This window comes from Carassius auratus, chromosome 16 (assembly GCF_003368295.1).
Source record: "Carassius auratus strain Wakin chromosome 16, ASM336829v1, whole genome shotgun sequence".
NCBI lineage: Eukaryota > Metazoa > Chordata > Actinopteri > Cypriniformes > Cyprinidae > Carassius > Carassius auratus.
The window spans coordinates 20,204,527-20,276,615 of record NC_039258.1 but is presented as its reverse complement, the minus strand read 5'-3'; the positions used below and the strand labels follow the sequence as shown (position 1 = coordinate 20,276,615).

At 37.3% G+C, this 72,089-nt stretch overlaps 3 protein-coding genes across 7 annotated transcripts; 2 read left to right on the top strand and 1 right to left on the bottom strand.

The window, feature by feature from the left end:
* Positions 1-19,451: 19,451 nt before the first annotated feature.
* On the top strand, positions 19,452-28,516 carry prdm1a (PR domain containing 1a, with ZNF domain). The gene is made up of 7 exons (XM_026284699.1): positions 19,452-19,618; positions 21,023-21,274; positions 22,566-22,685; positions 23,788-24,040; positions 25,918-26,882; positions 26,988-27,116; positions 27,230-28,516. Exons 1-7 carry the CDS (start codon positions 19,592-19,594, stop codon positions 27,815-27,817), a joined length of 2,334 nt encoding a protein of 777 aa, XP_026140484.1. The 5' UTR covers positions 19,452-19,591; the 3' UTR covers positions 27,818-28,516.
* A 6,325-nt stretch (positions 28,517-34,841) lies between these two features.
* Positions 34,842-63,628, bottom strand: atg5 (ATG5 autophagy related 5 homolog (S. cerevisiae)). Of its 3 annotated transcripts, none has more exons than XM_026284696.1 (8): positions 63,544-63,628; positions 62,485-62,639; positions 62,260-62,387; positions 61,246-61,324; positions 61,010-61,172; positions 55,267-55,361; positions 45,889-46,006; positions 34,842-36,277 (listed from the first exon to the last, which is right to left on the bottom strand). In XM_026284696.1, the coding sequence occupies exons 2-8, from the start codon at positions 62,590-62,592 to the stop codon at positions 36,141-36,143; spliced, it is 828 nt and encodes a 275-aa protein (XP_026140481.1). In that variant the 5' UTR covers positions 62,593-62,639; positions 63,544-63,628; the 3' UTR covers positions 34,842-36,140. The 3 variants fall into 3 exon arrangements, with proteins under 3 accessions (XP_026140481.1, XP_026140482.1, XP_026140483.1); XM_026284697.1 differs by having other exon boundaries at positions 62,485-62,605; positions 63,544-63,616; XM_026284698.1 differs by lacking the exon at positions 34,842-36,277 and adding an exon at positions 44,743-45,814.
* A 916-nt stretch (positions 63,629-64,544) lies between these two features.
* med18 (mediator of RNA polymerase II transcription, subunit 18 homolog (yeast)) lies at positions 64,545-66,462 on the top strand. Of its 3 annotated transcripts, none has more exons than XM_026284694.1 (3): positions 64,545-64,640; positions 64,766-64,896; positions 65,746-66,462. In XM_026284694.1, the coding sequence occupies exons 2-3, from the start codon at positions 64,824-64,826 to the stop codon at positions 66,297-66,299; spliced, it is 627 nt and encodes a 208-aa protein (XP_026140479.1). In that variant the 5' UTR covers positions 64,545-64,640; positions 64,766-64,823; the 3' UTR covers positions 66,300-66,462. The 3 variants fall into 3 exon arrangements, with proteins under 3 accessions (XP_026140479.1, XP_026140480.1, XP_026140478.1); XM_026284695.1 differs by having other exon boundaries at positions 64,552-64,619; XM_026284693.1 differs by having other exon boundaries at positions 64,557-64,896.
* Positions 66,463-72,089: the final 5,627 nt, after the last annotated feature.

Below are 72,089 nucleotides of genomic sequence, written 5' to 3'. Positions count from 1 at the left end.
ATTTTATTTTCATCTCAGTTATCTCGTTGAATGGTGTTTTCTGATTCACCTGACAGAAGAACAAGAACTATACAAGCACCACAGTTAGAGTTTCAAATCCTTGGGGATTTACAGATGGATGAAAATACAAATAAAGAGCATAAAATGATCAAATTAATAGATAGCAGAGATGAAATCTACAGAGCTCTTTAAGAAAGAAAGAAAAGATGTGAGATCCCTTTACACACTTCTCATTTTCTCACAAAACATTTGCAAACAGATTGCTTGCTCCTGGTAAACCTTGAGTTCAGTTGCTGAAGCGATGAAATATCATTTTTCTCCCACCTCATTTCATTTTCCATCACAAAATTGTTATGAGTAGAGCAAAGTTTTGCCAGGGAAAGCAAAAGTCTTGTGAGAGAATGCAAAAAAAAAAAAAATATATATAATTTGAAATAATTTCTGTCGTTTCAACCCAAAAAAAAATAAATTATATATATATATATATATATATATATATATATATATATATATATATATATATATATATATATTTATATATATGTATATATATATATATATATATTACATTTATTTCATACTAAGTATAGTTCAAATCTATTAACATTTTTACAGTCAGATAACTCGAGACTTACTGATATAAAAATTATCATTTTACTTTTTTAGTGTACTTGTGCACAATGCACATTTCTTAATATCAAGCCTAAAATGTGTTTTAATGTCACTTTTGTTGAGAATTGTATGATCAAAGATCATGAAGCAAAGATCGATAATTGCATTTTATTAAGTACATAAATATGAGAATGTTTTTGTAGTATACTTAGCATGAAATAAAAGTATTTCAATACATTGAAGTGTTCATTTTTCACTAAGGTAATATTCTGACTAGGGGCTCCATACAAATCAGTTGGTCTTGGAGGAAGTTAATGAAAATGTTTGAGCCATATTAAGATCTGGAGACACAACTGGGATGTTTTTCTCCAAAGCCCCCCATTCTTGTCCATTTATTCTGTTGACTGGGATGTTAGGAGATCTCATTCGTAACTGTGTGTTTTAGTCTTTGTACGGACAGAATTCCAACACTTTGCCCCTAGATGTCTATAACATCTTTTATTCTGGTCACCTGTGCATGGAGTCATTAGGGAAGCCAGCAGGGTCAGTTTGGGCTCAGCAGCGGTGGAATATTAACTCATTCTTCTGGGGTGTAATTGCACCAGACTTCTGCTGTTGAATGGGTGGAGTTCATTGTCTTTGTTTGTCTCGCTCTGGGCAGCTGCCTTCGCCGCAGTGTTTTACTCTTTTACAACTTCTGTGGTATTTACAGTGGAGCCACTCAATGCAATCACACCGTTCGCTTCGCCACTCTCGCCCCTCTTATCTTCCCTCTCTTTGTTTGAGCGTTGATTTCAACATTTCTGTCTCTCGCTCTCTTTTTTTCTCACTGTTTCTCTCTTCAGGGCAGGCATTTGGATTTATGGGAGCTTCTCTGCGCCCCGCTGAGCCAACAGCTTGCCCCAGTCTGTGTCCACCTTGTCCCGCAGGCCTGTGATTGTCTGTCACTAATTAGGAAGAGACTTTACTGCTCCGATCAACCGTGGAAGACGTAACCCGTCCATCGTTCATCCATCAATCGATACACCCATCAATGAGTAATCCAGCAATCAATCACTGCAGCTCCTCACACTCACTCGCTGGAGAGACAGACTGTAATTTTCTGTCTGGCATTTCATAAGTGGGATGTTTTGCATAGTGGTCTACTCACATAGAAAATCTTGCTTGTCCAGTGCTACAAATAGATAATTAGAGTTTTCTCTTTCAAAGCACAGACATCCTGTCTGTCCGAGCTCCGGCGGCCATCAGGACTTTAGAAGATAAACTCTTAAAAAAAGAACCTGTAAAATTAGGACACACTGTACTGTACATTCATTTGAAGGAGTTTTCTGTATTTACATTTTACATGCATTTTGAATTTTACGCTGTATTGTATTCTGTTTTATAGTTAATAGACATTTTACATAAAAAAGTATTTATTCCTTACATTGTATTTATTATATAAACTGTAAATTATCCAAACTCACATGTAGCTAATCCTAAACCAAATTTTAACCCTTTACTTGCAGTTAATTTTATATAATACTAATTTGTATAATTTAAATGTCACTATGTCAAAGTGTAACCAAAATCAGTCATTGTTTACTCAGATGTATATATATATATATATATATATATATATATATATATATATATATATATATATATATATATATATATATATTATATATATATACATTTATTATTTATTTATTTAATTATTTTTTTCACTGTTTTCCATACAGTTGAGTAGGGACTATCTTTGGGACCATTAAGTTTGTTTTATTTTTATTTATTTTTTATTTTTATTTTTTTTGTTAAGTAAATTCTAAACCCTTCCATAAAATGTTTTTTTTTTTTAAATGCAATAATATACACTACCAACAATATAATATAATATAATATAATATAATATAATATAATATAATATAATATAATATAATATAATATAATATAATATTCTGAAAATTATATTATATTCTGAAAAGACATTTACTTTCATAGTATAAGAAAGAAAGAAAAAAGTCAATGAGTACATTCAACTGTTTGGTTACCCACTTTCTTCTAAATATCTTCTTTTGTGCTCAACAGAAGAAAGAGGTTCATACAGATTTGGAACAACATGAGGATCAGTAAATGATGATAGAATTCATAATAACCTTAAATTCATCATGACCTTATTATTCCTGTAAGGTTTTGTTCACAGGAAGTCTTGACTTCCGCTCTATCTCACCCTGAGCTCACTAGGAGCAGAAGTGTTGAACTTTTCATTTGAGTTTTTCAGTGAATTGGTTTATCAGGTCCTTAAACAGCTTGCCATTCTTTCACAAACTGGATTGCTCTGGTTCTCGATAACAGCTGGAGGGAAAGAGTATCAATAATTAAGAACGTTATGTTTTGTGGAAGAACGTAAGCCATGGAATTGCATAAATAATGAAATAAAACATTATTTAATAATAATTAGGCAGATATAAGGAGGAAATCACAACACTTCACCTCTGACCTCTCAGTCCGATGCAATGTGGACAGGAAATGCCAGAACAAGTAACAAGTGCTAGATATGATCACAAAAGGACACAAACAACAAGCGTGGGAACCTCAAAGAAAGTTATGGTAATGGTGGGGACTTATTCCTGGCACACCCTTTCCCAACAAGCTTCACTTTTCACTGCGTCTTCAATGAAGCTGCCCCTGTTGACCCCCAACCTCCTCCTCTACCTCCCACCCCACCCCCTCTACCTCTCCGGCTCTGGGCCCTCAGGTGCGCCTCCAGGCCCCGCTGGATCAACCGCCTTATCTGATGTATCCGAGTTGTCACGCCACCCCCGTTTCTCCTCTCCTCTACTTCCTCCAGTTGCTCCATTTATTTGGGATTTGTTTGTAGAACAGGCTCTGTTCATTTCCTTCCCCATGCAAACAAAATGACATCTCATTTATTGAAATTAGAGATGAAAGGAGTGCACTTTAATAAATTATCCTTCTCTCTTTCGAAGATAAACCACATTTTTACATAAATAACACTAAGCAAATCTGTCCAGGCAAGTCCTATAAAGAAGAATAAAATTTGTAAAAAGAAAGGCAGATGAAGGCTATTTCAGGATTATTTTTTATCTTATTATATTTTACATTCCAAACCATACATTTTAAATACCATATAATAATTTATGGTAAATATATAAGGCTGCTTTAGTATTACAGTAAAGAAAATCGTTTTTTCTTCTTTCTTTTAATTAGGATACACTGCAAATAACATGTTAATCACTTTTCTTCTTTACAGTAAAATAAAAAATCTAAACATCCAGAAAGATTTTCGTTTATGTTTGTTACAAAAGGAGGGGAGGGTACTTTACAGTACCCTTTTAATTGTATTAATAAAATTAACATATTAAAATAAATACAAATAAATAAACATAAAAATAGTTATATATCCAACTTATTTTACTACTACACAGTTTTTACTGGTAAAGTGAAACTTGGATATTCACAAAAACATGTATTATTAATAAAACAAAAATGTCCTAACAACCCAAAAAAAGTATTCTAAACACATCGTGTACAATTTCTATATGCACAAAAATATGCACAATTTGTCTTTTTTTTCTTTCTGCCCAGATATCTCATTTTCATGGACAGTTTTTGTGAGATTTATTCATATAATAAAACATTCTCCACTCAGAAATTGCTAGTAGATTTAATAATTATTTACAAAGAAGCAGCAAGTAACTATTAAACATGAAATTTTTCAAAGTAGAAAGACCCAAATTGTAAAAACCTGCTCCATTAATCTTTGTTTTATTTACAACTTTAATTATTTTTTAGTGCATTTTATCCACAGTCATACACAAATGCAGAAACACACACACACACACACTGACAGACACACTTCGTGCTGTAATCTGGGGGTGTTTAGGTCAATAGGTTCTAATGTATGTTTTTGCGGGGTAACTGGCTTTAACACGGCTCATAGTCACCATTCTCCCCGTAAGCTTTAGTCCCTTAGCAGTTTAGCGGAGATCTCTTTTTTCAATCCAGCCGTCCCTCATGACAATGAGGGCCACATGGGGCCAGCCGGAGCATATGGGCCTTCTTACGTAATAACTCATCCATTCTTTTGTCTCTTGTGATTAAGATTAATTCTGCAACACAGGTTCTTCATATTTGTACTAATATTTAGTATGACTTGACAAAATGTATTTTGTCATTGTAAAGGTCTAATAGCATCTTCAGGCTAGTTTGAATGTTAATTATATCAGAATCCCAACGGACAGTTATCATCAAGTTGAACTGATTAATCTCCATTTCTGATTGGTGCAGCAAATGACCTTAAATATCTGGTCCTGTGACCTCTATGTGACCTTCAGACCTCTCTCGAACCTTATCACTGTTAATCCACCCACAAGGTCCATGTCCCTAAAAGTGTGGTTCAAATGTAGTGCCCTTCTCGTGCATCTCTTTCTCTTTCATAACACGCAGACACACTCACTCTAACTCACATATGTGTTGTGTGGAGACGGATCGGCGCTTGGGAAGGTTGGGGTGTTTCAGAGGTGATGTTACTCAGATGAGTTTTAATCAGGGAAGGCCTTGTCCTGGACAAATTTGTGGCCCCTCGTCCTAATTCATCTCTCAGACTCCATCCTTGAGTTGTCTCTCGCACTAATGAAAAGGTTCACTCCAACTGAAGGTCAACAAGACTCGCCCCATCACTCTCTCCTCTCCTCTCCTTTCCTCTCCTCAATCCTCCTCTCTCCTCTTTCTATCATTTCTTCTTTCTTTTGCTGAAATGCAACTTATTAAGACTTATTTCCCAGTCTTAAATGCACAATCCCATGTTTGAGGCTTATCGTGCAATTAAAGGGTTACTTTACACCCCCCCAAAATTAAAATAAGAGAAGAGAAATTTCCCCAGAGTGCAATGTTTGCCTTGATAAAGGGGAGCAATACAGCATCACACACACACACACACACACACACAGTAGTCAATACGGCCGTGATAACTGCAGCCCATCTGTTGCAGGCTAATCAGACTTCAGACCCCCTGACAGTGAGGAGACTTTATCAATTAGGAGTAATTAACAGCTGTCAGATTGCAAGGACTGGTATCCAAGTTGTGTGTATTTGTGTATGTGTACAGTGTTGTGTGTACATATGTGTGATCTCTGGATTATTTTCTGAAGAATCTGACAGGATAACACATTGCTACTGTGAGAAGATTATATTAGAGATTATATTAGTTGTGTCAAAACCTCCCCTCCTCAAATTCTTTACTGCCAGTGTGTGTGTGTGTGTGTGTGTGTGTGTGTCTGACCTCCTCTTGACAGTTGGGATACAGATGAAACATTCATCATGTCCTGCATCCATCATGATGGCTTCTGAGTTTCTGTAAGGGGAGCAGGGAGAGGGCCAATGAACACACACATCACTTCAGTATGATGAATCCCTGTATGAAACGCAAACATGCCGTTGTTTGGCTTGCTTTAGAGTTTGCAGCTTCTTTCAGGACTGAAATACCAACCAGAAGAACAATGTGGTGAGTCACACACTCACACACACACGTGCACAGTGTCATCCACACATACCATCAAAACTTGTAGCTATTGATTCCTCAAGCAGTTGTTGCTGGCACAGGTGTCAGTGATTCACAACTAAAAAGACAACAGACGTTTAAGCCGAAGAGTTTTGAACTGTCAACATTCATCTCTGTCTTCTTCTTAGGTCTTTTTCGGTTTCACCTTGAGTCATGGATTTGGTTTCAGTTTTATTGACTCTAAAATTGGTGTGAAGGGCTGCTGACCTTTGACCTATGAGGTAGGAATAGAGTGTCTGTCAGGGGTCAGGTATTGCAGCTCTATTGTCCCTGTGAGCTTCTCTCTGTATGGTAGGCCAACACACTAGCATGTACATGCTTTGTGCTAAAGTGTTATATATATATACACTCACCTAAAGGATTTTTAGGAACACCTCTTCAATTTCTCATTAATGCAATTATCTAATCAACCAATCACATGGCAGTTGCTTCAATGCATTCTGAATGTCAGGATGGGAAAGAAAGTTGATTTAAGCATTTTTGAGCGTGGCATGGTTGTTGGTGCCAGACGGGCCGGTGTGAGTATTTCACAATCTACTGAGTTACTGGGATTTTTACACACAACCATTTTTAGGGTTTACACAGAATGGTGTGAAAAGGGAAAAACATCCAGTATGTGGCAGTCCTGTGGGTGAAAATGCCTTGTTGATGCTAGAGGTCAGAGGAGAATGCGCTGACTGATTCAAGCTGATAGAAGAGCAACTTTGAAATAACCAGTCGTTACAAACGAGGTATACAGCAAAGCATTTGTGAAGCCACAACACGCACAACCTTGAGGCGGATGGGCTACAACAGCAGAAGACCCCACCAGGTACCACTCATCTCCACTACAAATAGGAAAAGGAGGCTACAATTTGCACGAGCTCACCAAAATTGGACAGCTGAAGACTGGAAAAATGTTGCCTGGTCTGATGAGTCTCGATTTCTGTTGGGACATTCAGATGGTAGAGACAGAATTTGGTGTAAACCGAATGAGAACATGGATCCATCATGCTTGTTACCATTGTGCAGGCTGCTGCTGGTGGTGTAATGGTGTGGGGATGTTTTCTTGGCACACTTTAGGCCCCTTAGTGCCAATTGGGCAACGTTTAAATGACACGGCCTACCTGAGCATTGTTTCTGACCATGTCCATCCCTTTATGACTACCATGTACCCATCTTCTGATGGCTACTTCCAGCAGGATAATGCACATGTCACAAAGCTCTAATCATTTCAAATTGGTTTCTTGAACATGACAATGAGTTCACTGTACTAAAATGGCCCCCACAGTCACCAGATCTCAACCCAATAGAGCATCTTTGGTATGTGGTGGAACGGGAGCTTCGTGCCCTGGATGTGCATCCCACAAATCTCCATCAACTGCAAGATGCTATCCTCTCAATATAGGCCAACATTTCTAAAGAATGCTTTCAGCATCTGTTTGAATCAATGCCACGTAGATTTAAGTCAGTTCTGAAGGCGAAAGGGGGTCAAACACAGTATTAGTATGGTGTTCCTAATAATCCTTTAGGTGTGTATATATATATATATATATATATATATATATATATATATATATATAATAGAAACATAGAAACATGCATACACAATTTTTCACACACATATCATGGAAATAAACTTGGCGTAAATATATACGCACCGTACGGACATTCTAGGCCATGCGAACAAACTCTTTCCTGGAGTGTGAAAAGTAACAACAACGTTAAACTCTGTTTTCATGTCGTTATACACAATTAACATTAAATACTCCACTCACATTAATGGAGATGAACACTAAAATAACACAATTTGACAAAAAACATAATTACATCATTTTATTAACAATAGGCTACATAATTTTCCTGTGGTATGCTGTGTTCTAATAACAGCAAGGAGTGCTATGCAAAGTAATTAATCTTTAAACTAAAGTACAGATCACATGTTATGAAAAATATTTTAGCGAGAACAATGATCAATGATGCGCACTTACTTCGATACTATGGTGGACTGCTGGATTCAGAGGTCGAACGGTCCACTGTCCAGTAAAGAACCAATGATAATATCTTACTGTACAACCACAGCTGCACAGAGGTGTTGATGACATGTGAAGGCATCTCCACAGCATAATAAACAACACCACTATGTTTGAAGGATATAACTAGAAGAAAACAGTAAGATTTGCACATTTCCTTTTTAAAATACTTTGTCAGTGACGAGCCGGATCAGACAATTGTATTTACACTGCAATAAATATGGGCCTGTCTGTTTCCACTAAAAATAACTTACATTTAATTTCATTTGAATTGTTTAACTTTTTTCTAATATATATCTGAAAATAACTTTAAACCATTTGGATTTTATTGATATTTCCAAATATTTATTATAAAACATAACAAGGATACTGGATAATTTTTAGCAATAAAATCAATGTGTGTGGCACAAATGGCATTATTGTCCCCATCTCATATTTCCTTTATGTCTCGGTGTTAAACTTGGTGTCACGTGGATGGGACCAGGCATGTAAATGATATGCAGATGAGGTTATGCATAGTAAAACTAGGCTTTGAAAGCTACATATATGGTCATTTTGGGGAGGAGACGAGGTGGAAATGCATATATGCACAATCTTCCCCTGACTGGGATTTATAATGGATTTTTTTTACGCAGATTCTGGTGTACACAAAATCTAGCTTTTGTGCTTACTTACAGTTTCAGGATGAAATCTACGGAGAGTTTTATAAATGAGACCCCAGGTACATCAGTGAGCAAGCCAACTCAAAATGACATTTTGTTCAAAAAGAACATAAGAGAGCACATTAAAATTGCTGTAATAAGGTCAATGAATTGCAAAACTTTACTTTAAGTATATGCCAGTCTGCTAATCACGCTTCCAGTCAGATTACATATTTTACTGTAAGAATGGTCATTGTTATGATACATAATATTGTATATTAACCACATTAATGTATATTTGTGCATTTACATGTGTGTTTATAATCCGAGCTCTCTAGTGATAACTAGAGGACGTGCTAAATTGAAAGTCGATCCTTACTGTGGCAGATAATGGTTAAAGAGAGAAAGACAGGAAGGAAGAGAAAGAGAAAGAGATGTGTGTGTGTGTGTGCAGCTTTCACTGCCAGTAAAGTGTGTGTGAGGGATAGCAGCGGAGAGAAAGAGGGTTGAAATGAAAAGATGAGAGCTGTGAAGGAGTTGAGTTACAGCACACAAGGAAAGAAAAAAAGAAAAAGAAAAAGAAAAACAATGGCGGTCGTTAAAAGGGAATGTGGCAAGTGTGTGGCAGACGCCCGCTGAACCGGTGACCCTCAGCTGCTGCGGTGCTGGCTGTCTGAGGGCCGCGGGGCGACAGGTGACGCTGCTTACACTCGCCAGTTTGGGATAGCTGGAGTGACTCAGATTTCACACAGATTCACGCACAAGGACAGAGCCACCGCTCACACACACACATGCGGTAAAACACTTTCTAAAAGCAAGGCAACACATGCTAAATATATAAACGTTCACATAAGAAGATGTTTACTGTGTTAATGCGTCACTGGCCTAGGGAGAGGAACGCAAAATCACACTCACTTTCAGCACAGACACAGCACTGTTTGGCAGTCGTCCAGTGATAACTACAGCGTTTAGTGATAACATTATCACAAGTCTAGCGCTTCTCTCAGCAGGGAAAACCAGCGGATGAATGAGGTTTTATTACGCCAAAACATGCAGGGGCCTCCAATCCACTATATCTGTGTGTGTGTGTGTGTGTTCATGTTGAGACACACCTACACGCTATTCTCAGAGAGTTTCACTCTTGGAAATTATGACAGATAAGTGTGTAACGTGGTTAGGCTATAAACAGTTGTTTCACTTTTTTATGTTTTATATGGCAATTCAAAAATAAGTCTGAGAGAAGCTTGTATGTTGTCATTCATATCTCAAGGATATTTATGAAGCTGTTCCTCATTCATCTGATGTTCCTTTCCAAATTTCTCCACTTCCCCAACTCCACACCTACACTAAAGTTTCTAAAAGAAGGTTTCCTTCACAATGCCACAAATGAAAATGGAAACCCCTTTTCCGCTATAAATAGCCTTTTGTAGAATGGAAAGTTTCTATGGGTGTTAAAGGTTCCTCACAGAACCACAGATGCCAATTAGGAACCTTTTAAGGGTGTATATCATATTATGTCTTTCTTTAATCAGCTAGTCCATTGAAGGATCTCGTCTAGTGGCCTGCGAGTCATGTTCTCAAGCCCCTTACGGACAGCACACCCATATCACGGATCCGAAAACTGATGAGATATCTGTATTTGTGATCTTTAGTCTGTGAATCATCTCTGTGTGTGTTCTCTGTAACCATTTGCACTGACTTGTGTGTTCCTCTTTGTGTTTGTCAGTTAGAATCAATTTGTAAATTCAGCTGTCAGAGGCATTCTGCCACCCATCATACACACTCCCTCACGCTGACTGTCTGCCGGAGTGTGTCGGCCTGCTGTTATTCTAGGACGTAATGACTTTGTTCAGTGTGTGAGGCAGTTGTGGTCTGTATGTGTGGGGTTTTGGGCTGCTTTCTGACACTTTTCTCTCTGCTTTCACAGGTTCAGTTAGCTTCACCTGCCTGGTTAAATGCTTTACATTGCTAAATACATATGCAGTACCATTCAAAAGTATTGGGTCACTAAGTATTTTTTAAAGAAAGTACTACTTTTTTTTTTTTACTTTTTGTTGTCACAAAATTATGATGCAGAACAACTGCACTTTAAGAAAGGTCTGTAAATAATAGTGCAGTGTACCATGTAAAAAAAAAAAAGTTTTTTACCTTTATTTTGAGTTACGCATTTCAAGGAAATGTCCGTAAACTTAAGGTCTCTGCACACTGAGTCCGATATTCGAATGCGTTTTTTCGCATTCGAAATCGTAAAAATTTGTCAAGCACAGAAACCTTGCACACTGAGTCCGATGCGTATTAATTAATCAGTTGCAAAACCAATCGAACCAGGTCTGATTTTTTTTTATGACGGACAAATATTTCAAAGGCAGTGTGTAAACGTAATTGACATAACTTGAGGTCGTTTTTATTTTTTTTACGTTCAAATATTTCGGACATAATTTTCGGACTCAGTGAGTAGGTATTGTAATAAGGATTCAGTTGTGATAATATTTCACAGTATTAACATTTTTAAAACTTAAAGTGTTCCTGTATACTGTATACATAGGTGATATTTAACCCCAAACTTATATCCATTATCAGTATGCTGTAATGAGGTCTAATAAAGTAAATCTCTCTTGTGTTATGAGGGAAAATGAGAACTTCGTCTGAATACGAACTGCACTGTGCATCAATATGGACTCAGTTTAGCTGTCAGGTCAAAGGTGACTCTATTTCAGAGCGTATTAGTTTGTTTATTCCTTGTATTTTTTGTTTCAGTGAAGAGATCTTTGTAAGCGTGTGTTTGTGTGTATGCGACCACAAACCTGCCTTTCTTTGCTCATTTTATCCGGCTTTCGTGAGTCATGTGGATGTAGGTCTGAGCCACTGACTCACGGGAGATAAAGTAGGTGTGCATGTGTTTTTGTTTTCGCCTGGTCGCAAGTTCAGAATCTGTGTGTGTGTGTGTTATTGTCTCAGAGGTCAGACTGTTCTTTGTTGTAAGGAGTTGCATTAATGATTACAGGTTTTGCTCCATTGACTTCCTGTGTAATTAGGTTGCGGCTAAATCGGCACCAGCCATCGACATGTTTGTGTGTGTGTGTGTGTAAGTCGTCATTTTGTCTCAGATGAGTGGCGTCACTGAGCTGTTCAGGTGAGGTGTGACTCATTGAGAGTCAGGTAGAAGGATGTGTTAAACACAGAGGAGCTCCAGTGGCCCGTCAAACAGTCTCCATGTGTTTGTCAAAGGCTGTCCTCCAACAATGCAATCAACACTCAAACACACTTACACTCATTTTCCTCTTTAACTACAGGCCTCTAGCTGTGATTGTGAGTTCATGCACTGTTGTCCTCAGGTTTGGGTGTGCGTGTGTTTGCCGTGTGCTTGACTCGTCCTCTTGTACTGTTACTGAGATTGTCAGGTTAACTGAGTTTTAAAGGGACAGTGATAGAAGCATCTGCGTGTCCTCCTTCAGGGCATACACTGTGATCCCGAGTGCTTCTGTAATTACAGATCTCATGTCAATTGTCAACAAATTATGGAGATAGCAGTTGCTCTCTCTGACACATACACACATATAGTCACGCATGCGTTACAACACAGGCTTATGCACACACACAAACAGATATTTTTAGCTCCTTGAATACGTAGACTCTTACTAGACTCTTTATGGCTTTGGGACTTGAGGTGTTCATATTATGAAATTTCCTTTAAAAGCAACCCTTGAAGGATAGATATAGTTTAGCATATTCATAAAAAAAGAGTAGCTATTATAGAAATATTGTGAACTAAATGTAAAGTTAAACGTTTACATTTATATTAAATGCAATTATTTCAACTTTAAAGTGACTTTGACACTTAAAAAAACACTTCTGCTGTATTTGATATACTGTATGGTTAAAGTGTCATTTAAAGTATAAGCATTTATGGTAAACTTAAATATACTTTAGTGTAATTTCTATTGAAACGTGTTTGTTATGTCATTTAAATATGTTTGTTGCATATATATATATGTTTATTTATGAAAGCAATGATTTTAAATGTTAATTTGAAACCTTCTTCAAAGTGCACTGTGTTAAAAACATAGTCATGAAAGTATATTTCTAGGGGGTCTTCCAATTCCAATGCAAAAACGATTCATTGCCCTTTAATTTGTGGCACATTTGTTACAGTGTTCACCGCAGAGGTTTGCAGGAAACAGTTTTTGTGAGGAGACTAACGTGTCCTTTGATTTTACACAAAAGAGTGTTCAAATATCCTCTGAATGAGGGTCGCTTCAACGGCAGTCTTTCACAAATCCCATTTTATATTTCTGCAAAACATGGGTTCAGATCAAGGACAAAGAAAGAAGTGGGCAACAAACGGTTGTCGCCATTGCGTCGTGTGTGTGTGTGTGTATCAATGAACTCTTTTCCTGCCATTGCCCGCTAGATGCTCGTGATTGCGGGTGACCTGTCGGGTCATAAAGAGGGCATCCAGAGGTGGATGGAGAGGTAAATCAACACCCCACTGCTCCATGCAGCACTTAGAGAGACCCCCGCTGACCACCCACACCAGACAGCATCAGCAGCTGATGGATAGCAGCTATCTGTCTCTATGGTGACACGAGAGTTCCTTTGCATGCCCTCTAAATATTTACTACATCAGCGCCAATCAAAGGACAATGTCACAAGAGCTTCATTGTACCCATAGAAAGAAAGAGAGAGAGGATATGGAGTCTGTTCGGGGATCCACAGGTCAGTGATATCATATTAATGGACACTTGGTTCCTCCGGAATCTCTTTTACAACCCCTGAAACCCTTCTTAATGATGTTGGCAAACTTATACATATATTTGGGAAAAAGTTCAGTGCTTGGTATAGTTATAAAATGCTTTCACGCAAAGGGCATTATATTTATTCAAACTCTGCCTGCAATTTTTGTAAAAAAAAAAAAAAAAAAAAAAAAAAAAAAACTAATCAAGATTTATTTATAGTCCCTACAAACTTTCTTTCCTTACACTTTATTCTGCAAAGTACTGAACAATGACACCTTTGGCAGGTTTTATACCAGCCAACTACATAGAAATCTTTTATTTATATATATATATATATATATATATATATATATATATATATATAGTAAAAACTACGACTTTCTTCATTACATATATATATATATATATAGAGAGAGAGAGAGAGAGAGAGAGAGAGAAAATGGTTATTTAGACTATAAAAAAAACTGCATTTTATGCAGTTGACTGGTTCATTGTGGAACCCAAAATGGTTCTTATACAAAAAAATAAATAAATAAATAAATAAAACATTAAGATTAGGATTAAGATTGTGTCATGAGTATAAAACCTTTATTTAATCTTTAATACATTAAACCAGGTACTGATGAGATTTTGAGAACTGTTTTCTCTGGAGCTGAATGGGAAGTTAAATACCTTCAACTTTTGCTTTACCTTAGATTCGGTTCTCCTGCTGAACTGTTTGCTTTCTTAATGTCTTCTGTTAATCCTAATGAGGCTGGTTTGGGTGGAGGTGTGTGTGTGTGTGTGTGTGTGTGTGTGTGTGTGTGTGAACAGAGATCTCTGAACTCTGTGTATATCTGTAGGATTAAACCATCACTATCATTCACAGACGTTTCTGGAAACCAGCAGGTAAAATAAACACGTTTACATTTATTATAAATGTACTTAAAATGTATATTAAGATTAGGATTAAGATTGTGTCATGAGTATATTTGAACAAATTCAGTCATATTGGCCAATTAAGTTGTTTTATGTTATTGAATAAATCCTTAATCATTGAGTTGGTGATTTGACATGTAGTTGATGAGTGTGTGTGACTGTCAGTGTGTGTGTGTGTGTGTGTGTGTGTGTGTGTTTGAGTGATTTCTCATTAGGGGCCAGCAGTGGCTTAAATAGACTCATTGTTCTGAGCATGCTGATTAAGTGCACAGACACACACACACACACACACACACACACACACACACACCTGTCATATCCATCACTCGATCCATCTTACAAACAATTCTGATCCCAAAAATTCACCATATGGCATTTTAAGGTGATTAATGCAATCTACACTACTATCTACACTAGGAGAGTAACAGTTATACCAAACATGTGACATATATCATTAAACAGTCAGGATGCTGAACAGAACACACTGCCAGGAGTCTCATTCAGAACATATAGACCTATTTTGCACTAGCCAACATATCTGTGGCTGTTTCTACTGTCTGGTATGCAGGAATACTCAAATAATCATACATATGAACACTGCAGCACTTTAAATCCTCTCAAGGCGCCTGATCCAATAAAACTGATATGTGTTTTCTCACACATTCCACCTACACTAAACACTAAACAGGCAGTGTCCCTGAATCTTTTAAAAGTCAAAACAGCTTCATTATAGTTCTACTGTACCTCGCCCTGATGGCTTATCTGATGCTCTCGTTTCCATATATCCAACATTTCATAATACTTCCAAAGCTATAATACATGTTATTATATTTATTTTAGATTAATTCTGTCGTTCTTAATTGCTATTTGCAATAGATTACAAATGTTCAATTTACATATAAATATATGACTTTGTTCATCCTACACACTTTTCTCTGCTGCTTTGATGGTAAGATGTTTGAGTTTTTGAGTGTGTGTGTGTGTGTATATATATTATTTGTTTGCTCATTTATTTCACATACTGTAAAACACACACACACTCTCTCTCTTACTGCTTGTTGCAGGTGGAGGTGCACAGACTTCTTGCAGCTTTTTGTGGTACTTTTGTGGCAGAGATCCAAACTAAACACATCCTAACATTCACACACACGTTGACAGCACTTCACAGCGTGACGACGGGCCGAAGGGCTTCCCTACTCTCTGTATGTGTGTGGGGAGATTAATGATCGAAGATAACGCCAGTTCTTTTTCTGATCATCTTTTGCTAATCAGATCTTATTAAAAGGTTAAATGGGTTTCTTAAAGCGTTTTCCCCTGAACGCTGATGAAGTCACTGAAGAGTAAAGAGAAGAGCATGTGTTCTTACAGTGTGTCTGACTTTGTTCATCCTACACACTTTTCTCTGCTGCTTTGATGGTAAGATGTTTGAGTTTTTGAGTGTGTGTGTGTGTAAGGGGGTGGTCAGGAACACTATGTCTGTTTCGTGTAAAGATCTGAGACACAGAAAGGAGGGGAAGTGTGCCGGTGGGGCAAACTCATTCAACATGGACACTATTATCAGCTCAGCATAACGCTGCAGTTAATGCCTGTGCCAATGTTTGTGTGTCCACAACAAACACATTTCAGTTAACTACAGTCAAACCCAAATATCTGGTCAGATTTAAATAGGCCATCATCATAACAACGATTAAACTGAAACTGTATGCAAAACTTGAGGCAAAAATGTAGCATCACATTTAATCTTTAATACATTAAACCAGGTACTGATGAGATTTTGAGAACTGTTTTCTCTGGAGCTGAATGGGAAGTTAAATACCTTCAACTTTTGCTTTACCTTAGATTCGGTTCTCCTGCTGAACTGTTTGCTTTCTTAATGTCTTCTGTTAATCCTAATGAGGCTGGTTTGGGTGGAGGTGTGTGTGTGTGTGTGTGTGTGTGTGTGTGTGTGTGTGTGTGTGTGTGTGTGTGTGTGTGAACAGAGATCTCTGAACTCTGTGTATATCTGTAGGATTAAACCATCACTATCATTCACAGACGTTTCTGGAAACCAGCAGGTAAAATAAACAGATTTACATTTATTATAAATGTACTTAAAATGTATATATATATAATTAATTGAATTATTGTCTCTAGTCAAGAAACTAATCATTTTCAATTTAATCGTCAGTTAGTCTTGGACACATTTTATTTTCTTGATTTGTTTCCACCTAAAAATTATTATATGCTTTAATTCATATTTTAATCACTTAAGATGTGTCTATAACAAGTTTCTCAGAAGTGTAGACAAAATTCTAATACTTTATTATTATTTAATACATTATTATATTTCTTGTGGAAAATGTAGATTTAAATGTAACTAAAAAAGTGAATGTGCAGTCGTAATTTTATAATGATTGTTAATGTGTTACATATATTTTAACGACTGTTAAAACTGTTAAATCCTCCTTTTACTTTATAAAGATGTCTAGAAAACAGAATTCATTCTTAAAAATGTAATGTTTCGGTTCCTGGTTTCGCTTTAGGGATTTCTTTCACATTTCAGTTCAGTTAAAAATGTTCAGTAAAAGAAGAAAATAAAAATATCACTTTAAATTTGTTGTATTCTGTCAAATAAATGACTCAACTGCAAAAAAAACAAAATATTACAATTTCCATGTATATACTGGATTTCTATGAAGTGTAATAATCCTTATAGAATGAACAAGCTGATCTTTATAAATGTCATGTAAGCAAACCCTCAAGCCACTGTCACTATAAAGGGTTTATGTAATATAGATGGATCCTGATAATTTAATCAGTAATATAAATAGTTTAATAACACATGCACCAAATTTAACATGGTCCTCTTTTGGTATAGCTAGTCTGTGTTTGGTCACAGTATTAATCAGCACGCCGCCCCCTCTGTGGTGAATGTTGTAAGGAGACAGACATATCTCCAGATGGCTGTTTTGAGGAAGTGGAGTTGAAGGAGGGATTAGAGCTCTGTTGCCCCGTTACCCCACATGAAAAGGGCTGGGAGGGGTGTCATCTGCAGAACGTGCGGCACACGTGCAGATCAGCTTCTCTAAGCACATGTGTGTACACGCACACACACACTCGAACCTTCAGACTCGGTTCAATCCAGGTGCCGTGGCTCAATATGCTTTGCTTAATATTTCAGTTGTGGTGGGATTTGCCTGGAATAACAGCCACACACACAAGCAAAGGAAATGCACATAAGCTTTCTTTTAGTAATCATTCTGTTTAGAGAGAGAGCCCTGATTAACCGATTTTAAAGAAGATAACACTGTTTACACTGTTTTAGAAGGGATGTGTCGTAGGCTGAGAGAAGGAAATTCGATTTTTTTTTAAAAACACATTGGTTTCACATATCAGTCTCTGGCTGCTGAGGCCTTGTGGCAGATTGGATGTGGTCGGCAGCAACTTCTATGTTTGCAGCTTCAAGGATGTAAGCAATTACGCTGCACAAATTTGTCATTCCTTAATTCAAATCGGAACATTTCTATTTACGGTGCAATAAGTTTTTGCACTTCGTATCTTCCTCTGTTGTGTTGTGAGCTGTCTGTAAAACTAACAGCACTGTTGATGTTCCTCTGCCCGGTATTGTTTAGCTGCTTTTCTTCAGGTCACAGAGAGAGAGAGTCCTCCCTGCCTCCTGGCCTCAGCTTGTCCAGAGAAAGAGAAGGTGTCTGATCAGGCCCTGGAGAGTTAAGCCCTTTCTTGGGTTTGACGTCTCTCAAACTGGATCTTATTTGGAATGGCCTTGGCTGAGACAAACTCTCTTCTCTCGGATCCAGCGTTTTCGTTTGAAGGTGAATTTCATTGTTTTTGGTGCTGGTCCTTCCTGGACTTCTTATTGAGTGGGTTTCAGTGTAAACAGCTGTGGACCAGATTGGGGCGGGTTGTGGGCTGAGCGGGTTCTGGGCAGCCCTTGGGGCTACAACAATCTTCTGGGTAGTCTGCTGCCAGGAAATAGTAGGCTGCGACTGATGTGGTCAGCTCTTTGTCACCAGCCGAATTTCGGGTGGGTGAGAGTGTTTTTGTGTGTAATGAGTGTTTTTGAGTATGTCTGTTGATGGGCAGGCAAGAATCCTTAATTACTACATCATATTCTTCTAATGAAAGTTACATGTTTACTAGAGAAGTTTCTCTGATTTTAAGAATGATCAAGACGTAAGAACCCAAAATGTGAGTTTGTAGGCGTGCTCTTAAGCATGAATAATGCATCGGAGAAGGTAAGTATTGTGGGAAAGAGTGTGAAATGTGGGATGAAAGAGGAACAGGGACGTCAGTCAGCTCCCAGTAAACGGCATTAGTCATCGAGTCACCGTCACAGGACGTCCTTCCTTCACAGGATGAGAGCGAGGGGAAGACGCATCAACATGTTCACTTTCCTCTCAATACAAGACCTTACCCTGGGGGTTTGGGGTTGTGTGTCTCAATAACTCAAAGACTATTTTGATCACTTGTTTCTTTTGTAAGAGTCTGTGTTTATATATATATATATATATATATATATATATATATATATATATATATATATATATATATATGTGTGTGTGTGTGTGTGTGTGTGTAAACAGTATAAATTGAAATGGAATTAAAAAATAGTATTATGATTTTTGGTTTTCAAAAATTTAATCTATAATAGAATGAAAGAAAATCAGATGCACACATATTAAAATTAATTTTTATATAATGAGTATTTAGAAAGTATATTTTAATACAGTATAAACTTTTTAATAGAGGAATATTTTAAGACAAAAAGGTCAAAAGAAAGAAAACAATTTCAGGTGGTTGTTTTTTTTATTATCATTTATTAATTATTTTGTCTTCAATAATATGTTTGTAGCAGTAGAGTAATTGTTAGATAATGTACTCTGGAGGCGGAGTCAGTGACACTAAGGTGGGAGGAGATAGTGGGCAGGGCCAAAGTGCCTTCAACAAGTCAGACAAACATGCTCAGGCAGTCAGTCAATCTCAGGCACTTGCAGGAGAAGTCACTTACCATCTGGACTAGCAGTGGGACAAGACAGGAGAACTGTGAGCTTCACCTGTGCCATACATATACACACACACTCAGGGGAGAGATCACACACAGCCTCTATGTGTGGCTGGGACCAGAGCGTCCTGGTAAGTCACATTTCTCTAAATTTGTGAGTTCTGAATTTCTTTCTGTTTAAAGCAGAGAATGCGTTTTACAATGGAAATAATAGTTTCTCTTATTTCACAAACAAAATACGTAGTGGTTATTCGGTTATTTAGTTGTTGTTAATTCTATGTGGTGTGATTGTTTTATTGGGGCTTTCTAGTTCTTTTTTTTACGTTAAAATTATTGATTAATTATTGAAAAATTACTCATTTTTATTCATTTTAGTATTTAAAACAATTCTTAGAAAATAATTTATGTATTTAATAATAGTTGATAGTTTTATAAAATTTAAACTTAACATTCTTTTGTAAAGTTTTCACTTAAAAGTATATTTTTTAACATAATATATCATTTTATATTATGCGTGCATATTTAGTCTGCATACATCTGATTTCCATGTTTGTTAATGTGAAGTTTTTCAGTTTCATTATGAGTTTTGGTTCTACAGCTGTCCTAGGCACACAATTCTTTCTAACAAAAAACATAACTATTTTCATATATTTACATATATATAATGTTAGTATAATAGACAATGCTCAACTACAATTTGTATTCATCACAAATCAACTTTTTCACAAATCAGCTTTGTAAATTTCACATTACTGTCTGTTTTTAAAAACATAAATGTTATTAATTTTGTAAACTTTAAATAAAAATGAACTACAAACACTTGTAATTATAAGAACAAATAACTTTAAAAGTTTTTAGTTTAATGTAAATTTTCTTTAAAAAGTACTTTTAATCGTTTTAAGAGATTTAATAAAACATTCTCAGAAAAGTTTAGTTTTAGTCCTGAACAGGTATAACTACATATTTTGCCTTTTGAATTTTGGTTGAAGAATCGTTGTATCAATTTGCGTCAAAGTTTTTCCTCTCTTGTTTCTAGTTCTCACACACATTCTCTGGGATGGATTGATGGTTCCGTTGCTCTGCCACTCTGATTCCAATTTTAGCTACATTCAGATGTAGACAGGACTTCCTTCCTCTGTTTTCCTCCATTTGTGACTATTTTGTCACTCAGGGAAGAAAACAGGGAGAGGGTAAGATGCATGTTGATAGACAGAAATGAAGAGTAGGACTGAGATCAGTTCTGAGCTTACGGAGAGGGTCGGTACGGCTGTTGTCTTTTATTTACTTTAAGAGCACTTCAGCTTCTATGTGTAGAGAGAAACTTCTTCGTTTTTAATGTCGTGTAAACGATTAAGCTCTAATTTAGGCAAATATATTTAAATTGTAAAAGTACAATTGTAAAAGCACAGCACAAAAGTTTTAAAGAAACTAGATAAATGAAGTAGTTTAACCTTTAATCTTTCCTAAAATAATGTTTAGTTCTCTAGATCTCTGATCTGATAAGTCATTTCATTCTAATGCTTTTTCTTTTTCAGGCTGCTTCTCATCACAGCTCGGCCATGTTGACTACTGAGGGAGCACCCTACGCCGTGGACAATGAGGAGCTCAAGATGGATGTAGAGGATGTCGACATGACAAAATGGACGGAGGAAGAGTTTGAGGAGAAATGCACGTACGTCGTAAAAGACCACACCTGGGAGGGTCCTCTGGAGAACCCAGAACTCACCCGGGCCGAGGTGTCCTTACCTAGAAACCTGGCCTTCAAACACCCAGCAGACTCTAAAGAGGTATGACACAGCGCTCACACACCATCACACATGCAACGGCATTACGCATAATGTACTCATGGCCTCGAGGCTTCCTTTTTGAAATGTGCCACAAGATTCATCGGATTACAACTGCAGTCCTGAGTGCCATCTGCTAATAATTGTTGTCTGCTTGTATGAGTGTACTGACAGTAAATCTGCAAAAAACCCGCTTCAAGAGTGTCACATTATCAAACTGCAAGAAGCGGGTTTAAACAGAACTTCAGATGGTTGTGATTCTTGTTTAAACATCATCTCCATAAAGCCGCACCTACTGATCACAAAACTGGCATTAATCTTCTTTATCAGCACGGTCAGGCCAGTTTTTAAACTTGTTTTGTTGAACAAAAAAAAAGTCCCTGTCTATGTCTGTGCGCTCAATAATTTCTAGCTCACATTGTTACTCAGCTAACACAAACATCCATACATCAGAGCAGCACATGACAAGCTCCTCAAGCGGCCGAGTGCAAAAGTTCCAGAGTGCCATCTATCAAACCTGTTTAATCTGCAGCAGACTGCCATGTCTGTGTCCATGACAATCCACAAACACACTACTTTCCACCTTTCTAGCGCTAATGACGGCAAAAGGGCTTCGAACGGGATTAAGGCTCTCTTATTTTGAAAGTGTTTATAGATCAGCAGGAACAGGGTTATAGATTTTTTCATCAGTCGCTCTGTCTCTCTTATCTCTTCCTGTGAGGAAAAGAGTGAGCCTCTTTTATGAGCATGTACTTATGAGGTGATAAAGAGTTAACCCTCTTTTTTCAAGAAACACCTGAGGTTCAAACAGAAAGAGAGTGAGTGAAGTCATGTGTTTCACAGAGGAAGATTATGATGAGGAGAGCATTTAATAAGTTGAAAGTAGGAGTTTGGGTCAGGAAATCTTTGGTGATCACCTCCTCAGAAGTGTCTGTGCGGATAATAAGAGGTGAAACGGGACAAACAAATAGTCTCTCTCAGCCTTAGGACACAACCTTGATGACCTTTAGCTTCCTGTGACTCTCAGGAGAGGTGACGGCTGAAGAGAGGCATTGCTTCATGTCTTTCAAGTGCGCACATCTGGCTGACTGTCAATTAATTACCCCTCTCTCTCTCTCTTTCTCTCACACACACACACACACACACACACACACTCTGTCTTGCTAATACTGTCAAGCTAATTTAATGAATTATTTTTTTAGAAAATGGTCAAATTGAGAACCTAAGGTGCTGTACTTTAAACGTCATCTACCGTTTTCTTAACCACCTTTTTTCCTCCTTTTTTAAAAACCAGGTTATTGGTGTAGTAAGCAGAGAATTCATCCCCAAAGGCACACGGTTTGGCCCCCTTGTGGGAGAAAGTTACACTGCAGAAAATGTCCCCAAAGATGCGAACAGGAAGTACTTCTGGCGGGTAAGTTGTTTTGTTTCAGAATCTTTGAATAAAGTAGGAGCGGACGAGTAAAAAAAATAGTGGGTCACTTCCTGTTCCACTGACTGACTGCCTATGTGACATCATGGGCTAGATGATTATGTAGAAGAAGTGCTTTTATATTCTCAGAGCACTCAGAAACTGCTGAGTAAAGATCTGCTGTTTTGGGAACTGCATTGCTGTTGAGAGACTGAGAGAGCACTGATACGTTCCATGTAGTGTAATCTTTATTTGACTGTGCAGCGCTCCGAGCGTGTGGGACAGGAAGTGCTGAATGACTCTGCAGTTCTGCCGCTGTGAACATATATTTCTTAAGAATATGTCCGCTTTACAGATCATATGTGTCATTGCAGTTATTCAAAGTGTTTTACCAGTGAAAAAAGAAATCCCATTGTAACATCATAGTTGCCACTACCACTAAATGGCTCTACCAATTCAAACGAAGCATGTCTCTCGCCCCTCTCTGACTTGCAGCTGTCGTCTACAGCTGTCGTCACGGAGAAAGTGCAAAGTCAACCCGCTCTGGTTTTGTGTTGACTTATTTTCTGTCACTTCCATATTGTTGCCAGATCGAAGATCCCCAAGTGGAACAACTCTGGTCTTTACCTACTAGACACAGCACTGACATCATTGTTTCCTGCGTTACTGTCTGTCCTCTACAATATGGTGCAGGGCAGGTGATTGCATAGTCATTGCTTAGCTTTTCAAGCATTGAGAAAAAGTGCTACAGGAAGTGTGGTGTTGATGTTTCTCAGGGAAACCTTGTTCTGTGACATCTTGAAAATGTTCCTGGAACTTGCAAGCTTAGTTTATACAACATACTGAGACAGGCGTCCCCCTACCATACTTCAGACGAGACGTAAGAATGGATGGAGATACTCTGAGACTGTGAATATTAGTGTGGGGGCGTTTGCTGACTCACTGTGAGACTTTATAAGAGCAAACCCCACTCTGGGGTCTGTCTCAAAGACATGAGAACTACACTGGAGGACTAGAGAATAGAACATTGTAATAAAGACAAAGAAAGTTATTCTAATTAAAAAAAAATATATCTGATCTTAATTTTCTTCATTGTATTTTGTAGATATACTCAAATGGAGAGTTCCATCATTTTGTGGACGGACTGGACGAGGAGAAGAGTAACTGGATGCGTTATGTGAATCCAGCACATTCCCAGCAGGAACAGAACCTTGCTGCCTGTCAAAACGGCATGAACATCTATTTCTACACCGTGAAGGCCATTCCAGCTGATCAGGAACTACTGGTGTGGTACTGCCCTGAGTTTGCCAGTCGTCTCAACTACCCTGCCTCTGGAGAGATTATGATGCAAAAACTCAGTAAGTTCTCAAAAAAATGCATATATGTGAAATCTCTCTATTTGCCATAGACCTGGACATATATATGTCCTTGTTATCTCAGTTTAAGTCAAGAAAAACATGCCTTTCCCACTATAGAGATAGACCATGTAAGCATAGTGCAAACACTCAAGCTTCTTCCCTTTCATCTCTGTTAAGATCGGAATTCTTTGAACTACTCTATTTCTCTCCTTTCTTACTCTATGATGTTTTTGTGCAGACTAATTACAAAGAATAGGAGTGTAATGTTGCAGCCATTGGAGTCTGAGGACCTTTTTAAAACATGAAAGTGCAGACTAAAGTTTGTTTTGCCAAACATACTAAACCAGCAATAAAAGTTTCTAAGCTTAAAAAAAAAACACAGACAGAGGGAAAGATTGATACGGAGGAGAGGGGGAGATTATAGGTAGGTGAACAGGCCAGTCAGTGTGACTCCTCTCCCCAGAGTCATGCGCATACCTTGGGGCCACTGGATGTAGCCAACCCCTTGAGCTCAACACACACACATAGACAAGTCTGTAATTACACCTACTTACTCATGTCTGCTGCCCCTCTACCTGCAGCCTTAAGAAGGAATAATAGCCACTGCATCTCAAAGTGGAACAGTAGCAACCCCAAAGAAACCTGGTGTATGACTCAATCTAATAGAATGGGCTGATCTGACTGACACAGCCTCCCACGTCAAACTTTCTATTTCACTACTCCTGTCTGGTATAAGATGACAGCACATTCAGCCAACATGTATCTTGAGTCCCTTCATTCCTTTGTCATCCTGCCCCAGGATGTGTGGGAGGAACTTCTTCATTTGTTTGCCACTTTAAGAGTAAGGGGAGGCTAGTAAGAGCGCGTACGAGAGGAAAAAATCCTTCCATTGACTAGTTGAACTTCCTGGCGGCAGGGCTGTGCTGACAGATTGATATCTCTGTGATCGCCTGCTGTTTGTTTTTGGCAAGCTCTCTAGGGAGGAACAGAACTGGTACTATCTGTGGAAGAGAGGTGGGAGGGGAGAACTGATAACCTCTCGGTTTGTTTACAAGTAGCTGCCGAGACAGAAGGATCGGGGAGTAGAGAGTCTGGTACATCTTTTAAGGGACACTTATCATGCACACACTCATATTCACACTTGAATTCTACACAATTAACCCTGTGAAAGTTCAGTGAACAGGAAGCAGGAAGTTATTTAATTGTTTACATCCTTTTGAAGGAGATTAGCAGTGAACTATTTAAGATATATGGGAAAGTAATTTTCTAATTAGCTTTCCACCTTTCATCAAATGTGAGTGGGTGGAAGGGTCAGGGTGGTTTATAATGGCACTATTTAGCCTGACATTTTTTAATTATATTACTATATGCATGTATTATTCATATTTTTATTATTGTGAATTCTGCAAAAGCTTTTAAGTTTGGCACTGGGAAGAAATTTGGGAAAGCTTTTAAGATCAGTCTCTAAATAAAATCAACCCCTGGTCTCTGTGGAATCTAAAAGGGAGAGATCTAGGCATGTAGATCCCTATTAGCAGGACGCCATCAGTCCCCCCACACCCACTCAGTGAACCCCATTAGATAGTATCAGTGCATCCATCCCACCCTGACCGGGGCGGCTGTCAGGCCTCACATCCTGTCTGTAGACCCTAACACAGGATAATTTGTCAAACTGTCACACTAAGTGTACCACTGGGGTGCTTTGTTGAAATCTACTTTAAGAAGAACTTTATCCTCAGGGACAATGGAAATACCATGTCCCTCAAAGTAACAGTAACTGGAATAGGGATTGTGACCATGTGAAACATATCATACCTGTATCAGTGAATGTAAATGAGTGAGAAAATTCTTAACATATGATTTTTGTGTGTAAACAGAGCAGAGCCTGATTGAAGCCACACAGCAAGTGAATGAAGTCAAGCGCCCAGTGAAACGAGAGCACAGTGTTTCAGAGATTTTGAAAGATGTACTGCAAGAACCCAGCAGACCACTTCCCACCCGTCCCCGCTGCCCCAAAAGCCCAAACCGACCTCTTTACCCCAGTGCTGTTTATCCGCTCCACCCTCCCCTAAGCGAAGACTTTTTAAAGACTACCACAGTATTTGGCCTCCCGAACCGCTCCCAAAGACAGTGTTCAGTGACACCCAGCCCTTCAGCACACAGCAGTCCGGAGAGAAGTCCAGAAAGCAGTCCCACACCAGCATCCCTTGAGCCAAGAGACACCCTTCTCTCCTTCTCTCCAGCACTCTACAGCCGTGGCCTGAACCACTACCCAGGCTACTCACCAGCAGGCTCCATGCCATTCTACCCTAACCCGCACTACTCACGCTACCTCATGCCCCACTACCCTCTTAGTAGTCTGAGTGGACCACCTACTTTGGGCGGTATATTTCCACACATGTACCCGTTTTATAGCAGCTTGGTACCCCCTCATGTACCCTTCCCACCTGGTATGCTTCCGTCTGAGGGTAGTCGACAATTTCTTCTTCCACCTGACTCTCCGGCTCCCAGAGACATCCTGCTCCCGGCGGCCACCAGTGCCTTTTCTGCAGCCACCTCTCTGAAAGACAAACCAGTCCATGGGCATGGGCACCTCTACGCTCCCGCTGGTGGGTCTCCAACAGTTGGCTCTGCAGCCCCTACCGGACGTGTTCCTACCAAGCCTACCTCAGCAATCCTGAGTACCAGCCGCTCGGAGGATAAGGCGATCAATCTTAGCAAGATGAAACAAGGTTCCGCAGGCTACAAAAGTCTAGATTACCCACTTAAGAAGCAGAACGGGAAGATCAAGTATGAGTGCAATGTCTGCACCAAGACTTTTGGTCAACTTTCCAATCTCAAGGTAAGCGAGAGAATTGTGCCTCCTTTTTGATGAAAAGCATATGTGTGCTACACATCTGTTAGAAGCACACCTGGTAGTAACTAGCTTACCTGTCTTTATTTTCAGGTGCATCTGCGTGTCCATAGTGGTGAAAGACCCTTTAAGTGTCAGACCTGCAATAAAGGTTTCACTCAGCTGGCCCACCTGCAGAAACACTACTTGGTCCACACAGGAGAGAAACCCCATGAGTGCCAGGTAAATAATACCAACAATTTCAGTCATTACCAGTCATTTCCTTTACTGAGTACGTTTGTAAGGTCTCTGCTCCAATAAGAACGAGATCCTAAAACTCTGCTTTCACCTCGCAGGTGTGTCACAAGCGTTTCAGCAGCACTAGCAACTTGAAGACCCATTTGCGACTGCACTCTGGTGAAAAGCCCTACCAGTGCAAGATCTGTCCAGCCAAGTTTACACAGTTTGTCCACCTCAAGCTGCACAAACGGTTGCACACACGAGAGCGTCCACACCAATGCCCACATTGCCACCACAACTACATTCACCTTAGCAGCCTGCGGCTCCACCTCAAGGGCTACTGCTTAGCCATCTCTCCTTCTCCCAGCTGCAGCCTGGATGAACTCAACCGCGTGAATGAGGAAATTGAACGCTTTGACATCAGTGATAATGCGGATAGACTGGAAGAAATGGAAGGGTTTGACGTGGAGAACATGGTAGAGAAACAGATCTTTGGCCTGCTCTGGCAGGAGATGGATTTTAAGGTGTCTTATCACAAAGGTAGCACTGGAGGAGACCTGCACCCCCCACCACCTGCATTAACTACATATCGTTTGAACCAGTATGGCAGTGAGGCCTCTGTCATCAAGGTTCATTGCAGCAGCCCTATCCAGCTCCTACCTGTCAAGGTTAAAAAGGAGACAGAGGAGGCCATGGAAACCTAGCCAACTAGAGGCTTGCTGACCATTTGCCTGACTAGCTCTCTAAGCCAGGTTATGGACAGCCACAAGTATGCATAATTCTTCTCAAAAAATCAGGCTATGGCCTTAACGTTCAGGGACTTGAGTACTCAGGGCTAGCAGACATCGTTCCAGTCCATCAGTGGTCCAGTATGTCCTACACAAATTAAAAAGACAATCATATTCTTTTATTAATATTATTATTATTAATATTATTTGCTCTTCTTGGAGTTTAATTTAGTTTGTTACGTAAACTATTTAATTTATTGTTAAATGCGTCATCCTTCACAACCAATACGTGGAAATAATGTTTACAATGACTGGTTAAATCATTGTAATTTACTGTTTTGTATATTTTCCTTTGCTTTATTCTTTTGTGGATAGTAACTGTAAATAGTGTCCCAGTTGACTGTGATTTCATGTGTGACTGCAAAGAGCTCACCACATTCAGGTTTATTTTTAATGTGGGCTTTGAAGTCAGAGGTAGACCTTTTTGTTGAAGGCATTTTTGAACTATAGGAAAGGTCAGAGGTGACATATCTATGTGTACGTGTTTTACATAACATTTATTCTCTTAATGTTGTAACACAACATAATGAATATCAAAAGGGCATATTATCATATTATATATTACCAACAACTGTTACCTCAAATGTCAGATAGTGTGTGTGTGTGTGTGTGTGTGTGTGTGTGTGTGTGTGTGTGTGTGTGTGTATGGTGTGTGCTTGAACTGAGAGACGTCAGAGGCATATGTGATGTTTGTTTTGCAACTTGAAGAGGAAATCAAATGTCCCAATGTGCAGGTCTACATGTGGTCCAAAGAATAGCAGTCTGTCTTGCTGTCACACACAGGCTTTGAGACTGACACTGACTCTGCATTTTCTTACTTATGTGTGGCACATTACTGAAACCAAAACGATAAAGAAATTAGAATGTTGAAATGGTAACCAAAGTGAACTCTTTCGTTTATTTTCAGAGATGTGTGCAAGTGCAGTGTCAGCTGCTGCAACTGTCTGCTCTGCAGGTCTGTGATGATGTTTATGGACACTCCACATCACTTTGGCCTTTGTATGCACTGGTTCTTGTTTCTTTTGTCTTATGTTTGTACTTTTTTCTTTGATTTTAATATGATTTTTTGCAGCAATATTAGTAGGACAGTTGATCAGCAACATGTGCTGTGAGGTAGTGGTACTGTATCTCATACACTTTTTGTCTTAAAGTATGACCAAAGTCTACACCTCATCTTCAGCTTTAAATTAAAGAAAAAAAGACTGTCTTTGTTTACATACTGGTTTACGTAGCTATTTAAGTACAGCTTTGACAAAATGTAAATTATAATATAAATCTTCACTGATCTAAATCATTTTTGTCACGTGTGTTTTTTTCATTAATATAAAACAGGATTCATTCTTCTCTTAAAACTCACTGAAGCACTTTCCTAAACATCTGAGATTCATAATCCATGTGGATATTTGTGGATTCTTGATGTGATTGCAGGAATCATCAAAGAAATGATTCTGTGCTAATTTGGCCTAATTTAAGTGTTATAGATTAATAGCGAATGTTCATCGATACAACTACAAAATATATTTTGCAGATAAGGTCTTGTAAATTATTTTCAGTTTTGTATAAAAGCTATAAGTATAAAAAAGGATATTTGGCAATCTATCATTTACATTTACATTTATTAATTTAGCAGACGCTTTTATCCAAAGCGATTTACAAACATAAATTTATATAGTAATAAGCAAACATTTTTCAAATGTATTTGTAATTACGTGCAATAGAAAACAGCCACAAATACATTTAGTTTAGAAAATACAGTATTGCTTCAGATTTTTATGTACTTAATAATACAACTAACTACCCTTTACGGTGCATTAAAAACTCTGGGTCTGCGTGTAGCTCCAGGGTAAAAGTTAGCAACCCAGCAACCCAGCAATTATAAGTTGCTTCATTTGCACTTCCGCTGACTAGATCCATGACTAGGCAGAAAAAAGAAGCAGTTATCAAATACCTAGTGTAAAGCTGCACACCGCACAAATCATGACACTGTTAGTAATACCAGCCACAAAAAGCCCTATAACTATATCACTAATGAAACACATATGAATATCAGTAATTTAAAATGATTCTGATTGGCTGTTAATGTGTCATGTCTTAGATGTTTGTTTATGATTATATAAGTACTGTACAGCAGTGTACTTTTCTCAAAAGAGATCAAAATCTATTATCAGTGTAAATGATCATGTCTAGCTGCATGACCGTGCAAATTAAAACAAGGAGTCCATTTCAAAATGTTTTCTATTTAATGAAATTCTGCCAGAGCCATATTTAGCCTGCTAGCGTAACTTTTGCTCTAAATGATTACTTCAAAAGAAATGCAGAGAGTACTACAAATGTAACTGAATCTTGGCTGTAAAACCTGACTGTTTACAGTGTGTTTTCTTTGTTAAGCAGAAGTGTGGTAATACGTTGCTTATGCAGTTTTGGCTCATGCGTGTTCCTAATCCAGTTCTGAGAACGCTGACTATATCAAATGGAATCCCTTTCAGCTTTTCCCAAATTTTACATTTATAGGTCCCATGTGAGCATGTGAATTATACGATAATTGGCTTTCTTCATTTCCCGCTGTGAGATGATGTCTGAATCACTGAAGCTAAAAGGGGAAACACACAGTTACAGAAACAAGCTTGTTTTCAGAACATCGGCAAAAGTGAATGGACAGAACGGCAAGTCAGAATCTAATGATGTGGTCATACTGTTTAAACCAGAGTATAAAAATAAAGTAAATAGGCTTATTGGAAAAATAAGCCTCTACCTAAATATATAAAAAACAAAACAAAAAAAAAACATAATATATATACATCAGCTTAAATGAACACACAGGGTAAGGATATAACAATTAACCATGAGCCGGTTGAAAATCGATTCAAATATGTGACTATTCAAATCGGTTTGAGATGCTAAACAAATCGCGATTCAGTGAGGGGTAGGAGATTATATGAATGTATGTCTGAGGGTATGGCATTTTTTCTTTCCTCTTGCCTCTGTATAACTTCTTAAAGGAACACTCATTTTCCAACTTTCCTAGAGTTAAGCAGTTGAGATTTACCGTTTACGAAAACATTAAGCAGATTTCCAGTGTCTGGCAGTAGCACTTTTACCTTAGCTTAGAAAACATCATTGAATCTGATTAGACCGTTAGCATCTTGCTCAAAAATGACCAAAGAGTTTCTATATTTTTCCTATTTAAAACGTGACTTTTCTGTAGTTACATCGTATACTAAGACCGACGGAAATTGAAGTTGCAATTTTTTAGGCCGATATGACTAGGAACTATACTCTCATACTGGCATAGTAATCAAGGAACTTTGATGCCATACCATGGGTGTAGCAAGCACAATGATTTTACACCACGCCTGAAAAAATATAGTAACACTTTGGTAAATTTTGAGCGAGATGCTAACGGTCTAATCAGATTCAATGATCTATGCTAAACTAAGCTGAAAGTGCTCCTGTCAGACCCAGAAATCAGCTGAATGGAAACTGTTTAACTGTTGGGGAGTTGGAAAATGAGCCTATTTAAAAAAAAAAAAAAAAAAAAAAAAAAAAAAAAAGTGGAAAAGTGGAGTGTTCCTTTAAGTGCAGCGCTGCTTTGTTTACAGTGAAAACCAAGGAAACGCTTTATGCGCCACCTGATGGCACAGAGTGAATCTGCATCTCGTTCAGCTTGTCTGCTGTTTCTGTTTCATGCAGATATTTTTTATGCATAGTTTCACAAAAGTCAAACCATTCTGTTTTTGCTCCAGATTTCAAAATTATACGATGTAATTTAGATGGAAAAAAAATGGCTGATGTTTCCTGTGTGCAGCCTCATTGTCTGGATAATGATTAAAATGCATTTGTTGCCACTAATTTTAAATGGAAAAAGCACAGACAACTTACCTTACTTTGTTTATATGAAGATATTTCTTTTATTTAATTGATCTTGTTTTAAAATTTCTATTTAGTTTTGTTTTTTTACATTTACATTAGATTTAAATTATGTTATTTAGCAGACGATTTTATCCAAAGTGACTTATAAATGAGGACAAAAGAAGCAATCAAAACCAACAAAAGAGCAATAATATGCAAGTGCTATATTAGTATAGTGTTAAATTTCAATTTCACAAAGAAACGTGGAGCATTTTGTCCAAGCAATAATAATAATAATTCAATTTATAATTCAATTTATATTTTGTCTTAAATCTAATTTTGTAAACAAAAAAATAAAAAATATAAATGGTGAATTGAATCGAACCGTGATATCAAATTTGTGAATCGAATCGTGAGTTGAGTGAATCGTTACATCCCTATGGCAGGGAGCAGAAAATATCAATTAGTAAAGACTTTAACCTGCTAACCTTCACACAATATGATCTCAAAACACTTTTACCATGCACAATTTGTAAACGAATACATTTTGAAGTCTGCATCATGTAACCAGCTGAATTTGTTTCTTTTCCGATGTAGTAAACATGCTATAGCTCACCGCGATGTGTAGCACGCCGGTGCAAATCCCATGAAACACGAGTGACATTAGAAAAGCTCAGACTTGCAGAAGCAAGCTAAAATCTTCAGTAATTGTTTTATTGCATTTATCAACAAAATGATTCCTTATTTTCAAACATGATTGAATATTAGTAATTTAGCGTTGCTCACTAAGACATTTCATTTGCAAACTGCCTCGGAACATACAACTAACGTAATAAAATGTTGAACTGAACATTCTTTTAGCGCCACTCACTGGACTGTTCAATTTGAAAGTGTCGCAAAAACGACAAGAAGCAATGTAGCATCATACCGTAGACATGTTTTCCCAACACACCATTTTAAGTAGTATTATAATAAATTTGATTGATGTTTTCAAATGGATTTAGCTCTTGTCAGTGTGGTTTCAGTGACGCCAAATGTTAAGGAAAGTCTTTTATAAAACAAATGACCATCTTTACATAACCAGTGTGAACAAAACCACACATCAGGCCTGCCGTATACAGGGCCTATAGCATGACACTGCTGAGAAAGAAAAATTAAATAAAACAACAAAGGGGGAAAAGGTAGAAAACAGAAAAAGTACCACATTTTTTTAAAAGTAAATGGAAACAAAACTAAGGTATAGAAAGGAAAATAAAATAATTGTGTGAAAGGGGTCATCATCATTGTCCTCTGAACGATCACAGCACCTCGGGGTCCCTCAGCACCTGCCCATTAGGAGCCGAGGTTAATGACAGGTTGGCTCTTCGTGAGCGAGAGGGTGAAGGGGGTCTGAAGAAAATTAGAGGGCAGCTCACGTTAGAGAAGAGAGAGTTTTGTTGTTTGCTCCTCAGTGATCGCCCCCCTCCCTCCACTCAGCAGCCCAGTTCCAGGTGTATTTCTGAATACGAGAAGGCCCTTCTGATCGGACAGAGGGGAAAGTTGTCTTCTGACACCTCATATAACTTAACAGGGCCTGGCTGAGTTATGGTTTTCAAGTTTTACTTTTATATCCCAATCAGCAAGTGTAGGGGAGTGGACGACACAAGAGTAATGTGGATCAAGTCTGTAAAACACATATGAGAGAGCTGAAGGAGACATGAACCCTGTCCGCTTCCTCATTAAATTAACTTCAAAGAGGGTTCACTGCCTAAAACGCTCTGAAATGAAGGAAATGAAGAAATTAGTAAAAAAAAAAAAAAAAAAGAAAAAAAAAAAGAAGCAGTACTTTTTACTGCTCTTAGGACATGCATCGGAACAAATGTCTGAAGGAGAGATGACAGAGGAAGACGCAGAGGAGGAGAGTGGCTCCTCTGATCTTTTAAGTGACGGGTTTACTGGAATCAGCGAGTGGGTCTAGGATAGCTCTTTATTTAATGAAGACATGAAGAGTGCTCGGCTTCACTTTGATGTCCACTGCACCACCACACAGAGGAGACCGCTTCCCAGCCTTCTTCCTGTGCCTGAGAAAACTAATGGCTCTCAGCCCTGCCCCCAGCTGAAGACCACGTCACACAACGAGACTGAACTATAGGTTTAAAAAAAAAATAAAACAAAAAAAAAAGAATACACATGGGAAAACTAGATACACAGGAGATTATTTGGGGTTATGAACAATACAGAAATGATACAATCAGAGCTATTGTTTTGTAACCCTTTAGACCTTGAGTATTATTATCAGACATCTTGGTCAAATTTCAGAATCAGTATCAAAAACAAATCTGGAATGAAAAGAATCCAACCTCTTTATAACAGCATGTAGATTTTATAAATGCAAAGAATACCTACAACATTTGCCAAAGGGTGAAGTATCCAACAGTATACAAGCGTCCCACAATACAAGGCATTCAGCCAAACTGTCCATTTTAACTGTGACTAATGAACCGGATGTAGGTGGAAACAAGATATTGTGGCCATTTTATTCCCATGACTTAATTGCTAGTTTTAGATTAATCATGGCCACAGTGTACCCGTTCCTTCACTTATTTAAGTTAGATTGTGGACACAGTTTAACTGAATGAAAACAATGGACAGAACATGGCCAAAATTGCACTAAAACAGTGACACAAGTTAATAAACTGTTTAAACAAATTCATAATTTGTGGTCACTATATATATATTTTTTTTCATGAAATGAAAATGCTGAGAGTTAATGATTTTTAGCTACAACAGACCGCTCTGAATTTTTTCGAATCTCCTTCTTGACTCATTTCAGAAGCAGCAACGGATCTTTTCTTGTGTATTTCAACGAACGTGCGAGTTAAACAGATAATCAAATAATAATCTGGATGGAGGCAGATTTGAATCGGCTGTCGATTTTCGGCTGGGATTTAAGCAGTTTAAATGATTAACACACATTTTGATTTAAAATGATGAAGTAAAAAAAAAGAACAGTGAAATTATTTGCAATCAGATCAATAATACAAATTTTATAAAATATATAGGGTGAATTTGAATTTCATTCAGAAAAATGAAAGGACAACCAAACACTGCATAGCTATAAAATATTGTTTTAATTAAAGGCATTGTGAATTAATCTAGCAAAGACATAAAAGCAATCATTGCAATTAAAATAACGCCGGACAATGCACATTTGAACCATGTTATTATCATTTTTACCGTGTTATTAGTAGTGAGGAGTTGCAGCATCTTTATACAAGTCATTCAAGGAATGATATAAACATCTGAAAGTTTGTACACAAACAGCATTGTCTCATGAACAGTCTGCCGAGAAGTGGCCTGGTGGCGGCGTATGCTCTGCGGTTTTGCCCGCTGTCTCTCTGTCTCGGTCTGGGGTAAAACACTCACCGATTCCTCTAAACGAATAATCACTCTCAGCTGTGTGTCGTCTGCAGCACTGATCTACAGTCCCCACATCCCCCTAAACACAGACAGCCAGTCTGCCTACAGGTTGTAAATAAAGGAGGGGGGGAAAATACTGTAAGGTTAATTAACAGTGATATGATAATGTATTTGTATGGCCTCTAACTTATGTTTTATACAATACATACCCATTTCAGAGATCAAATATTTGCTCTAAATGAATGAAAACCTTTTTCCAAGCAACAAAAAAAACAAAACAAAAAAACATAAAGCAAACCATATATTTACCAGTGTGCGGGAAAGAGAGCTTCATTTGTGCTATATCCCACCAACATTTCTCTGGGACTGTGACTAATCAGCTCGCGGCATCATCACCTCCACTGAGCTGTGTGACCCCCTACACAGCTGCCAAAACCAGACACTGACACATGTTATCCAGTGCATGAAGTCACCGATATTTTCCCCTCAAATCCCGAAGTCAACTTTTTTTCTGCTTTAGTTTTTATGCAAGAATTTCCATCTTTATTTTACACCTCATCTGACCTGGATGCATCCATAAAACATGCTGATAATCAAGCCCCATGGCAGTCATTTAGTACGTACAGCACTTTAGTGGCCTCATTAAACACCAAACAGGATTCCTCCTAATAATTACCAGATCTGAGAGTCTAAGTGTACGTTACTCACAAATTAGAGAGTGGGAACGGGAGTGTCAAAGAGTACAATCACATCAAGCTTGTGCAAATGTAAGAGTTTTAAAGGCAGCAAGAACATGGGACCCATCTGAGAGCTCTAAATAAACTGAGAGCGTCTTCTTCATCCGAAGTGCACAAGATTCTGTTGTTTGATGACTGTCGCTCGATAAGGCCACTGGCAAGGATGAGAATGAGAAAACAGGAAGAAATGGTGTGCCATCAGAACGTCTCTGCAGATCTTTTAGGCCTACTTCGAACGACTGGATCCTCTGGAATCAGTCACTTGGCGCTGGGATGATGCTGATGTGGAGAAAGTTGTCTGGGTGGCTCAAGTGTTCGCTCAGCCACTGGATGGGTGTTTCCAGCAGTGGTTCAATGCCGTGAATCACAACCTGGAATCTCTTTGGCTCGTCTGGAAGGAGTGTGAAAGAGAGAAAAGGTCACAACTGAGCATTAAGGGAAGTACTATTCAAGCTATGTCAAAAAAAAACAAACAAAAAAAAAAACTTGTGTATTATGGTACATCTAAAAGCTTTTCACACAGCGCTGTAAAGAGCAACATAGCTTCTGAGGCTACGTCTACACTAATGCGGATACATTTAAAAATGCTCCGCATCCACACTATCGCTTTCAATCGTTTCCCAAAAGTTGGTCATCCACACTGTATGCGTGTATGTATCATCCCTGTACTGCGCATGTGTAAAACTTAGACGCTTTGACCTGCGTCTTCTATTTTTTTACTTTGAAACGCAATATATTGAGGAAAAGCACCAAGTTTTTTTAAATGGACCGACAGTGAGGTGGAGTTGTTGCTGCGAGTAACACAGGAGTATAAAGTTGCAAAAGTGAGTAGAATATAGACTGGGGGACATGCCAAAACAAACGTGCCGAAATATTGGCCCGTTTCAAAGAACAGTAACGGAGAGCATCCAAAACAACTGCTGTACAATGTTGTCCACAATTTTAGCTGAATTGGTCACATGACAGCGTGACATGAAATCATCATTTTTGAAAGCCTCTGTTTTCACAGTCCACACTGCCATGAAATTCGAGAGCTTTCTGACCCTCCATAGACAGCAAAGCAACTACCACATTCAAGACTCAGAAAGGTAGTAAGGACACCTTTAAAACAATCCTTGTGACATAAGTGGTTCAACCATAATATTATGAAGCTAAGCAAATACTTTTTGTGGGCAAAGGAAACAAAAATATTGACTTTATTGAACAATTTGTTCTCTTCCATGCCAGACACTACCTTTCTGCGACTTGAACGTGGTAGTTGTGCTGCTGTCTATGCAGGGTCAGAAAGGTCTCGGATTCATCAAAAACATCTTGATTTGTACACTAAAGATGAACAAAGGTCTTATGGGTTTAGAATGACATGAGGGTGAGTAATTTTCATTTTTAAGTGAACTATCCCTTTAAAATGAAACCCAATCATCATAAATTGTATTAACCCCTAGAAAATGAACATAAAACATGTAGGTGGGAGACTTGTGCCCAAGAAGTGGTCAAAGGCAAGAAACACCCCTGAAATGTGTAACATCTAACAGCTGTTGGCACTAATTAGACGATTGGATACTCCAGGAAGATTTCAAAGCCATGCAAGCAAAATATATGTATATAAATATATGTTATAAATTGAACAGAAAGTGCAAGATGATCTTGATTTTGAACTGGTGCGTTAGAAATTCCTAGTTCCTAAGATGTTACCAATATTCAAAAGATATTCATTACCAGTCAAAAGTTTGGGCACACCTACTGAAACTTTATTTTTACAATTTTAGATAGTCATGAAAAATGGCTCTTCATACTCTTGGCATTTTATCAATCAAAAAGGTCCCATTTATTTTGAAGACTTGACTGTTTTTTCTTCACAATCCACTCCAACCCTTCATTTTTTAATCACTTCTGACTCACAAGAAAAAATAAAAATAAACACACACATAAAGGACCATACTAATTTAAGCACAAACTTTTAAGTCTGAATGTTTTTAAAGTAATTGTTCGGCCAAAAATAAAAATTTGCAGAAAATGCACTCACTCTCAGACTATCTAAGATGTAGATGAGTTCGTTTCTACATCGGAACAGTGAATGGGTGCCGTCAGAATGTCTGATCAGCTAAATTAACTTAATTTCAAACTGTTGCTTCTGGCTAATATACAATCCTCTATCCATAATTACTTTAGTAATTAGTAATTAGTAATTTCTCCAGTGAGAAAGTTGTCTCGTCTGAATCATGCAAAGAATTATGCAAAGACAAAGCACTGCTTACAATTGAAAACTATAAACAGATATGTGGGTGGATTTATGAGAGGAAAAACAGGAATGGTCATCTTCAATAAAAGAAGCATTATTATGGAATATTTTCAGGGTTACTTGTGGATTATTGTGATGTTTTATTAGCTGTTTGAACTCTCATTCTGACGGCACCCATTCACTACAGAGGATCCACTGGTGAGTAAGTGAACTTTTCCAAAAGTGTTAAGATGAAGAAAAAAACTCATCTACATCTTGGATGGCCTGAGAGTGTCCAAGTTTAAGCAAATTTTCATTTTTTGGGTGAACTTTATGACCAAAAGAAACTGAAATTTAAATGTAAATAAAAATAAAATAAAAAAATCACATTCATAAATATATCCAAGCATTTATTTGTTTATTTTACTTTTTTATTTTTTTACATTTTAAAATTGTTATTCTGTGAACTGTGTAAAATACATGACCAGATCATGTGAGAGGTTCTATTGTTAGGAAGCACAGCATGATAATTAGTCCTGTTCTCCACTACTTTATCATCTCCTGCACAGAACAAATTGACCAAGTTCACGCTGCGTAGCTAGTTACATACGAGTGGAAAATTGAAGGAAACGCTAGAGGCAGTAACATTACCCTGTTGACCCATGGAGGTTAAATGGCTAATGCAGTTGGAGGGAAGAAGTTTCAGTTTGACAGCAAGTGATGGTTCAGGCATCAGCGTGTGCGCTGGATGACCTTCTCACACTACTGAACTGCATCATGACCTACCAGATCATTTGCATAAAAGCACATACAGCAAGCATTTGCTGGTTGGCCTTTAAAAACTTTCAGATAAACAGCACCGAATCTCACTGAATGAATCTCCCCATGAAGAATCCTAAAGTTTCACCGTAGCACCCAAAAGGCACAAGTAAACGATCTCTCTCAAACTCACACAAAAGCAATTCATCATGCCTGCTCAACTTACTCCATTTATCATGAGTCTGATGAGCTGTAGCTCAGGGCTGGAGAGGTTGGGGACACAGATAACATGGGTGAAGGAAGGAACTTCTCATATTAATGCATTCTTTTGTTTCTTAAATGAGTGGTCAAAAAGGCATGGCCTCAGCTTTCCCTCTGACCGCTGTCAGCTCAATGATCTTTAACTAGATTCATGCATCATTTGCGCTTTCGTTAGGCATAGCTGTCAATAAGGGCAAAAATACAAGTATTTTCCTATTTCTGCGTGAAACAAGTACATCTCTCCACCTTTACTTAAATGGAAACACTTAAACCTAACTGGATAGATTCTCTCTCTCTCTATATATATATATATATAATGATATATAGATAAGAAAAACAAAAATCCCCAAGTGACTGCAATCATGCAAAGTAATGAAGCTGCGGGTTTATAAGAAATAAATCAACAAGATATTTTTATATACAAAAAAGTTACATACAAAATACTCAAATGTCATTAGATAAGAAAAATCTAATGACATTTGAGTATTTTGTATGTAACTTTTTGTATATAAAAATATCTTGTTGATTTATTTCTTATAAACCCGCAGCTTCATTACTTTGCATGATTGCAGTCACTTGGGGATTTTTGTCATGTTTTATATATATATATATATATATATATATATATATATATATAAATACACACTAACACATATATTCACTCCCCCCATCGACAATTCCCACCGGACCTGAGACTCGAACCCGCAACCTTCAGTCCGACTCTCTGCTTGAATGTTTGTAAACTCTTTGTAATTTTCTATATTTCTCCTTAAATATGACCCAAAACATTATCAGATTTTGTATTTTGGATTTGTAGCCCCTTCCTCAGTACAGAACCACTTCAACTCTGTGTTGTTGGTGGGTTTCCTCCTGAACTGCTTGCTTCAGCTCAGTCCACAGAATGTCAATTGGATTAAGGTCCAGACTTTGACTCTGTCATTCCAAAACATTAACATTGTTCTTCTTTAACCATTCTTTGGTAAAATGACTTGTGTTCTTGGCGTTGTTGTCTTACTGCATGGCCCACTTTTTCCTGAAATTCATTGAATTTGCTGGTATAATTCAGAATTCTTGTTCCATCAATGATGGCAAGCTGTTCTGGCCCAGATGCAGAAAAACAGGCCCAAAATATGATACTACCACCACCATGTTTCACAGATGGGATAAGGTTGTTATGCTTGAATGCAGTATGTTATTTTCTCCTAACAAAACGCTTCTCATTTAAACCAAAAAATATATATTTTGGTCTCATTCATCCATATAACATTTCTCTAATAGCCCTCTGGCTAGTCCACTTTAGCAAACTGCAGATGGGCAGCATCAGATGTTCTTTTTGGACAGCAGTAACTTTCTCCTTGCAACTCTACCATCCACACCATGGGTATTAATTGTTCTTCTGATGGTGGATTCATGAACATTAGCCAATGTGAGACAGCCCTTCGTTGCCTAGAAGTTACACTGGGTTCCTTTGCGACTTTGTGGACTATTACATTGTCTTGCTTTTGGAGTTATCTTTGTTGGTGGACCACTTCTGGGGAAGGTGACAATGATCTTGAATTTCCTCCATTTGTACATCATTCTGACTTTGGATGTGTGGGGTCCAATCTACAACCTGATGAGCAACAACAACTCTTTTTCTGAGGTCCCAAGAGATCTCCTCTGTTCGTGCTATGATTCACTTCCACAAACTTGATCAGACTGATAGATCCCTGTTCTTTAAATAAAACAAGGCAGGCGATGACACCTGATAGTCATTTCACTGAATGAAAACACCTCTGAACAGATCGACTCTAATTTCACCTTCAAACTAACTGCTGATCCTAGACATTCACATACTTTTGCACCACACAGATATGTAACACTGGATCATTTTTCTCAAATAAATGAATGAAAAATGTCTCATTTGTTTGACTGGGTTATCTTTGTTTATTTTCAGGACTTGTGAATTCAAAATCTGATCATGTTTTGCTTCAAAGTTATGCAGAAATATAGAACATTCTAAAAGTTTCACAAACTTTCAAGCAGCGCGATATATATATATATATATATATATATATATATATATATATATATATATATATATATATATATATATATATATACATACATACATACACACACACACACAAACCCTATAAACGGGTAAAAACCTAGTGGTTTAGAGCATAATGGCAAATACTGATAAAGAATCATTTACAGTAAATTACTTTTTGGGGTTACACTGTGGTCCTTAAATAGAGTCTTTTAGTGTTGTGATGTAATATAATGATTCTTGTTCTAAATGTGCCTGACAAGACTTTCTGGTATATAAACCACTGTTACACTAAATGACATTTTAATGAATGTCTTCTGTAACATGGTAAAAATGTATTCAATCTGTATTATGATTTATGATCTTTGACCAATAAATATAAAAACCCAAATTCACTATATAAATCATCACATTATATTTCTAGTAGAAAATCACATCTAACACAATAGGATTTTTTTTTGTTTTTTTTTTGTTACTAGTGTTTTTTTTTCTTTTTCTTTTTTTTTCTTCTGCGGCATATTTTTTGTTCCGACATTACCTAAGACTTCTTTTTATTTTGCATTGTGTATGGTTTTTTTTTGGTATTTGTATAAATATGTTGCTATTGTCCGTTTAAGATAATTAGTGGTCATTAATATTCTTGTTATAACACAAAGATTTCATGAACCCTGTTAGTGAATAATAGCCCATTTAATAAAATCATCAAAATGAAAAACACCTGAGCATTTGGCAGGTGTAAATTGTACGTGTTCTTCATAACTTGAGACAGTTAGATGTTAATTTAGATGTTAATTATCTTTTGCTCAGCAGGAAAAAGTTGAAGCCGTACCTCCCACAGATACCAAGAACATGGAAGCAACAAGCACACCGGGGTTGAAGCTTCGGTACGCTAATATGACTAAACATGATGACCATTTCAAACACAAGCACAAACACTTCCATGAACAAAACAGCCACGTAATAATGGAACTGGGCAATTGGAATTATATATATATATATATATATATATATATATATATATATATATATATATATACACACACACACACACACACACACACACACGTATAATCCTTTGCATAATAGTGTTTGACGTCTAAAACCCTGAACACCTCTGACCTTGATTTTTTTAATTGTTAACGGTCAATCTGGACAAAAACCATCTCAGAAAGAGGACTAAACAATCAACTGACCCTGATTTTGAAGTCACACAGTAATAGCGTGATGAGCAGAAGAAGTAACTCATTCCTTGAAGTCCTGTGTGTGTGTCTGCCCCCGTGGAGTTTGTAAGGGTGTAAGGTGGGTGCGTCCCCAGTGTAACTCTCAGAATGATGCGAGGGGAATTCAAACAACACAAACTCATATAGTAATTGAACACAACATTGCATTCTTCCGGCAGTTATGACAAACGCCCACACAAAGCCCTAGCATGGGTCGGCTCTGGACTTCTGCCACCTTGGAGAGTTTCACTCAACCAAGACCAACTTTGAAAGAAGACCAACTTTTGAAAAAATATACATTTTGGGGTTTTCGTTACCAGATTTGAAAGCCTATATTTGAAAAACTATATATTTCATCAATTCTTGTATTATTATTTGTACTACATGATTGCTAATAAACTATTCATATATCCTTTGTTGTGACCTTACCATTGCTAGTGCCATACTCTACTCTCTGAACTAGATCAGAGTTCCCCAACCACCGGGTTGCGACCCAGTACCAGGCCGTGGATGATCTGATACCAGATTGCAAGAATGTTCTGGGAAAAATGTGTATAGATATGACACTCTGTTATTTATTGCATACGAAAGATTATTCTAATTATTATGAATTTTCATTTGTTGGATGCATTTTCATGTAAATTAAATGACATGTTTAATTAGCAAATTACTGATCATTCTGACTCACAGAGATGTGTTTCAGACAGTGCCAGAATGCAGAGTTGATTTCCAATGGCAGCTCGTTGGGGGAGGCACAGCTTCCCCAAAATTTTGAGGTGAAAATGAGGACAATAAATTCACAATTCATTTCAGTTCATGTCTCAGAATTTAAATATTTTTGTTTGTAATTTCACAGTTGTAATACCATTACGTGAAAGTGGCGCTTTTCTATCGGGAATGTGCCAAATCTGCTGATGTAATTAAAGTAAATTTAAATTAAATAAAATGTATGCATTTTGCAAACACGTTTATCCAAAGTGACTTACAGTGCATTCAGACTAACATTTTTTACCTTACGTGTGTTCCCTGGGAATTGAACCCACAACCTTGCGCTGCTAACGCAATGCTCTACCACTTGAGCCACATGAACAAATATATTTAAGTGATAAAGAAGGGGAGAGATGAGTGCTTGTGCCTCCGTTGTTAAAAAAAAAAAAATGAGCCAATCAGCATTGAATGTTCACTTTTTGCGCTGAGGAGTGTTGGGAAAAGGAACATCATAGAAGAGGCTTGCCTTCCTTCTGGTATATCAACCAATCATCATAGAGACGTAAATTATGTGTGCTATTAGTCTGAACGCCTCCCGTAGCGGCCGGGCTGATAATTTACCAAGTGTTTATGAGCAGCGATATTGAATATTTGATCGCCAACAGATTTCCCAAGCTGTCATTCAAACAGTATATATACAAATTAAAAATAAAGGGAGCTAGAACTATAGGCTACACAAGTAGGTCTAATTAAATAGCACAACAGGCAGCTCTCTTTTACCACAGACTTTTAAGAAGGAATGGATGTTTGTTTCAAATGTGAATTCTTGCTGTATGTGTGTCGTTTCCTTGAATCTGAGATACATAAAATTGTCAAAAAACCCTTCTTGAAATTCTCATTCTCTATGCTTTAAATACTTCTGAAAAGGAAAAATCATATGAACCGTGAAGTCTCAAAAACCACAATATCATCCGTTGAACCACTAATATATCTTCTCGTGGACCCTCCAGCTGGTCCACAAGAAAAAATGTAACACAAAACCGGTTTGTGGTGTAAAAATCGTTGGAGATTCCTGAGCTAGAGGGTTGCACTTGGTGCCTATGCAAGATTATACATGGCCCAACTGGAGTCTATTCAGAATATAAATCAATCATGACTACTCAGAAGAGTTGGATTAAATGGCTAATTTTATATGGATTACTTTACAATGTTTTTATGAACACAAAGTTTTGGATGAATGGACTTTTAATGGAAAAACAGAAATCTCTCAGGTTTGATTAAAATATTTCCATTTGTGTCTCAATGATGAACAAATGTTTTATTGGTTTGGAATGACATGAGTAAGTAAATTTTGGATGAAGTATCCCTTTAAAGTAAGAGTAAAGTTTAAAATTATTGCAAAACCTGACCTAATGTACATGCATTTCCTTATACATTCATATATAGTTTATAAAAAAAAAAAAATTGCATGAACACTAACTACTGGGTAAACTACCCAGAAGCATTTACATCCAACATATGAAACACAGTTGACATTATCTGTCTAAAAGCCTGATTTCTAACTTTAAAATGAATCAGTCTACAGAGTTCAATGTCAATGACCCTTTTTTTCACCACATTAGAAGACAAAGTGATCAAAAAGTGATATTTCAGTGCCTGCCACAGGTTGAGTAGTGAGACGTGCTGGTGGTGATGGAGGTGGGAGGGCCAGCTGGAGGTTTCCCCACTCGCAGCGTGGGTTGACATCAAGAGCTGTTGGGCGGGGGTTTTCTGTGCAATTCATTTATTTGAAATAATACCACCACACACTTCTTATTTACTATAAAACCTCTTACGATTCTGACCGACTTCTTAAGCAGAACATGGGAAAGTTTTTAGAGTACCATGTATTGCCATTTTGATATATCAAATCTTCATCTTATTGTGAAAAGCGTAGGAGAGACCACACCGTTTGAGCATGTCTCCATTTTTACCCCCGAAGTGGTGAATATCTAGTGATAGATTCCATACTGCTGGGTGTTCGAGACATACAGATGGCTTTAATATGGCAGGGACATTACATGTCAGTCTGGCATATGCTTTTTATTTTTATTTGTGGGAATCCCCATTACACTGCAAACATAACAGTACAGTAACTCATCAAAGCCTTTCATAAAACAGAAAACCTCATCTGCTGATAAACATAATGTTTAAAGTTACAAAATGCAGATTTTCACTCATGTGTAATTGAGATGAATCAAGCCGACACGGTGATAAACAAAAATCCTGACACAGAAAAGGTATTTTCCAGGTTGAGTAAGTAGACACATTTTTCCCTGTAATCTCAACACTTTGCTCTGCGCTGCTATCAAAGCAAACCCCACATATCTGGAAGAGACCGAACGATAACAAAAAGAGAAGCACAAAGTGCCACTTTCTCTTCAACCAAACCACCAGGCCTTTCAGACAAAGCAAGCAGGTCTTGAATTGGGCTGGAAGCAGCACAGATGTGCTCCGTCATGCAGGCATGTCTGCCTGCAGGTGCTCCGTTTGTCACTGCTATTGTCTGCTTATCTACTTCCTCTCAGGAGAAACCAAGACCGCCCATGTTTTGGCTGTGGATTTCATTCATCCAACCCTGATTTGTCCTTTTCTTTCTTTTCCCTATTTCTCATCTCCTTTGTAAATCTCGAGATGTTAAAGATTTGTTTTCCTCTAATGTCTCTGCCTCTTATCTTTGATGCCAACCTCCTGTGAGAGAGAAGTCTAAACTGCAAACACGTTTTTGTCAAACAATATGTGTGAGAATTATTTTTTCAGCTCACCTTCCGCACATATGGCAGCAGGAAACAGCTCCTTCAGCAGGTCTCCCAACGTAAGCGTGTGGCCTTCAGGAGACACTGGTCGGAAGAGCTTTTGGATGAACGGTCTGTCACTCATCGTCTAAATTGAGACAAATATGAAACCCATTTGACTGATTATATTAGTAGAATCACAGTGTAAAGTTCTCAAACATGTGAACTTGTTTAAAACCCAATTATTTATTGCTGCATAATTATCAAAAGTGTTCATGTGATAAAGAAATTTCGCATCACTTGTTTTTGACCTAACAGCCTACTCTTCACATAACAGATCCTGTAGGTGGCACTTGGTCTATATTTAAATGACTATGATAGTTTCTTTATAGTCGACATTAAACTGTATATCAGTATGAAGTATGTTTGTTTGTTTATTAATTTTTTTACACCATGTTAGCATCATGGCTATTTACATGGCAAAAAGGTTCAGTATCATCCATAAGATTTACATTATATAAAACATTTCAACTTAACATAAGATAGAAAATCTAAAATACATTTGGGTGGTACATTTTCAAATATTCCATGCAAGCATGTTTCTGAATAAAAGCGTTTTCTAGCAGCATCATAAAAATTACAATTCAGCAAAATATGCTTGATAGTCTAAGGAACTTAACATGAAAGACATAAAGGAGGAACTTCGCTTATTAATAAAAACCCATGGGTAAGTCTTGAATGCCCCAGTCTACACCTAGTAAAGCCAACTTGATCATGTCTTGATTTAAAATTGAACTAATATAGTTGAGCCACCAGAAGGTCGATGTATGTTTGGACCATATGCATTAAAGCTAACAAACTTTTTCAAAGACAAAGGACTGTCTGGTGACAAATGAGTTTCTTGGAGGCAAAAAGCAAAAGGGTTGAGAATCATAATTAGTCTTTGAAGTTCTGCAAAATTTGCCTTTGCTCTACGACAGTTCCACTGAATAATACTGGTATTAATTATGTTGGTAAAACAAGTACTTGGCCTTTACTCCTACTTTTAGGAGAGGAACTCCGACTGCAGGAAATTGTGGGTTCCGCCATGTTTAGTATGAAGTATGTAAATAACAGTAAATTAAACACTACTTTAAATGAATGCGGCTACTGTTTTAGCCATTTTAGTTTGTAAAACAGTGTCTGCATAGTGTCAACCAATTTATGAACAAGACTGGGAAATGAACACTCTACTTCACATTGTCATTGACGGTGAAATTTGAGCTTGTTTGAGCAGGACATGAGCATGCAACTCACAGCAACTAATGTTGCGTAATGGCAACAACATCTCAGATAGACAGATAAGTAAACAAACGTGAATTAACAGACTTTTGAGCTATTTGTTCCTGTTTTGTACACTCTGTCATATAAATTATTATTGAAGGGTGGATTATTTATTTTTAACAGCAGACTGAGATAACAGCAGAGTGTGTATCTTTGCTCCATAAGCTGAAATTCTGATAGCATTAATATAATAATTATAATAATAAATAAATAAATAAAGATTTTGCATGATTGTGCTTGATAGGTCACTTTACAAAAGTTGTGTTTCTGGCAGTTCCAAAACAAATAACAACCTTAACCATAGAAAGTGAAAAGTTCAGAAAGGTCCTAGTCCGCATTTGTGAAAAGTGAAAATTCTGTTGTCTAAATGCACTGATCCCAAATTAATAATCCATCCATGCATCTACTTTCTTACGATCAACTGCAAACAACTGATTTCTGCTAGTTGATTTCTTACTTAAAAAACACTCAAGTTATTCGACTACTCGTGGTTCATGCTACTGTAAATTAAAAGACATTAAATATGTATTCTCAATAAACACTTATTATAAGCACTTATTACATATGTAAATTGTCAAAACCTTATAATTATGACATTAAATATTAAATTTTTAATGTAACAGCTACATCTGTATTTGTATCTTTAACAATCACAAAAAAAATATTATCTGCATTTGGATACAGCATCGTACAGTTACTTTATAAGTACGCTATGACTCTATTTTTTTTCATAGTTATCACTGAACAAGTATGCCATGTTAAACTAAAATAATTATTAATTTCTAAAAATAATATTTATCATGCAAGCAGAGAGATGTCATGACAAACGTTTAGTGATCATTTGAACTCGACTGAATCAATTGAATGCGCACATAAGCGAGTCCTTCTCTGAACTTCCCTAAACAAATGTGTGTGTGCAACGCAAACCAGTAAAAGATAAAGATGCAAACAAGTAGGCCAAATAGAAAATGTATCTAAGTTGATTATTAGCGTACTCTTGAGACTGAGAAGCGCAACACGGCTGTTTGATTGGTGAGCGCACCGTGCTTATTCCATTCATTCCTATCATATCGTAGCCTAAGGTTTAAATCATTGCCTTTTAAATATATACAAATAATAGAATGTGTATGATGTATTATTATAGGTGACTACTCTTACCAAGCTCTGACTTCTGAGAGATGCACGGAGAGGCAACAGCAATGCAGTGTTTGATTTGCGCTCTTTTCACTCATAAAGTTTACTTTCATTCACTTCACACTCTACTGAATGACTTTAGAGGTCTGTGTATCATATTGCGCTGATCCCCTGGCTCAACTGTTATCTAGCAAACACCTGACAGCTTCAGCTGAGTATTCAGGCAGAATTATTCCTGTTCCGTTATTCGTTTTTGAAGCCATTATCCATGCCATTCCGAATAAGGTATGCTTCAGGACACACTCCTAATTATTAAATTACACATTGTAATTTTACATTAAACATAGATAAGGTCATAGAAAGTAACAGTTACATGCAATATTGTAATCCTAAAATTCACATCGTACTTGCAAACTCTGTGCATGCATTATTGTTAATGCATGCTCGAGTAGTCGATTGTTTCTGACAGTACCGACTAGTGATTGAAGTAGTTGATCACTCGACTACTTGATTAGTCTATGCAAGCCCTACTGCAAACTAACATACGATTATTTTAGCTTTTTTTTTTGTACAATAGAAAGTGAGAATGGGGTTTCTTTTGAGAACTTCATGTTGAATATTAACAATATTTAATAAAAATAAATTATTAATAATAATAAAAAAAAAAACTTTTAAAAAAAGAGTTATTTCAGATGATGAAACAGATGCATGTGTGGTGGATGTACAGTATATACTAGAATATTGGAAAGCTAAGAATCACCAAACAACAACAACCCCAGCAAAGTCCAGTGACGCAGATACAGCACACCCTAACACAATGACTACATACACCAACCACCTACACTGAAGGGAGTACACTTTTCCTTTGAGCTTTCTCGATTTTCTTTTCTTTTACAGTGCCTTGCAAATGTATTCATTACCCCTTCATTTTTTTCCATATTTTATTTTTGTTGCTGCCTTATGATAAACTTCTTTAAATTACTTTTTTTTCCCCACATCAATCTTCACTCTATACACCATACTGACAAAGCAAAAACAGAATTGTCACAACTTAGTACATTTATTTAAAATAAAAAAACTGAAATAAGTACATTGCATAAGTATTTTATATTATATATAAATAAATATTTAGCTGAAGCACCTTTACATTCTCAAGTCTTTTTTGTTTGCTGCAACAAGCTTTGCTCATCAGCATTTGGCAATTATTCCAAAAGCGTGAATCCTCAAAAGGGAAAACAACTAAACTTTTCTAACACCGTGTCTACACCGGATGCAAGCGGTGCTATGCGACGTGACAAAACACTATAGAACCACTGATCTATAATAGAGATTGATTATATATAGATCAGTCAACACAACTCAGTAAAATCCGCTGTCTACATTGGGTGTGGCATGACATGACACCACAAATCCCTGACAGTAAATTGCTTTCAAATGATTTTCCACCGTCGCTTAGTCACGTCCAGTGTAGAGTCTTTAGCTGATGTGGCGCGGCGCCACACAACAACTGTCGTGTCCAATGTAGAGACTGTGTAAGAAGAGATGACTGAGGATGATGGTGAATGATTTGCAGATCCTCAGTACCACTGACAAACATATAATCTTGCAAAATGTGTTGAAGTACTGCCGCTCCATAGTATAGAGTATGTGTGATCGCGAATCTCTAAAGTGATAGTGAAACTAAAAAGCGATCATGCATTCAAAAAGGGGATGGGATGAGGGATCATGATGCTGGTGCAACATCGTGATGTCTATCAGCCATCAGCAATGGACAATCTCAAACCCTAGTTTTCCAACCCTAGTTTTCATGTGTCTTAACTGAAGGGAGGGTTGAGTTTGGCCACACCGCCATAAAGACTGGATTGGTGTTGCTCAATTGCTCAACTAGAGTGACCATCAAGTTCTTGGTCACCAGTCTAACCAAAGCCCTTCTCCATCAGTTGCTCAGTTTGGCCAGCTCTAGGAAAAGTTCTGCTTGTTTCACACTTCTTCCATAAAGGGTAACAGAGACTATATGCTTCAGTGAATCTTCAATGAAGCAGAATGCTTTTCTGAACTCTTCCACAGCTGTGTGGCTTCACACAAACCTGTTTCTGAGCTCTACAGGCCGTTGTTTTGACCTCAGTGGTTGGATTTTTCTTTGATATGCATTATCAGCTGTTAGACCTTTTATTAAGATGTGTGTGCCTTTCCAAATCATACCCATTCAATTGAATTTGCCTTAACTTCACTTAAAATGTAGTAACATCTACTAGCGAAATGAATGCTCCTGAGATAAATTTGAACTGTCCCTGAAAAATGGAAAAATTGTATTTTTTAAATTTTTAATAAATCTTTTAATATATATATATATATATATATATATATATATATATATATATATATATATATATTTTTATGCTTTATTATTATGGTGTATGGAGTGTAGATTATGGTGGGGGGGGCTAATTTAAAGCAGTTTAATAACATAAGGCAGCAACAAAACAAAACGTAAAAAAAAAAAAAAAAAAATGAAAGGGTATGAACACATTCACAAGGCACTGTTTATGTAATCTTTACCCAGTCAGCATACATGACTACAGCTGGGAGAAATGGCATCTATGTCATTTCAGTGTACCCACTTTTCACACCAATTATAGAGCGCTAACAACAAATAATTAATTTGTTAATATCTTGTCACCTAGCAGCTGTTTTTGTAACCCACAATAGTTGGGTATAATGTTGTGAATTGCTGAATAAGATATTGAGTGGATTAACAGCCGGCAGTCACGGCTTAGTCTTTCCTTTGGCCTTGAGCGAGTGAGCGAGGTGTCGAATGCTGAACAGGATCCAGTTTTCACACACAGCTTGCATGTGGTCAGTGATAGAGGGTATCATTCTGTAAGATCTGGACCTGTGGTGACAAACAGTGGCCTGACAAACAATAGGAGTCAATCTTGGAACTGTGAAAAGGAAACTGGTAACACAACGGCTCAGGTAGTCCAGCTGACACCGACACCCCCAGGTCTCAGGAAGAGAAGGTGTCTCAGGATGCTACGACCTCGATCAGGTTACCAGAAAAACTGACTCACTGCTCACTTGGACCAAGATCATCTCCAGAGTCAGAGAAGAGAGAGTGTGAGAAGTGACAGCTACTTCGTTGCATTTTTAAACGGCAGCATTAATTATTGACCCCAGCATTATCCAAAAGGCTCCTGATACTGATGAGAAGTGTGATACTGTTGGTGCCGACACTTTCTTTTCAACTCCCCTGACACCCTAGCTGGCAAACCAGCACATGAACCACACAACAGACATCATTAGCCTTTCTCCAAAAGCAAGAGGATAGAGAAAAGAGATGCTCTCCGGTCTCAGTGCTCATGATCAGAGGCTAGGCTGTTCTTTAGAGTATGCAGATGATTATAGGTTCTTTAAGCAATAATTGGAGTCTAAAAGACAAAGTAAGTCATTAAGGGAAGCAGGTACCCCCTGAGCCTTGCCCTAAAGACATGAGTGGTAATAGTAAATTAAAACATCCATGACATTTGAATATTCAAACTGTCAATTCAAAGTCCAAACAATATTAATGCAGTCAAAAAATATCAAACTGCTGAAACATTTGAATATAAAAAAAAAAAAAAAAAAAAGAATGAATGAAATGAAATGAATGAATGAATGAAAAATATTTCATTCATCCATGAATGAATGAATGAAAAATATTAAGTCAAATAACAATCCAACGTGCTAAAAAAGACATATATATATATATATATATATATATATATATATATATATATATATATATATATATATATATATATATATATTATATACAAACTGTTCAAACAAACAAATATTCAAATGGTGAATTCAAATAATCAAATAATCATTCAAATTACAAACATTTGCAATGTGAATTTATAACATTCAAACTGTCAATTCAAATACTTGCATACTGAATTCTCCAATTGGACATTTGAGCTGTCAAATCCAGCATTCAAACAACTGACTGCAAAATTAAGGCAAGGAATTTGCTGAAAATAGCATTCTGGGCCAATTCATTTAACTGATTTCACTTTTCGAACTTTAGTTAATGTTAGTGTAATGTTGCTGTTAGAGCATAAAGTATCTGCAAAGTTACAACGCTCAGAGTTCAATGCAAAGGGAAATATTTTCTTTTAAAGGAATTGCTGTTTAAGGACTACATCTGGTAGGGACTACAATAGCCGCGTTTTCACTGGCGAGCTTAAACAGGGTGTGCTAATGCGTGCCAGGGCCAGTCGCGTTTCCACTGTCACGTCCGGGGCTTGATCGTGCCTATGTACGCTAAACATTAACGTTACCATAGTAAACATGGTAAATGCAACCACTTGGAGAAATCAGACGTCAGCTTCTTATTCTCTATCACAATTGTGTATTTATTCAGTAACATATTTTATCTGACGTCTTGTCTGAGTTTAGCTCCACGTAGCATAACCTATCATCAAAATATAATAGCCTAATGATTTTTGTTAGGTAGCTTTCATAAAAATAGAGAGTCTGTGCTGCGGATCATTTTAGAAAGCTAACAGCTATAACAACAGAAATATATATATATATATATATATATATATATATATATATATATATATATATATATATATATATATATTTTTTTTTTTTTTTTTTTTTTAAATTAGTTTGGAATTAGAAAATGGGAATTATTTTAACAGGGACAGACCTCAACCTGAAAAAAAAAAAAAAAAAACAGCTACATAATTTATGCATTTCATAAAAAAATAATAATGTTTATATTCCTAGAGCTTTATATTCATGAAGGGTTTTTTAACATTATGCCATTATATTTATCGATGCATTACACTAGATGATCAAAAGCAATAACCAAAGCATCTGGAAACATTTTGATCATTAAGTAGTTCTGCCCCAAATGTTTCAGCTACTTTCAAAACATGATGACACCTAGCAAGTTTCAATATCATGATTTTAGCCCAAACTATTCAGATGTTTTAAACTATTTGTCATATTTATTGATCAGTAGGTGATGATTTGCCAGTAATGTGCTCAGGTACCATTAGACTTGTGCCGGTATTCGGTAATGCGATATATTGCCGTCATTAATATGCACGATATTGTTATCGTGGGCACTTCTAAATACTGTGAATAAATATACATTACAAATTATTTATAATTTGGAATGCATTTTAAGAATAGTATTCTCATCAGCTGTTTAAAATGCACAACATCGCTGTATGCTGCTTGAAAGAGAGCATGCGCTCTGATGTAAACAAGCACAGATGAGAAGCACATAAAGTAACACGTGAGAGACGCGCTGAATGAAAGCACATTCACTCTCTGACAGCAGATGGCTAAATGCAGCCCTTACCCTTAGGGGTGTAACGGTACGCAAAAATTACGGTTCGGTACGTACCTCGGTTTTAAAGTCACGGTTCGGTTCATTTTCGGTACAGTAAGGGAAAGAAATGAAACATTAAACTGCAGGTTGTTTATTACTATAAACTTTTTTTAACAATTTGTTTACATTTTTTTTTTTTTTTACTTTTTAATAAAATATATAGAAATTAAAAAAAGAATAAGAAATAAAACACTGCTGCAAAGTTCTCCACTTAATAAAATACTCTAAGTCTCAAACCAATATCACATAATAAAATATAATGAAAAATATAAATAAAGAACTATGATTACAGTGCAGCATTACCAATCCCAGCTTGTAGGCCTGCTCATATTTAAAATATATATATAACTTTTCCAAAGTGTAAAGTGCAGCATCAACACTTTCAGTTTTTAGACCTGCTCAGATTTCGTTATTTTGTTGGCCCGATTGGAATAAAGAGCAAAAGTCTGTTTAAATGCCGATGGGAGCTGCGTTTGAATTACGGCCGTTTTTTTCCCTAGTTGTAGCAATGTTCACACTTGCGTGATAGCTTTTGAAAACTTTAGAATCAGCTGCATGAAAATGTACCTATGTTCCGCACACAAAATATTACATTCGGTCATTCGGTGCACACGTCGCATTTATTTAGAACCAAGCACCAATAGAAAACATTACCGTCTACAGCCGCGAGAGGGCGCTCTATGTTCTCAGTGTAGACCAGAGGAGCACTGAGCAGCATAGAGTGTCCTCTCGCGGCTGTACACGGTAATGTTTTCTATTGGTCCATTTCTGTCAGTTCATGTCAAATTAATTTTGATAAATGAGTCAGTCGCACCTGACTATAAGTCGCAGAACCAGCCAAACTATGAAAAAAAGTGCGACTTACAGTCCGGAAAATACGGTAATCTTACATAACCATTCAGATTTGTGTTTTCCCTATGGTGTTTATTACAGAGCCAACTACTGAAATATTTAGACTTAATAGGCTATTTATCTTCAAACATTCATTTTTATTAATTTATTTATCTTTTATCTGGACTACAAATGCCTTAGATATTGTTTGAAAGTGTTTTGATCTTTTATTGTTCATTCACACTTTACATTATGGCTTCATTAGTTAACATAAACTGCCAATGAAAAAAAAAATTCTGAACATTCATTAATCTTTTGTATTCCAATATTTAATAACACATTGTTAAAATTGAAAGTTGCAACTGTGTTATTTAATGAGCTAACATGAACTAAGACTTGCATTTTTTTACAAAGATTAATTACTTCTATAGTAAATGTAGCTATTGCTCATTGTTTAGCTGTGCATTTATTGAATGAGGACTATGCGATGTCCGAACTGATTACACTATATTTTATGTATTGCACTGTATTTTATGTAAAATCATTTTCTATTTTTAAACTGTCTTAAATTCATTTTAAGTAAATGTTTAAATCATTTTCATTTTCAAGAAGCAGGTTTTTTTTATGGTTTACGTTAAGACTGTTCTATTCATATACTTTTATTTATTGTGGAACTCATTTTAACAGTACAGTACATGACTGCAGAAAGTAAATGCATGAGGAAATACCTGATATATTCTAAAGGGGATATAGCGGAAGCCTCCCTCTTCGGTAGGATACTCCATGAGCTTACGATTCATGGCCCAGAACTGGTCGAATTTATCTGATAAAAGAAAGAAATTGTTTTAATCAATGACAATAACTCATCTTTCATTATGATTCTTTCTCAAATTATGCAGCACAGTATTGTACCAACAATTAGAATTTCTTTCTTCCATGGAGAAGCCTCAGTAACCATTTACTTTCAATGTATGGAACAAAAATTCAATGAAAGTGAATAGTGGCTACGGCAGTCAGTCCCTAACATGTGTTTAGCATCTCTTATTGTGCTTCACAGAAGAAAGAAAACAATTTAGATTTACATATTTCAAATAAAGGTTCATTTCACACCAAGAACAAAATACTATACTACGGTATATTAGCATCCACAGCAACGGCCAATAACATTCTGTTTATTATGAGCACATGATGCTGTTTTGTTGTCTGCCATTTAAAATGCTTGAGCACTTTAAAGTCAGACAGATTCTGCCAGGCAGCCATTTATACAGCACATGTATTTACTGTTATTCAGCTGGAAAAAAACCTTCTGAAAGTGATTCCACTGATACCATTCCTCTGTGTTAGTATCATTACAGCTGTGAATTATAGGTGTGGATTTCCCTATTCTAATAGAATAATGATTATTAAAATGTTATAGTTACAGTTGATAACTTTGGAATAAACGGGCATGAGTTCTGAGCTAAGCCATGTGTGTTCCATCACGCTGGCTGCGTTCTCACATGTGCAGGTGAAAATCAACATCCGCTTAGAAATTGTTACTTTCTCTGCTCACACAGCTGTGACAGTGTGTTATCAAAACATCTATGCTTCTGAAACTTACACCTCTCTCAGTTTATCTGCAGAGCTTCACATTTTCACCTTTAAATTAACTACTGAAACCACTGCCTAAGCACTGCCTGCATCACACACACTTATTCTCAGATGAAAGTGTGGGTTTGAAGTTACTGAAGACATTATCTTTAAAGCTCAAAGCTAGAATGCACCACACAACTTTTAAACTATTACACCCATAGATGAAAATTTGCTGAAAACTTTCTCGGGACATCCATGATTTTTTGGGCAGATTTATAGGAAATTAGCATTACGTCATGAGCTCACTTCAGAGGATCCACTGTTGAGCATGTGATATAATGCTACATTTCTCCAAATCTGTTTGAATGAAGAAACAAACTCATCTACATCTTGGATGGCCTGAGGATGAGTACATTTTCAGCATTTTTTCACTTAAAAAATAAAAATTGGGAAAACTATTTTTTCAAAATCTGAACAGATTTTCTAATTATTCATACACGTTCCAACTTAAACGGTTACAGAGGAAAAAAGTGGACTTCATAAACTAAACAACAAGGGATCACACAAACACAACAAACTCAAGCAAAAGCATGCGCCTCATTGCTAGGAGACACATGAAAATTTAATGCAATATCTGCTCTAAAATCATCTTAAAATATTTTATGTCCTCCGACTGGATGGAATCATAGTCTAAATATCAGAGTATGTAATTCTTCTATGAAATCTGTCAACTATGACAGCTAAAAATCTCTAAACTGGCTATAAGGCCATCCTTAAAAATTTCCTTTAAAAAAAATCCTTTATTTTATTTTTTGCTTTTAGTCCAACCGACTTGCCAATTGTAAATTTGCGTTAAAACCGAACTCTTCAAACAACTAATACAAAAGCAATAAAATAATATTAATTATATTTAAGTAAGTATTGTTAATATATAAATTTCCTAGGCCTACATAAAAACGAAGGCTACCTTCCTTGATTAAAAAAAACCCTGTGACTTCATCTATGTTTACACTATTGGTTAACGGATGTCACACTATGGCCTGTGCGTTCGCTTCGTCTCATATTCTCATTCATTGTCAGAGTCAACGGTTCGTGCTTGGTAATGACGGCTGCGGATGCAGTAAACAAAATGTTCGCGGTCACTGTTCAATGTCATACGGGTTCAGGCACCATAGTACATCTAAAAAATGCATTAAAACAGCTCGACACCGCTTTAACTTGGCACAAAGTTCTGGAAAAACTGCTAGGGGCTGCACAATATTGGGAAAAAATTACATTGCGATATCTTATTTTTCTGCGATATATATATTGCGATATGAAATCTAATCAAATTCTTTCTTACAAACAAAAATGGGGTGAGCACACTTACATTATCATTTTAAATGATTTAAACATCGACACCATCGTGTCAATTGATTAATATGCACGAGGGAGAGAGAGCAAGACAGCGCTTGTGTTGTTTGAAGACGGTGAGCGTGTTCCCGGGGCTCGCTCACTCGCTCACTCGCTCTCTCTCTCTCTCTCTCTCTCTCTCTCTCTCACAATCTCTCTCTCTCTCTCTCTCTCGCGCGCGCTCTCTCTCTGCCCTGTTAAACTGACAGGACTTAAAAACACATGCAAATGATAAACTTTCACTCTATGATGGTTAAGCTGTGCAATTAATCCGCGAATCACATACGTCAAGGGCCCGGGAGCAGCTGGCCCAAACAGTTAATGAATAACGGATCAACTACAACAGCCTATATCGCACATCCTGCGATGTGACTATCGTGGATTCGTACATTGCGATATCGATGCTTAAACGACACATCGTGCAGCCCTAAACTGTGCCCAGACCTTTTCCCATCCTTCTTCTGTCTAGTCTAAAACCTTGACCATATCGGCTGTCACTTTATGTTCAAAAATCTATTGCACGAATCGATTGGACCAACCAACACAAGTTTTGAAAACGAAAATAGGAAATTCATTTTAACGACCTTCTCTCAGAGCTTCTGCCTTTTTTTGGAGCGCGTCCAGTTTTTTTGTTTGTTTTGGAACACGCGTCACACAGCAACTACAGCTTCGGACACACACTCATAACAGCAAATAATACATCTACAAAGTGTTTCTCTTTTTAACAACAGAAATGTGAATTCTGCCGGTATTCAGACAGTCTCATGCATACAGATACAGATTCGGGCTAGAATTGCCTAGGGCTATCAAAATAGCTGAAAAACTAAATTCCAATTTTTTACTTAAATATGATCAAAATTCGAATTGTATTCGAATTTAAAATGCATAATTTCAGTTAGGGTGAAGAAAAGCTTTTTGCTTCTCTTCTGAGGCCTCAAGATAGCGCATCGAGCAAAATATTACTGCACGTTTATTTAAAGCATTAAAATACATGACAAAACAACATAATATTTAAAATAATTTTTATGAACCAATTTATTATTAATTAAGTTGCTTAAAGAACTATAAACAAAACAGAGTCATGTATGCATGCATTGTTAAATAAATAAAAAGGGCGGAAAACCAGTCACACAGAATGAATTCTTTTCATTTAAAAAACATGAAATGCAGTGGGATGGGGAACAAAAACTTAACATAAAGTCTCAAGATATTTTTTAAAAATTAAATGAAATACATTAATTTTACATGTCTTTCTAAACATGTGGATCTCGTGTGAGACGCGAGTCCAACGGTGTCCCACTAGAAAATTCACGAAATATGCGTTCTGTGTGAATCGCTTGGTTTCAGTTTTGATGTAAACAAGATCTTCTCCACGTTGATGTTCTCTTCTTCTTTTTTTTTTTTTTTTGTAGTGGCTTCAACTGGGTAGGCTAACATAACCTTATAATGCAATGCCACATACATCGTCATTGCATCTCGTGCGCCACTGATAAAGATCAAGTATACTTCGGCCATCCGTACACTGTCTGCATTATGTCCTTTTCATCATCCACATGCGGGCGTTTTTTGAGACAGCGCGGACGGTGCGCGTACACGAGGTGAAAGATGAGACAGCAGCTACTGCGGCGAGATGGAATGGAACACGGACTGTGAAGTACCGAGGCTCATTAGGCAGCTTCCTTAATGCACACCTAAAATTCGAATGTGGATTTTTATTTTAAATTCGAAATTGAATTTATTTATTTTTTTGACAGTCCTAGAATCGCCTATATGATTTTTTGTTGTTGTTGACATTTCTAATCGAAAACACAGCCACGTTGAAGCCTACAGTAAATGTTTTGCATTTGGCAGTCCACCCTGCTTATTGTTTTTCGAAAATGTTGCACTCCTGTTTGTCATTGTGCACATAACTTCATGCCAATAAATCATCAGAAATATTGGTCTTTACATTCGTCCTGCCTGTTGTCCGTTGATTTACCTATTTTTGGTGTTATTTGCCGTATATAACTTATTTAGATTTTACAATCGATTCAATGAACACTTGTCACTCAAATCAAACAGGATTTTTTTCACTATAGTGACAACCCAAGAAAGCAAAGTAAACAGTCTCTCATTTGTAGGTTGCATTGATACCTAGTGGTGGATGCTAGTAAAACAGTACCTCATTTTTTTTCTTCTCACCTGATATTCATGCAATAAACATGTTTTTGACAAAAAATTTTATTTCGTTTGTGGTCTATATAGCCTGCATCAAAATGAGGTTTGCAATTATGCACCCAAAGGCACGGGTTGAAGACCCAGTCAGTGACGTCACGATACTAATTTGTTTAAATTCATACCTACGTCATCACCATCACCAAAATTTTCCTTTTTTTTTTTTTTTTTTTACATTGAAACTTGAAAAAAAAAATAGACTGACCTACCGACCCTTTTTTTTTTTTATTATTACTGTTACTGCAAACCAAAATATTTTCAAGGATGGCCTAAGTTTCTGCAGTTACCGTCAACTCATTCAGTCGGGAAACTGGGGCAAAATGCATGGGCAAAAGTTGAGTAGTGTATCCCAGCTTTAAAGGCGTTCACTCAAAAAAAGGAAATCCTGTCATCCTTTACTCACACTCAAAAGTTTCTTTCTTCTGTTGAACATACAAGAAGATATTCTAAAGAATGTGGGTTACCAAACAGTTGCTGGTCTTCATTGACTTCCATAGTATGCAAGAAAAAAATATGGGGAGCTACCCGCTTTCTTCATAATAGGCCTACTTTTTTGTGTTCAACAGAATATATAAATTCATAAAGGTTTGAAAGAACTTGAGGGCAAGTAAAGGATAGTTTTCATTTTGGGGTAGCTTATCCATTTAAAGCAAGACACAGCTAGTTTCTAAATATTTCCCAGCTGTTGACAGTATTTCCTGAATTATGGAGCAATAAAAGAGTTATCCAAAATCTAATATTAAATTAAACAATGTCTTTTATTATTATTATTATTTAAACCTAACATTTTTTAGAAAACTTTTCATAAAAATCAATTGTTTTAATTTATAGTGATTATCCAACTAAGGAAGTATAGAGTTATATTTTATTTTAATATTCCCACATGTATTATCTTGCCTTACAGAGTATGCACATGAAGAGTGCAAGCAAAACGGATATATGAACATCCTACATGTTTTCTGTCATTTGATTGACTGTTTAAAGAAATGCCTTTTTAGTACCACCTACAGGTTTAGGTACTGTTTGGGTTTTTTTTTTGTTTTTTTGCTGTAAAATCTATACTGATCTTTATATATTAAACATAAGAATAAACTTAAAATTGTTAGTAATATTTCAAGATGAACACTTAATGAACTTAGGGTTACGGTTAGGGTTAATTATCCATTCATGTTTTTTTAGCAGGCTTTTGTATAGTACTTTATTATCTATGCATCATTTTAGAGGGTTGTAGTAGGTTAACTTACAAAAAAGAAAGAAAAAAATGTGAGTATTAAATATGTCAGCAGTTCTTACCGTTCTGCAGACCCATCCACAGTTGTTTATGGTCTTTCTTCTGCATGTCGTTGATGACTTGGCCTTTGTGTTTGAGTGCGTCTGCCTCTTTAATGCATGACATGAAATGCGCTTCTATCACAGAATTCGATGCGCAGTGAAGCAAGTCATCTTCTGGGAAGTTCTACAAAATAAAGGCAATTACAACTGTAGGATATTAATAACTTCATGAAAAATAAATGATTGAGTCTACGCACCTTAAAGTGCACTGTGACATTCCAGGGCAGAGCTGTGTTTGAAGCGTGGAGATCAAACAAAACGCCAATGGGATAGTGCCTTAAAACGATGAAAATAACACATTTATAGTCCATCAAGAAAACATAAGGCACTAGCAAAACCAATCAGGGAGTTACTCAAAATGTGGCAAAAATCTAACAGCTCTCGTTCCTCAAGCAAGCAGAGATCTCATCCATAAGCCTTGTTTTGTCCTGCCACCTAGTGGTACAAGACAAAAGTAAACCTATATCTCACACCATTAATGGACTAAAACTAGCTGCCTGGATTTAAGAGTGTAAAAAATCTATAAAAAGGAATAAATCAGATCTGTGTACAAGTGTTGGACATAAGTAACCAAATATATGCATCAGCTAAGAAAATGCAATCGAGAAAGTACTGTAAACAGCCTCTAAATGATCAACATGATGAACGCTTTCTGAAAAAAAAAACTTCTTGTGCATAATATATGTTTTTGTATAATTACTTGATTATCCATATCCATTAGAAAAAATAATAAAAAGAACTGTATCAAATATGAATGATTCATCACGCTTTTGAGGAACACACATTTGTACTAGGGTGGTTTCTTAGCTGATGCATATATGTGTTTATTGACATCCAGCACTAGTACTTAGATCTGATTTATTACATTTCATAGATTTTAAAACTCTCAAATCCAGGCAGCTTTGTATCTGTTAGTCTTGTAATGGTCGGTGCAATGTATTGCGTGGCATTATTTGTTTTGAAACTACAGACTTCTGATCATAAAACAAAGTATTTAAATATTTTCTTCCAAAGACATATTATTGGAATAATGATATTCATATGCAATTTGTATAAGTGGCCTGCATTCAGCCTTAATTGCTTCTGTTCCTCACTTAGTTGAGTAGCTGTGCAAGTGACTTTGGATTAAATCACCGGCAAAATGAATGAATGTGAAAATGAGTTTGTTTAGATTAAACAAGAGGTTTGAAAACACTGTCATCTCAACATACCATTTGAGAGGCGTTCCCTCATATTCTAACCACATCTCCTCCACGTCTTCTGCCTTCATGACTCGGAGGAAGTGTTTCTTGACTTTATCAGTGACTAGCGTCAGGTAACTGACCCGTGGGAGGAGCAGCTGACAGATTGACAGAGAGAAACAGCACAGGTCAGGTGACATGAGACTAACCGCTCTACAGCAGAAAGAAAGAAACAAAGTTGGACTTTTAACTGACATAGTAGGGTTCAGCCTCTCTCTCTGTGGTTTCCTCTGGAGACAGGGTGAAACAGGCCGGGATCCTGCCGAACCACACATCTCGGAGCACATCCTTGTCATCTGCCATTATTATTACCTCTCTAGGTGACACATACAATGTCTTCAGTTTCTGAGCTGTTTAGAACAAAGAACTTCAATATTTCATAACACCAAGCAGTTCTGATAGTAACTTTAGTGATTTTAAGTAAGTGTTTGAATATTATGAAATACATTTACAACTGTGGAAACAATTAAAAGTAAGTCTTATGTAAGTAAAAATCCTAATGAATGCATTGGCTCAACTAGTGACCTGCGTTTGGGCTGGCACTATCTGTTCCTCTGATTAACACCAGATGGGTGGAACTGAGATTCAGCAGTTCAGAAACAGACAAACATAGACAACATCAGGAAGTAACCTAAAAAAACCTGAAATATCTCTGAAAATGGATATTCATTTTTCCACTAATGTGTTTGCTTTATAGTTAACCACTTTAATTTTCACGAACTCCACTACTTATTTATTTATTTATTTATTTTTACTACTGATGAAACATTTGAGATTAGAAAATGACTTTATAAAATAAAGGTTTAGGGTTGTCCGAATTGTTCATTTGATGTATTCGTTTTTATATTTTTTTTATTTAATACTTTCTACTGTTTTGAAAACCATATCTCAGAATGAGAAAACAGCTTCTAGTCTAAATGACTCCAGAAATAATTATTAATAGAGGAAATTAAATGTAATCATAAGTAAAATATTAGCTCTGCTAACATTGGGTCTAGTGTTATCATGTAAATTAACGTCGTTTATGGCATACAGAAGAACCATGACAATCTTTAAATCGACACACTGTAAAACCGTCTGATATAATCAGGTATTAGTGACACTGTAACTATGATCATGTTTGAAACAAAGAACTGACAGAACAACATTACACACGATGAGACACCTCTGGAACTATTAACGATACCAGAATGCCTCGAACTCAGAAACTACTGTATCCACACATTAATAACAGAAAACAGAATAACAAATTACATTCATTAGATGTCTACAGGAAGCGTTGGGCTCTTTTAACACCAAGCGGTGTCATGTATCCCTAAAATGGCACGTACCTTCAAAATAAAAGTCTCTAACGTTACACGTTAAACGCTGTCATTGTCTTTCACTATAAAAGTCGCAGTTAATCTATGCGTTCATTCCACAGTTCTGTTTACAGTAATTATATATATATATATATATATATATATATATATATATATATATATATATATATATATATATATATATATATATATATAATAAGGAATATACATTTTTTTTGGACTATCATCTTACAGAAGGTCATGTGCTTTTGATTGCGTCAATTTTTTAAACTTTTAAAGTTATAAAATAGGGATGTCACACATTATTATTATTACATAAACTAATTTTTACAAAACACATTTACCAAAATTAGAATTGTAGTTTCATTCAATTTATAATTTGAGGGATTATTGGCGGAATTTCAGTTTTCATACATTTGAGTCGTAAATGTTATAAACGTTAGTATGAAAAAGAGACCCCTTTCAGTCCGATAGATGGCGCGAAACGAACGGGAAAAACCGTCAATCGTCACTGCGCGTGCGCGTTTTGCACATTGGGGCAGCCGAGTGACATTTTACATTTGTGCATTTATCAGATGCTTTTACCCAATCCAAACGCAATGCTCTACCACTGAGCCACAGGATGTTGATGGCATTTTAGACAAAAGCATAATGGGGAGACGTGCAACTGGAAAATGTGAATATTGTTAAATGGAGGAAGATGATATGATTAAATGTCAAAGATACGGAAAGGAAAGAAAGATACTGATTGATGTCCTCAAGGAAAATAAAGAAAAACTTAATTTGATGAATATTTTAGGGAATAAAACCGGAAAAACTAATTTGAATGAATTATTTAAAGAACACGGAATTATATCATATAATAATTTAGTGGAGATCAAGGTCCTGATCAGTAGGTGGCGGTAATGCACCTAATTAAGTTGTATGCCATCCGCCATTAAACACCATCAAGAAGAAGAAGAAGAAGAAGAAGAAGACGAAGAAGAAGCCAAACGCATAAACTGTTTGGAATTTGCTTTCATATAACAAGTAAAATATACGTTATTTTGCATTTAGTATTCAGGGTTTATACTGGCTGGTGGTGTTTTGTTGTTAATATTTTACTGTTTCTCCAGATCTTTTGTTGTGTGTGTTTATATACGATTCGTTTAAAGTTCAGGTAGTTAAAGTGTTAAAAGACTTGAAGTGTCCAGAAGAGTCAGTTTCAGAGTGATGGAGGCTCCTCCGGTCACTGTGATGCCCGTCACGGGTGGAGCCATTAATATGATGGAGTATCTTCTGCAAGGTAAACACCAGTTCTTAATTATAACCTCACTACTGTTATTATATCCCTCAGCCATCTAGTTTATAGTTATCTGGTGAGTATTTGAAACTTTGTTATATGAGAATTTCTTGTGTAATTCCTTATGATAAATCACTCATTGTATTGTATTTCGCATTTTTAAATATTTTGTTTAAAATGGTCTGCTAAATAAAGAAATGTATATAACTCATTACAATAATTATAAGCAAAAACATTTTGTGAGGTTATTTTTTTGCTTTAACTCCTGCACAAATTTCAGGGATTACTGGTAATCATTCTGTTGATTTGAATTTGATAAAGAAACATTTGAACAGAAGCATGTATGGAAGCCTGTTTCCAGCATGGAAATAAAAATAATAATTTAAAAAAAGCTTATTGCGACTTTCATCTCACAATTCTTTTCTCATTTTCATTTCTTTTTCTTTTCCTTCAAAAAAGTCCTACAAGACGTTTTTTTTTTTTCTGACAATTTTGAGTTTTGAGTCTCTTTATTCTGAGAAGATAAGTCAGATTTGAAAAAACTTGCAATTGCACACACACACACTTGGCTTTTTTTTTTTAATATTCCATCATGGTTGAAAACAATTTGAGATATATAAACTCAGAACTGTGAAATGTAAACTTGGAATTATGAGGGGGAAAAAGTCAGAATTGTTTGTAAGTTTATAACACAGAATTGTAACAGAGTTATAAACTGCAATTACCTTCTTATTTATTAATTCCATGACAATAAAAGACTCCCATAAATGTGTCACTGTTTTTTTAATTTAAGTAAGATTTGTAAAGTTATATATTCTAACTTTACAGTTTTGTTGATTTTTTTCGGCACAGGCAGTGTACTGGATCAGTCTATGGAGAGTCTCCTACATCGACTCAGAGGTCTGTGTGATAACATGGAGCCTGAGAGCTTTGCCGATCATGAGCTGGTGTATCTGCTGAAGGGTCAACAGGGCAACCCGTTCATGTTGCGTGCGCGCCGCTCGCTTCTTCACCCCACTGCCCCCTGGCATCTGCGCTATCTAGGTCAGCCTGAGGTGGGCGACAAAAGCCGTCATGCCCTGGTGCGAAACTGTGTGGATGTGGCTGCCTCGCACAGCTTACCGGAGTTTCTCAACGAGATGGGTTTCCGCATGGACCATGAGTTTGTGGCCAAGGGTCAAATGTTCCGGAAGGGTGCCATGAAGGTGGTAGTGAGCAAACTGTTACGTGTCCTGGCGACAGGAAACACGGAGAACACAGAGCCACTGTCTCTGTCGTATCTTGTTGAGCTGAGTGTTCTGGCTCCTGCGGGACAGGACACTGTGTCTGAGGACATGAGAAGCTTCGCAGAACAGCTGAAACCTCTGGTGCACCTTGAGAAAATTGACCCTAAAAGACTTATGTAGTGTGACTTCATTTGAGAGTTTTGCTTGTGTTATTATGATGGGTATTTTATGGTAATTGAATGATAAACATTCAAAACATGTATTTTTAGCAACTAAATAAAACTGAAATAACTGAATGATAAAATAAGTGACAAATAAACTTCTCATTTGAGTCATTTCCTCCCTTTTTTCGTTTGGTGATTTCAGTTCTTAAGCTATTTATTTTAAAAAATAATAATGAAAAACATTGCTTCATAAGACTTAGACATACAGTTAATCTGTGTAAATTCATTCTTGTGTGAATTGTCGCTTTCCACTTCAAACATCTGGTGTGACAAACGGTGTGTTTAAACAGCATCCGTCAAAGCCTGCAGTTTTCCTAATGATTTCATTTTCAGCGTTATTAGCCTCTTCAGTGTTCTGAAGTACTTATTTTTGTCTGGTTATTAAAGTTTTGAAATCACTATGGCACATCCGATTAGAATGCAAGGACTCTGATGTCTCTTATAAAACAATTATTCTCCACTGTAGATGCAAGTATAGGTGTGGTTTTCTAGTTGCACACACAAACTGGAAATAAACTTGTGGAGAACACGCATTAGCTCCGCGCTAAACTTTCTGATGCAAAGCACTTCTTTTTCCTTCTAGTGAAACTACTTTCAGATGACGCTAAAGCTGTACTGATTTGTAGTTCCAACTGTCAATTAAAAACCCACCAATAGCATTCACTGGCCATTGTAAGTTATCACAGTCCTTCACAACATGCATTGTCACGTGATCCTTCAGAAATCATTCTGATATGCTGATGTAACAGAAATTACTCGAACCAGACAAATTAAAGAGTCTATCAGGGCTGTGTTTGAAACACGGAGCCGAATTCCTCAGGAAGTCATAAAACATTCTGTGCCACAAGTCCCAAGAAAGCTAACCAACCAACGCTTTCACAGAACAGCTTTCAACATTAACACCACTAGAACAATTCTTGACAATTTTAATTCGCAGAAGAGACTGTCAAAGTTGTTGTTCGTAAGTGAGATGACAACGTCGGACATCACATGTAAACCCATGAGAGTTAAAACACTTCCTTAAACACTTCCCCCACCCAGCAGAACCAGACTGAAATTCCTAAGGGGGGGAAGGGGGCTTTGAACCTCTGGTCTCCACAGAAATATTTGTCAAGAGAATGGCAAAGAAACTGTCATTTGTACATATATATGGACCAAAATGACTTCTAAATGAATATCATTCCATCGCTTAACTCCATATTCATTTATGTGTAACCCACACATTTGACTATCATGTTATAATCACTTATTGTGTATGTCTTTTAATAACTATGGGATAGCTTAAGGATACATAGTCATGTCTAGTATCTAAATAATCGAATTTGCTTGCTTGAATTAGTACAGACAATCATTTATTGGTCAAATATATCATATTCTTTTTATAGGAATCATGTCCAAAATTAGTCCCTGCAAGAGCAGGAAAATTCGGACCACATGATTGGTAAGATAAACATATGATTTATGATGCCCCCGAGCCAAGATAATATCTGATTGGTCAAGACAACATTTGAGGCATGGCCAACAGTCCAGTTTAAATACCTAGGACACCATACAATCTTGTTTTTAGCTGTTAGCTTTGCTTCTGCTACTAGTCATGCCTGCTTTAGTTCTAGCCTTGCTTTTGCTATCAGTCATGCCAGCTTTTAGCTTTGCTTCTTAGCTTTAGCTTTTAGCCATGCTGTTTGTCATCAGTGTTCTTTGAGCGCGGGAGCTGCGGCCTGCACGCCTGCTGCTACTTAGCCACGTTGAGAAGAAACACCACCTTGTCTCGTCAAACTTTATTTATTTTCTTTTCCGTTTGAGAGTTTCGTGTTCTGAGTTAAGTTTTGTAACGTCGAGCCTCCGACGCCTGACCTCGGGTGCCCGTTCAACTTCAACCAGCCACACAACTCCATCTTCAGCCAACGTCCAACCACAGGCTCCCCAAGACGTCACTTCAGTGACTACTGAACTTCCAGCCAATCAGCGACAACAAAGGGACACCTTCAGGCAATGTACATTCGTGCTGGTGTATCTTATATAATTTTAACCTCATTGAGGAACTCAATGCGAGGGTTAATTAAGTGATTGATGGCTATTCATGTCTATGCAATTTAACGTATTGCTGTAAACTTGGGATTCCATATTTCCATTTTTTTAAACTCATCTTTCCCTGACTTTCGATCTTGCTGCAACTTGTGTGAATGTGTGAGTGCGTGCGTTTATGTGTTAGATTAGTTTATATGTCTTAGATTTATCTAATAAAGCCTTATTCATATTGAAAAGAGAAGTATCTTGTGTTTTGTGCTTACAAGTTAATGTCGTAAACTGCCGATCTTGTTACTGTGCTAATTTATAGTGTTTTCACTATAGTTTGGATACTAATATCCAGCGCAGATTTGATGTTAAACCGCTCGTTCAGTGAATCGCAGGGTGTCTCAGTGATCAGCCGTGAAACAGTGATTCTGTTCAAATTCCCTTTAAATTATTAAATGATTCCCTTTGAGCTAAACTGACCTGTTTCCCTTACACTGATTTGGTGCTCAGGAAACAGTTTTTTGCTCCTAAATATTTATTTGAGTTTCTGAAGTATTCTGACAGAGAACGCAATGGCTGTCATAACAAATAATAATGCTGTGGTACTAATTTTCTCGCCCACTTGTTGGTCTGAATGAAAATGCTAATTAAATCTTTGCCACTAGGTGCTGCATTTGGAGCGGTAAAATAACTGTTCCCTTTCGATATTTCTCATGCTGCGTATGGGGAAAAGCAATTTTTTTCCTCGATGCTGAAGCCTTTTTTCAATAGCGTAGTGTAATTGGACTGCCATTGGTTTAAACTGTTAAACTTTTTAAACCAATGACAGGCCAAGTTAGACCATCACAAATCTGTTCTCCTCAGCCACTAGTGCCTAGGACTCCGGGCAATTTTGCCAAGAGCTCACTGCTCCCCAGCCAACGTATCACATTTCTGGGTGCAGTCTTCGACTCAGTCCATATGAGGGTTGTAGCAACAGCTCGCCAGGAACAAAGCCTGTTTCCCTCTAAAGTTCTTTCAGAGGATGCTAGGGCTGATGGCTTTCACCTCCCCAGTTTTACAGCTCGGCCTCCTACGAATGCAGCCCTTGCAATACTGGCTGAAACTCCGGGTCCCACCTTACGCTTGGCGGCATGACCGCTTTCGCATCAAGGTCAACCAGGCCTGTCTGGCAGCCCTGAAACCTTGGATGAACCATGTTTGGTTCAGTCGTGGAGCACCCCTGCAGGCGGTTTCAAGAAGGACGGTGTTCTCAACAGATGCGTCCAACTTGGGTTGGGGTGCTTTGTGTGAGGGCAGACCAGCCTTTGGCTCCTGGTCACACGAGGAGAGCCATCTTTATATCAACTGCCTCGAGATGCTGGCAGTGGAATGAGCCCTTCACTCCTTTCTGGTGATCCTGAAGGGACACCACGTTTAGTCCAATCGGACAGCATGACAGTGGTGTCCTACATAAATCACCAAGGCTGCCTTTCGTCCAGCCACCTCTGCGCACATGCAAAGTGCCTCTTGGAATGGGCACTACCCAGGCTGCGATCACTCAAAGTGACGCATATACCTGGCAAGACAAATCTGGGAGCAGATATGGTATCTCGGAGCATGTCCCCTCGGACGAGTGGATGCTCCATCCCCAGGCGGTTCTCAAAATCTGGGAGATCTTCAGGAAGGCAGAGGTCGACCTCTTCGCCTCAGAAAGCAACTCTCATTGCCCAACCTATTTTTCGAAAGACACAGATGCACTGGCCCACAACTGGCCCAGCCTCCTTCTTTACGCTTTTCCCCTGATCGCTCTGATCCCTCAGGTCATCAGACAAGTCAGGGAAGAAGAGCACAGAGTCCTGGTGGCCCCACTCTGGAGGAACCAAGTTTGGTCCTCGGAGCTATTCAGGCTTTCCATGAAAGCCCCATAGCCGATCCCCCTGAGACGGGACCTCCTCTCTTAGACGAACAGGACAATCTGGCATCCACAGCCAGAACTCTGGGCTCTGCACCTTTGGTCCCTCGATGCGAGCCTCCCCGGGGACGTGCTACACACCATTGATCAGGCGAGAGCCCTGTCTACGAGATTCCTCTACACTCAGAATTGGTTGGTCTTTGTTGACTGGTGCTCAGCACGAAACAAAGACCCTGTTGAGTGTGACGTATCTCTGATACTGTCATTTCTCCAGCAGTGTTTTGACAAGGGTCTTACCCCTTCCACGCCAAAGGTGTACGTAGCAGCCATCGCAGCATTCCATGCACCTATTGCTGGCCAATCAGTTGGTAGAAATACCTTCTTTGTGCATTTCCTGAGAGGGGTCTTCGGTCTCAAAGCAGCACTTCTCGCGTTGGATAGTCGACTCTTTCCACTGTCGGGCTAAAAGCAGGTATGCTAGTGCATGCCAGGGCCAGTAGCATTTCCACTTTCACGTCCAGGGCTTGATCGTGCCCTGGCCGTTGGCCCCAGGAAGCCCCGACAAAAAACCTTGGGCCAAAGCAGGCCAGCTGGGGCTAGAGGAGTTGTTATGAACAAAAGCGGAATTTCTCCGCGTTTGGAGACCGTCAGTGCCGCGGAACATAACAGAAAGTTAAGCTATAACACCAGGATTAAAGACTTAAAAATAAGTTTGCCTGGAAACTCACTTTCAGTCATCAGCGAATGTTTGAAATAACTTGATCCGATGTGGATTATAATCACTAAACAAGGCAGAAATATTTATAACAGATGCAAAAGACTTTGCACGCTAAACATTAACGTTACCATAGTAAACAAGATAAATGCAACCACTTGGAGAAATCAGAGTTCAGCTTCTTATTCTCTATTAATCGTGAATTTATTTAGTAACATATGTCATAAGTCTTGTCTCGTGAGTTTAGCTCCGTGTAGCCTGTCATAAAAATATAATGTTTTTTGTTTGGGAGCTTTTATAAAAAAAGAGAGTCTGCGCTGCGGATCATTTCAGAAAGCTAACAGCTATAATACCAGCATTAAAAATTTAAATATATATATTTTTTAAATAAGTTCAGCTCAAAACTCACTTTCAGTCAGCAGCGGGTGTTTTAAATAACTCGATCTGATGTGGATTATAATCACCATACAAGGCAGAAATATTTATAAACGATGCAAAAGACGCTGCATGCTAGGCATTATTACCACAGTAAACATGGTATGACCACTTGAAGAAATCAGACGTCAGCTTCTTATTCTCTATCACAATCGTGTATTTATTTAGTAACTTATATTATCTGTCATGAGTCTCGTCTTGAGAGTTTAGTTCCATATAGCCTGTCATAAAAATATAATAATGTTTTTTGTTCAGGAGCTTTTATAAAAATAGAGATATTATCATTCATTCTAAGTGAGACTTATGGGCTTCTGTGGCTAGGCTACAAATGAACAGACTCGACTGAAAAAAGCAGGCTATTTTCATAATGATTAAAAATAAATAAAGAAAATTGAAATACATTTTTTGTGTGACTAATTTCGAGTCCTGATAAATTACTTCATTATGATCAATGTATAACTTATTCTATAGAAAAACATCAATGCTTTTGAATTTAAATATTTAACAAAGCATGCAAACAAACGGACACTTTTATCATGTTCGTTTTGTCAAGTCAAGTCACCTTTATTTACAAAATACATTGTGTCAAAGCCAAACTGAACAACATTCATTAGGAAAACGGTGTGTCAATAATGCAAAATGACAGTTAAAGGCAGTTTATCATTGAATTCAGTGATGTTGTCTCT

Bases quoted from the DNA above. Each gene is read 5' to 3' on its own strand.
- prdm1a (XM_026284699.1), top strand. From the start codon at position 19,592: ATGTGTGGCTGGGACCAGAGCGTCCTG. The intron at 19,619-21,022 runs GTAAGTCACATT...TTTCTTTTTCAG, and splicing joins GCTGGGACCAGAGCGTCCTG to GCTGCTTCTCATCACAGCTC. The intron at 22,686-23,787 runs GTAAGTTGTTTT...TGTATTTTGTAG, and splicing joins ACAGGAAGTACTTCTGGCGG to ATATACTCAAATGGAGAGTT.
- atg5 (XM_026284696.1), bottom strand. From the start codon at position 62,592: ATGGCAGATGACAAGGATGTGCTCCGAGATGTGTGGTTCGGCAGGATC. The intron at 61,325-62,259 runs GTATGTTGAGAT...CATCGTTTTAAG, and splicing joins GAGGGAACGCCTCTCAAATG to GCACTATCCCATTGGCGTTT. The intron at 36,278-45,888 runs GTGAGCTGAAAA...CACTCCTTCCAG, and splicing joins TGCTGCCATATGTGCGGAAG to ACGAGCCAAAGAGATTCCAG.
- med18 (XM_026284694.1), top strand. From the start codon at position 64,824: ATGGAGGCTCCTCCGGTCACTGTGATGCCCGTCACGGGTGGAGCCATT. The intron at 64,897-65,745 runs GTAAACACCAGT...TTTTCGGCACAG, and splicing joins GATGGAGTATCTTCTGCAAG to GCAGTGTACTGGATCAGTCT.